Source organism: Hypanus sabinus, chromosome 23 (assembly GCF_030144855.1).
Source record: "Hypanus sabinus isolate sHypSab1 chromosome 23, sHypSab1.hap1, whole genome shotgun sequence".
NCBI lineage: Eukaryota > Metazoa > Chordata > Chondrichthyes > Myliobatiformes > Dasyatidae > Hypanus > Hypanus sabinus.
In genome coordinates, this window is record NC_082728.1 from 41,376,170 (window position 1) to 41,448,258 (window position 72,089).

General features: G+C 40.5%; 1 protein-coding gene across 1 annotated transcript; it reads left to right on the forward strand.

The window, feature by feature from the left end:
• Positions 1-45,594: 45,594 nt before the first annotated feature.
• LOC132380329 (ferritin heavy chain, oocyte isoform-like) lies at positions 45,595-46,122 on the forward strand. Its single transcript, XM_059949080.1, has one exon. It carries the CDS (start codon positions 45,595-45,597, stop codon positions 46,120-46,122), a length of 528 nt encoding a protein of 175 aa, XP_059805063.1.
• The last annotated feature ends 25,967 nt before the right edge of the window (positions 46,123-72,089 follow it).

A 72,089-nucleotide genomic window follows, 5' to 3' on the forward strand; every position in this document is an offset into this window, starting at 1 on the left:
AGGGTCTGCCCTGCAATTGCTGAATGCTTTCAATCAAACAAGACTTGCCAGCGACCAAGAGCCAGGAATGGAATGACTAGTTATTGACATTTGCTTTCTGACATCATGAAAACACTCAGCCGCTAAAGGGCAGAGCAGTAATTTGTTAAAGGCACTCGTTCAGTCTGAGTTTAAAATGTCATGGTCCATGAAGACTTTTAAAAGGAGCTTAGTGGCTTTGACAGCAGCTAACTGACAAATCGCCATCAAGGAGGTCCTGGGACAGAGCTTCAGGATGTACCACCGGGGGAGGCAGTTGGTTGTGTATTTGATATTTCAATAATATTTGAGTAATCTTGTATAAATTGTTTAACCCTTTTTTGTTTAAACAATTAATAAAGTAAAAAAAATGTTTGTTGCACATGCCATCACTCCCTCAAAGTAAACTTGGCTACACCTGAATTCTGTATTTCAAACTCCCCACATCTTCATTTAGATTAATTTAATGTTTTTGAAGTTACAAAATTTAACACAGTTGGCCCACAATGACTGCTCTGTTTTACAGGGCATCTGTGGCAGAGAGGCCGAAAAACGAGAGGGATATGGGGTTGCAGAAGATGCTGCTACAGTGTGGGTGGCAAGTGTGAGGAGAATGATCTGGCTCCAGAACTTCACACAACAAGCAGAAAGATACAAAATCCTAACCTGAAACTAGCACGCTAAATGAAATTATTCAGGAAATTACCGGACTATGCAGATTGATTGCATATGCTCATCTCAGCTGCAAAGTATAAATAAAAATTAAAATAGTAAGGTGAGAGGGGAAAAACAATGTTCTGATCCTTGTTTGACATGGGCAATCTACAGGTCCACACAAATACATATATCAGGATTTCCATTTTCCTATGGGCATACTCGGCAAATCTATAGAGCAATACCTATAACAGGATCAGTGAAAGATCAATCAGATTGCAAAAGATCACAAACTGTGCAAATGCAAATATAAATAAATAGCAATAAATAACAAGAAGATGAGATAATGAGGTAAAGAGCCCTTACAGTGAGATCGTTGGTGGTATGAACATTGGAATGGATGTGCAGGTGACTGCAGTTGTCTTCTTTGGTTCAAGAGCCTGATGGTTGAGGTGTAGTACCTGTTCTTGAACCTGGTGGTGCGAGTCCTGAGGCTCATATTAGGATGCATTTTAACAAAATTCTGGATTCTGTATTATAAAAACAAAACAAATTATATGGAAAAGGTGTAAAACAAAGTTCAACAAGGAGAGTGGAGATAGAGATCGCCAAATGCCGTAGGATGGTCTGTATTACTGATATGGCCATAGCTGATAGCACTAGCTATAAACCCCTTCTTTCTCATTTCTCAGCCAGTGATGTCATGTGGTACAATGATAAAAAAAAAGAAAAACAAAACAAAATATTAGACAAAAATATTTCCTGTAAACAGAAAGTGTCTGAATGTAATCAATTTTACCTTTTGTGAGAGGTAGCCTTAAGTGTAGGCATGGTAAATGATGTGTCAGGTGTTAAGGGGTTGTTAACAGAGGTCTTAAAGGACACCTTCCAGCTCTATTGGAACTTTTCCAGTTTGCCTGTCACTCAAACCAATCCACTGATGATGCCATCACCTTGGCTCCCTGCTCTATCATGTCACACTTAGAAAATGATGCGTTATACACCAGGATCAACTTCAGTTCAGCATTTAACATGAGTATCACCCAGAAGCTGATGGGTCACCCCTCTATGTAACTTGATTTTGGATTTCTTGATGGGAAAAACTCCGTCAGTCCAAGTTGGCAACGACATCTCAAGCCCCTTCACACTGAGCTGTGGTGCTCCCTCTGGCCGTGTGCTCAGCCTGCTGTTGTTCATACTGCTGATTCATGCTTGCTCTGCCAGGTCCAGCTGAATCAGCATCATCAAGTTCGCTGATGATTCAATAGTGGTTGGCCACATCAGCAACAATGATGAGCTGGCACGCAGAGTGGAGGTAGAAAGGCTTGTCATCAATCTGAGTCTCAATATGGACAAGGCAAAACAGATGATCGTGGACTTCAGAAAGGTGCAGGGCAAACACTCTCCATTGCACATCAATGGCGCTGCCATGGAGAGAGTGAAGAGCACAGAACTCCCTGGCATGCACATAACGAACAATCTAACCTTCACCCACAACAGCTCCTCATTGGTGATGAAGGCATGGCAGTGTCTCTGCTTTCTGCAGAGAGTGAGGTGTGGCAGGCTCCCCGCCCCCACTCTATTGACTTTCTACAGGAACGCCATCAAAAGTACTCTGTCTGGCTGCATCATTGCGTGGTACGGAAGCTGCAAGGCATCAAACAGCAAGATCTTACAGAGGATAATCAAAATCGCCAAGAGGATCACTGCGAGACCGCTTCCCCCTATTTGTGACATCTATAGACAATAGACAATAGAAAATAGGTGCAGAAGTAGACCATTCAGCCCTTCAAGCCTGCACCACCATTTTGAGATCATGGCTGATCAATTACTATCAATACCCTTTTCCTCCCTTGTCCCCATATCCCTTGATACCACTATCCATAAGATACCTATCTAGCTCCTTCTTGAAAGCATCCAGTGTATTGGCCTCCACTACCTTCCGAGGCAGTGCATTCCAGACCCCCACAACTCTCTGGGAGAAGAGGTTTTTCCTTAACTTTGTCCTAAATGACTTACCCCTTATTCTCAAACCATGCCCTCTGGTACTCTCAGCATCTGGAACATATTTCCTGCCTCTATCTTGTCCAATCCCTTAATAATCTTATATGTTTTAATCAGATCCCCTCTTAATCCCCTTAATTCCAACGTGTACAAGCCCAGTCTCGCAAACCTTTCTGCATAAGACAGTCCAGACATCCCAGGAATTAACCTCGTGAATCTACGCTGCACTTCCTCTACAGCCAGGATGTCCCTCCTTAACCCTGGAGACCAAAACTGTACACAATACTCCAGGTGTGGTCTCACCAGGGCTCTGTACAAAGCAAGAGGATTTCCTTGCTCTTGTACTCAATTCCCTTTGTAATAAAGGCCAACATTCCATTAGCCTTCACTATCTGTTGCACCTGCTCATTCACCTTCAGTGACTGATGAACAAGGACTCCGAGATCTCTTTGTATTTCTCCCTTACCCAACCCTACACCGTTCAGATAATAATCTGCCTTCCTGTTCTTACTCCCAAAGTGGATAACCTCACACTTATTCACATTAAACGCCATCTGCCAAGTATCTGCCCACGCACCCAGCCTATCCAAGTCACTCTGAATTCTCCTAACATCCTCATCACATGTCACACTGCCACCCAGCTTAGTATCATCAGCAAATTTGCTGATGTTATTTTTTATGCCTTCATCCAAATCATTAACGTAAATGGTAAACAGCTGTGGTCCCAATACCGAGTCCTGTGGCACCCCACTAGTCACCACCTGCCATTCCGAGAAACACCCATTCACCGCTACCCTTTGCTTTCTATCTGCCAACCAGTTTTCTATCCATGTCAATGCCTTCCCCCTGATGCCCTGAGCTTTGATTTTACCCACCAATCCTCTATGTGGGACCTTATCAAATGCCTTCTGAAAATCGAGGTACACCACATCCACTGGATCACCCCCCCCCCCCCCCCCGTCTAACTTCCTGGTTACATCCTCGAAAAACTCCAACAGATTAGTCAAGCATGATTTACCCTTGGTAAATCCATGCTGGCTCAGCCCAATCCTATCACTGCTATCTAGATATGCCACTATTTCATCATTAATAATGGACTCTAGCATCTTTCCCACCACCAATGTCAGGCTGACAGGTCGATAGTTCTCTGTTTTCTCCCTCCCTTCTTTTTTAAAAAGTGGGATAACATTAGCCATTCTCCAATCCTCAGGAACTGATCCTGAATCTAAGGAACATTGGAAAACGATGACCAATGCATCCACAATTTCCTCCTTTAGTACCCTAGGGTGCAGACCATGTGGACCTGGGGATTTGTCAGCCTTCAGTCCCATCAGTCTTCTCCTTCTGAATTCCTTCTGAATGTCAATCTGTTTCATTTCCTCTGTTACCCTATGTCCTTGGCCCATCCATACATCTGGGAGATTGCTTGTGTCTTCCTTAGTGAAAACAGATCTAAAGTACTTATTAAATTCTTCTGCCATTTCTCTGTTTCCCATAATAATTTCACCCAATTCATTCTTCAAGGGCCCAACATTGTTTTTAACTATCTTCTTTCTCTTCACATACCTAAAAAACCTTTTGCTATCTTCCTTTATATTTCTGGCTAGCTTGCGGTTCGTACCTCATTTTTTCTCCCCATATTGTCTTTTTAGTTAAGCTCTGTTGTTCCTTAAAAACTTCCCAATCATCTGTCCTCCCACTCACCTTAGCTCTATCATATTTCCTTTTTTTTAATGCTATGCAATCTCTGACTTCCTTTGTCAACCACTGTGGCCCCTTTCCCCCCTTTGAATCCTTCCTTCTCTGGGGGATGAACTGATTTTGCACCTTGTGCATTATTCCCAAGAATACCTACCATTGTTGTTCTACTGTCTTTTCTGCTAGACTATCCGTCCAGTCAACTTTGGCCAGCTCCTCCCTCATGGCTCCATAGTTTCCCTTGTTCATCTGCAACACTGAAACCTCCGAGCTGCCCTTATCCTTCTCAAATTGCAGATAAAAGCTTATCATATTGTGATCACTACCTCCTAATGGCTCCTTTACTGCAAGATCGCTTATCAAATCCTGTTCATTACATAACACTAAATCCAGAATTGTCTTGTCCCTGGTCGGCTCTCGTACAAGCTATTCCAAGAATGCATCCCGTAGGCACTCTACAAACTCCCTATCCTGTGGTCCAGCACCAACCTGATTCTCCCAGTTCACCTGCATGTTGAAATCCCCCATAACTACTGCGACATTACCTTTGCCACGTGCCAAAGTTAACTCCATTTTCAACTTGCACCCAATATCCATGCTACTGTTTGGTGGCCTGTAGACAACACCCATTTGGGTCCTTTTGCCCTTACTGTTCCTCAGTTCTATCCACACAGATTCTACTTCTCCTGACCCTATGTCCCCCCTTGCAAAGGACTGAATCTCATTCCTCACCAACAGGGCCACCCCACCCCCTCTGCCCACATCTCTGTCCCTACGATAGCACGTATACCCTTGTACATTCATTTCCCAGGTCTGATCTCCCTGCAGCCATGTCTCCGTTATCCCAACAACATCATAGTTACCCATTCGCACCCGGGCTTCAAGTTCATCAGGAGCTCTGAATATGACGGGCCCAAAACATTGTTGAGGATCCCAGCCATTCATCCTATAATCTCTTTAACCTATTACCATCAGTAAGAAGGTACAGGTGTATGAGGACTAAGACTACTAGACTGGATAACATTTTCTTCCCCCAGACTGTAGAACTATTGAATACCCTGCCACCACCAAGGTCTCGCAACAAGGACCGTGAGCTGTTTACTGCTTACTGTTTCCCTGTGCTATGCACTTACATGCATTTTGAATTATATTTTATTAACATTTGTGATAATATTTTATTTTCTGTCATGTGTGCAATATATGCATTGTGGGTGCAAGAATGTTGTTTTATTTGATTGTAAATATGTACAGTCAGATGACAATTAACTTGAACATCAAGTTCAACTTCAAACATTATTAGTAAGCAACTCACATCTACTAAGGAGAATATGATTTGGACAATTTATAACCCTACAGTTATTCTGCTTGAGGAAATCTTCTGCAAAACTTGCCGAAATTTCCTCAACTTCTTACAATTGATCCCTCTGAGCACAAATCATTTGAAATGATTATTCAATTGGGCTGCATACACAATGCACTGACACCTGATGCTATCTTCCCAACTGTAAATCTGTAACTTTGACTGTTGGTAGAATGACCAACAGCATCCACAGAGAGAAGCAAAAATGAGTGTCCTTTTGATTTTATTTATTGAGATACAGCACAGAATAGGCCCTTAGGGCCCTTTGAGCTACCCCGCCTAGCAATCCCCCAATTTAACTCAAGCCTAATCATGGGATAATTTACAAAGACCATTTAATCTACCGAGGAGTACGTTTTTGGACTGTGGGGGGAAACTGGGGCACCCGGAGGAAACCCACGCGGTCAGGGGGAGAATATACAAATTCCTTACAAGCAGCGGTGGGAACTGAAATTGGGTCACCTGTACCGTAAAGCATCGTTTTACTACCATGCTGGCCTGTTGACTTTGTCTGGACATTCTATCGAGCAGTAATGTTTCGAAGCTCAGAAGACAAACAGATGCACACCAACATTAATTAGCACACATCGCACGTTTACTGCTGTTACTGAAACATTGATGCTTGCTGAGAAACCATGTGGACTTTGAAAGGAAAAAAATAAGCATAAAAGGTAAGTCAAAAGGCAATCTTCACCCGGGACATTGTCAAAGAGTCCTGCTTAGTTAGTCCTCATCCAGAAGGTTTCTTCTGTCCCACCTTGTTTACAATCAAATTCCAGTCCTTTCAGAACAAGACCTTCATCTTTGTTAAAATTCTTTTCCTCTGGTTTTATTTCAGTGGCTTCCTTCACCAGGGAGTTCCAAAAGCCATCGACACAGCTCAGTAGCTTTGTGCCATCAAAGTCAGTCCTATGACCATTGTGAATGCAATGTTCTGCTACTGCCAGTTTCTCTGGGTAACCCAAATGGATACACCTCCTGGGTGGCTTGATACAGGTTTCTACCATGCAACTTGTCTGGCCAATATACACTGCTCTGCATTCACAAGGAATCCTGTAAACCCCAGGACTCCCAAGTCAGCTTAAACAACATAAGCGGTGAATATCAGCAATAGTGGCCTGAACCTCCAAACTTCAAATAAGTCATAGTCAGGAATGAATGACTTTGTAGCACTTTGTGAAGAATTTCTTCCTTTGGAGAGTCATAGTCATCATTGTCGTGGCTATCCCTCGAGGTCGAGGATGATGGTCTTTGTTCTGTACAGAGTGAAGATGCCTGTGCATGTATTTGTTTAATGTGTATTTGATGTTGCACTCTAAGTAGCACATGCTACTTCACAAATCAACCAACTGATTCCAATGGCATGGAAACCACGACAATTGGAGCTGATGGATTTGTCGCGGCCTTCATCCGCCTTCACAGCCGTTGAGTTCGAAGTAACTTCATCTGCCTATTCCACCGTTGAGGTCTTGGTTGGATTGTTCTTTGTCAGGGACCTCACCCTCGACCTTACCACCATGGGTGACCCTACCAGGAGCATAGCTCCAGATGGCATCGCTCTCGGGATCTCAGGACCACACAAGCTTCTCCACCACGACAAGGAGGCAACCCACAGAGAAGTTTGGAGAGTAGTTGGTATGTGAAACTCCCTACCACATCCGAACTAAACCTGGATAAACAATGATGGAGAAAGAAGTAGGATGTATTGATGTGTGAGAGAAGGATGATTCAAAGATGATCTGTATGAAGCACAAAATGAAGCATAGATCAGCTATGCTGAATAACCACTTCATGTGCTGCAGATTCTACCCACAGAACACACGGAAAATGTTGGAACAACTCAGCAGGTCAAGCAGCATCAGTTGACGTTTCGGGCAGAGATCCTTCTTCAGGACTGAAAGGGAAGGGGGAACCAGAATAAAAAGGTGGAAGGAGTGAAGGTGGAAAGCTAGAAGGTGGTAGGTGAAGCCAGGTGGGTGGGAAAAGAGAATGGCCTGAGATGATGGATTCTGATAGGACAGGAAAGTGGACCATAGAAGAAAGGGCAGGAGGAAAGGACCCAGAAGGAGGTGGTAGGCAGGTGAGAGGCCAGACTGGGGAATAGACAAAGAGAGGAGAGTTTTTATCTGGAAGGAGATATTGGTTTGAGGCTACCCAGATGGAACATAAGATGTTGCTCATTCCACCCTGAGGGTGTCCTCATCTTGGCTCAAGAGAAGGCCATGGACTGACATGTCAGAACTGGAATGGGTATCAAAATTAAAATGTTTGGACACTGGGAAGTTCCACTTTTGGTGGATGTAGCTGAAGTGCTGGATGTAGCAGTCCCCCAATTTGCAACTGGTCTCACCAATGTAGAAGAGGCTGCATCAAGAGCATCGGATACAAATGATGACCCCAGGAGGTTTACAGATGAAGTGTTGCTTCACTGGAAGGGCTAGTTGGGACCCTGAATGGAGGTGATTAGGCAGGTATAGCACTTAGCCTGCTTTCAGGGAAAAGTGCTAGGAGGGAGATTATTATGGAGGGATGAATAGACAAAGGAATTATTGAGAAAGCGATCCCTGCAGAAAGCAGAGGTAGGAAGGAGTCCAAAACATTGACTCTTTATTCATTTCCATAGATGCTGAGTTCCTCCAGCATTTTGTGTGTCGCTTTGGATTTCCAGCATCTGCAGACATTCTCGTGTTAATGATTTGCTTCCTACAGATGTCATCATGATGGGGAGATAAGATCTTCTCAAAAAGAGAATGTAGTTGATAAGTAATTCCTTAGTACATGAGAAAGGAAAGAATACCAATAGCAAATAGCAAAACATTGGTCTGCTGCATATAAGTAAAGCATTCGCTTAAATAGACAAAGGAAGTTTAGAAAGTCCGATGAGTGGATGCTTTATTTTTCACAGTATGAACACTTGTAATGATCTGATAGTTACCCAATCTCATTAGTATCCTACCAAGCATTATGAGGATTACATTTCATTTAAGCAGCAACAAATCAAAGCTGAGCTACTTAAAAAGCAGATATTTGAGAGAAGCATCACACTAGTCCATGGGGGTTCTTCAACTGGAGGTAACCGAGAAACATATTAGGAAACCGAGTAGCTGTTTATAAAGAGAAACTTTCAACAAAATAATAATTATTCAGAGGAAAGAATTATTCAGAGGTATTATCTCAACAGCTAATATAAAAACTGAGTCTATTATGGATGGTTCAAGAGAGAGATGTCATTACGAAAGATCAAGTTGGGAGTTAATGATGAAAAAGAGCTTCTGTAGAACTCTTCATGCCCAAAGGACATGGTGAGTGGTAAAGCTAGGGTCGTCTTGGGTTTTGTGGGCTTCTGAATGAAATGTTGCTCCTTTCTATGCCTGATCAAGTGTGGTGCCTCATACTGAAGTGAGAACTTGCGGCATCTGAGGCAGTGAGGATCTCATTCTGATTGGAATGAAGAACTTTCTCGGAGACATTGAAGGCACCTCCTTCCACACTGTGATTCAAAATGTTCACTCTCTGCACCACATTGTTCCACAGTTCTCCATCTTCCTCCCCCTTTCCATCTCTAACCCACCTCTCATCCCAACTCTATCCATCAAAAACCAATAGAGTTTAGTAGGGGCAATGAATCCACACCCACCCTTTGCAAGGCAAGCCTTTTGCTGGCTGCATATCATCATGATTTCAGCTTCTGTTTGATAGCTGGATGACTTATCAGCAGTTCTTTATTGTGGGTTTATTTATAGATGAATGGCTTTGTGGGTTGAACAGTTTAATCTGATCAGGAGAACAGCAGAGAATAGTGTTTTATGGGATAGAATAGTTTATCTGCTATTTGGTTGCCACACTGAAGGCATTAGTGGAGGAGATGTTGAATAGGAGAGGAGCCTTCTATGTACAGGGTTTCAGGACATGCTCAGAAGGGAATAGGAGTACATAGTCTTCATTGTTGTCACTAGACGTTCTAAAGAGTTGAATACATAATCACATTGATTTTCGCTAGCCTCATATAGGTTTCTCACAGTCTATACAGACTCATTCAACAATAATGATCACTGGCCAAAACCTCACCGGCATTCTTGCTTTTCTCTTTCAAAACATAGTTGCGGACAACTGGAGGCACCAGAAGTAAACCAGAGCAAGCAAGGGATGGATTCCAGCCCTAAGTATCAAAGGCAAGGTGGAAGAACTGTTGCTGTAACAGTGGTTGCTTCAGCTAATAAAATATCCTCATGTTTTGAATTTGAACCCAAAGTACCTAATAATGTTAAGATGAGTAGCAAGTGACTAATTTGTTCTTTACACTCTTCTGCTTGATTATTTACTCAAACATGTTCGATCCTTGAAGTCCACAGAATTGAAACTTGTAATATTTTGCATACTTAATAATTTAACACCAGATCTGTCTGTTCCACATCAAGCAATATCAGACTCTACTCTGCTCAGTCAACTGATCTCTACTACTTTAGAACTAATTTGGAATGCAAAGAGAAGGCCCTGCTACTTTTCTCTGGTAAGGTGCACAGTAGATTCTGGTTTATTAGGTCATCTGTTAACTGGGACAGCCTCTTATTTGGGACAACTCTTAAAGACAAAACTAATCAAGAAAATAACTAGAATTCCCTTAATTTATTTCGGCCATTTAATTGAGACAGGAGACTGTTGCAGAACAGTTTTTAACTAGTGTCAGTTGCATGCGCTTGTGTTGCCATTAGACACTACACTGTGCTTAGAATGATTGGTTTTAAATAGCGTCAGTTGCAGTGATTTTTGTCACTGATAGTTAGCAAGAAATAAGCAGGAAGCTGGGATTCCCTTCGTTTATTTGGGACACCATGCCGCATAATTGGCACAGGAAGTTGTTGCCGAACAGTTTCTAACTAGTGTCAATCAAGAGCACTTTTATGGCTGGTAGAGTCTGCACCATGCTAAGAGCAAGGTTTTTAAGTAGCTTCAGTTGCATGTTTTTGTGTTCAAAAAGCAGTGTTTTTTTTTTGTCATTGATAGTTGGTGAGAAATAAGCAGTAAGACATTCAGATCCTGTTTTGCTGTGCCGTTTTAAGCATTGAGGCTTAGAGATGCCAGGAGAGGCTAGGAGTGAAAATGAAGTGATTTCACAACTTCAGCAAGTTATGAATTATAAAGAATTCGAAGGCATCAACAATCATCTTGAATGTTACAATGGAAATGAAGATTTTGAGGATGCGATCTGTTACAAGTATCAACTAGAACAATAATGACCAGTTATGCATGGTGAGAATCTGTATTTACTGACAGATACCTTCATCGTCTCAACTGAGAAGCATGTGAATTTATAAACTAACTAAATGTGTACACATCCGATAGATTTCCCTGACCCTCCACAAACAGTCAAGGTATAGAAAAAGTAAATAATCAATAGATGCACTAATAGAATGGATGTGGAGAGTATGTGTCCTATGGTAGGAGAGTCTAAGACCAGAGGACATGGCCTCTGAATAGAGGCATGTCCTTTTAGAATGGAGATGAGGTGGAATTTCTTTAGCTGGAGAGTGGTGAATCTGTTGAATTCTTTACCACAGGCAGCTGTGGAGCCAAGCTCTTATGTATATTTAAGGCAGAAGTTAATAGATTCTTGATTGGTCAGGGCATGAAGCGATGCAGGGGATTGGGGCTGACAGGAAAATTGGATCAGCCATGTCAAAATGGTGGAGCAGACTTGATGGCTAAAATGGCCTAATTCTGCTCCTATGTCTTATGGTCTTATGGTAAAACCCAGGAAAAGAAGTCTAAGCTGGTCAGGTGTTCTCATGATCCAGATGTAATCTCCACGTATCTGATGTGAGGGTTATCTGACACCTGGTGCCTTAGGTTATTGCTTTAGTTTTGACCAATTCAGACAGGTTCAAACCAATTTAACCAGGTCAACCACACACTGGGCCAAGACAACCAGATCATAGGCTGTTCCTTCTGCAAGCCTGCTATTTTCATAATAAACATCTACTTATCTGAGAATAGTCTGAGGTTTAGCAGATCATTAGCAGAAGCTCCTATTGTCCATGTTCACTGATTATGTTAACCAGAGCAAGAATGAGTTCAGCAAACAGTTAACAAAATGGTGGCTGTAAGGACAGTTTCACAAAATGGCCACCTTCATTCCTGAACCACGTGGCAAGAACAAAGATTTCTGTTCTACTTCTCATCTCCTTTTCTCCAGTCCTGCCGAAGGGTCTCAGCCCAAAACATCAGCCATACTTTTTTCCATAGTTGCTGCCTGGACTACTGAATTCCTCCAGCATTTTGTGTGTGTTGCTTGGATTTCCAGCATCTGCAGATTTTCTCCTCTTTAGGACTTTAATTTTGTCTGTTTGCACAACCCTTGCCTCATTCCTGTTCACTGATTTGCAGATTGTAGTTCCTGCTGGCCAAGAAATCATTGAAAGCATTGTATGAAGGCAGTGCATTATCTGTGCTGATTTTGTTCATCTGCAGTCAACCAAAAGAACATGAAACTGTACACTGAATTAATTTCTCCATCGATAACTATTAGGAAGTAATGCACATTTTTTTAGTACCATCATAGTATTGGAAGTATTCTCGCTTGCTCTGTATTTCATTTAAATACATAATGTTTTAAATGGTGGGTTGTAATTTTTATATCTTTTTAACTATTTCTGTGAAACTTTTGCTAATTGGGCAGCAGCTTAATTGAGGAAGAATGCATCCAGATATGACCCATTTAACTGGAGTCCAAAGTATTCTTTAATGGCATCTTCAACAAAATCTCCAAATGCAAGAAGAACACAGATTATTTTGTCACCAGGGCTGAAACCACATGTTCAAATTTCTTCACTACTTCCTTTCTTTCATCTTGATCATTCTGTCCAAGATGCCCTAAGATTTTCTCCTCTTCCCTTGCACTAAACCCATATCTTATCCAATGATTTCCCTTGGTTGTTTCCATCTTGCCTATGAAGCCCATGTACTGCTATCCTGATCTCTAACCCAATGTTGACTTAACATTTTCTCCAATCTTACAGTACTCACAGAATTCTGTCATCAGGGAAATAGGAGGAAATATGATAGAAGTATGCAAAATTACAAAAGGTAAAGATAGAGTAAATACATGAAAGCTTTTCCCCTCAGGTTGGATGAGACTAAAACTAGAAGTCATGGGTTTAGGATGAAAAGTGAAATATTTAAGTGGAAACCTGAAGGTGCACTTCTTACTCAGAAGGTGGTGTGATAAAAATTCATCGATGCAACTCAGTTCATCACAGGTAAATCCTTCTCCACCTAGAACACAGCTACACGAAGCATGTCAGAGGAATGCATCATCCAGGTATCTATCATTAGGGGCTCCCACTACCCAGGAATGTCCCCTTCTTCCTGCTGCCATCAGGAAGAAGGTACGGGAGCCTCCAGACTCACACCACCAGATTCCAGAATAGATATTACCTCTCAACCTTTTGAGCCAAAGGGAATAACTTCATCAACTTCACTTCATTATTGAAATGTTTCCACAACTTATGGATTCACTTTCAAGGACTCTTCATCTCATCTTCTAAATATTTATTGCTTATTTATTTTTGATTATTCTTTCTTTTTTTTATTTGCAGTTTGATGATTCGGTTTTCCCCCACAGTCCAAAGACATACCAGTTGGTAGATTAATTGGTCATTGTAAATTGTCCTGTGATTAGGCTAGGGTTAAATTGGGGGTTACTGGGCGATGTGACTTGAAAGGACAGAAGGGCCTATTATGCGGTGAATTTCAGTAAGAGTTGTCTTTTGCACACTGGTTGAAAGCCCAAGCTGGTGTAGTTTTTCAGTGATTCTATTATGATTATCATTCTATTATGGATTTATTGAGTATGCCTGCAAGAAAATGAATTTCACAGTTGTATATGGTGTACTTTAATAATAAATTTACTTTGAATTTTGAACTTTGAGTGTGAAATGAGTTGTCAGAGGAATTGGTAGATGTGAGTTCAATTGTAACATATAAGAGAATTTTGGATAAATGCATGAATGAGGGAGGGGTGAAAGGCTTTTGTCTGTGAGCAAGAAGATAGAAGGAGGCAGTAGACTGGGCTGCCATGGAGCCAATGAGCCAAAGAGCCATTTTCTTTTCTGTAGTGCTCTATGACTCTATAAACATTGGCCTCTTATCCCCATTCCTTTCACCTTGATATTTGTAGACATCACCTCAGCAGCTGTTAAGTAGTTCTAATGACTGTGTAAGCCATTAAAACCAGGTCACATCTCATTCAACATACACACCCTGTATCAGTGAGAAAAAATAATAAATACTTGATGTTTTCATCAATTTGCCTTTGATACGAGCAGCAGAAAATAATTAGCAGCAACCCTTGCTTTTCTGCAATTGACACAATGTGTGCAGGCACTGCTGTTTGAAATCCTGTGTCCCTGTGGTGAGTACTAATAGCTTTCTTATCAATCTCATTGTAATCTGCAGGGCATAATGCCAATTACAAGGAAAGACATAATTGATAAGTAGCTAGATATGGAATCTATATACATTGAAACAAAGTTTAGAAAAGGATAAATCAATCAGTTAGAGACATATCACAGAACTGTGAACATGAAATAGAAAGAAAATTATTTTGTGTTCTTTCACTTTTGAAATGCAAATTTTTTTGGTAAGACCAACATTTATTGTCCATTCCAAATAGCACTTTAGTTGCTGGTGATGGAAAGATTGATGATGATGATGAAACTATACCCATAGTGTTTTAGTTCATGTGTTCCAGAACCTTGGCTCAATGAATTGGCAATGTATTTCTAAGCCCACATGTTGCCTTCAAGATGTTAGACTTGAAAAAGTCTGCAGACTTCATCTTTCCACAATGTAAAGCCTGCACGTCTGACAGATGACAAGAAATGACTCTTAGTGTCATAGAACACTGCAGCTAACACTAAAGCTTTCTTTAGACTATCCAGTCCATGCTGAAATGTAACTTTACATAGACCCATTGACCTGCTCCTAGGCCATAGCCCTCTGTACCCCTCCCATCCATGTATCTATCCAAATTTCTCTTAAATGTTGAAATCGAACCTGCATCCACCACTTCAACTGGCCGCTCATTCCACACTCTCAACATACTCTGAGTGAGTAAGCTCCCCCTCATGGCCCCTTCAGTTTTTCACCATTCACCTTTAACCAATGATCTCCAGTTCTAGTCTCATCCAATCTCAGTGAAAGAAGCCTGTTGGCATTTACCTTATCTACACCCCTCTTAATTATGTATACCTCTATCAAATCTCCCTTCATTCTCTGACATTTTAGGGATTAATATCCTAACGTATTCAACTTTTCCTGGTCTGGTCCACAAGTCTTGGCAACATTCTGATAAATTTTCTCTGTACTCTTTCAAACTTATTGACATCTTTTGTGTAGGTGAGTGACCAAAACTGGACTCAATACTCCAAATTAGGCCTCACCAACATCTTATACAACCTCAACATAACATCCCAGCTCTTGTACTTTGATTTATGAAAGCCAATGTCCTAATAGTGCACTTTATGACCCTATCTACCTGTGACCCCCCTTTCAAGGAATTATGGATACGTATTCCCAGGGTCTCGGCTTGATACATTGACTGTATACTTTTCCATAGATGCTGCCAGGCCTGCTGTTCCTCCAGCATTTTGTGTGTGTTGCTCGGATTTCCAGCATCTGCAGATTTTCTCCTGTTTCCCTCTGTTCTACCACACTCTGCTGTGCCTTACCTCTCATGGTGTAAGCCTTACTCTTGTTGGTCCTCCCAAAGTGCAACACCTCACAATTGGCTGTATTCAATTCCCTTTGCCATTTTTTAGCCAATTTCTCCAGCTGGTTCAGGTCACACTGTAGGCTTTGATAGCCTTCCTTACTATCCTCACACCCTCCCCCCCAATTTTGCTGATATCCACAGATTTGCTGTCCCAGTTTACTACATTATCATCCAAACCATTAATATAGATGATAAACAACACTTGTGGCACACCACTAGTCACAGGCCTCCATTCAGAGAGGCAAACATCAATAAACATTCTGTGGTTTCTTCCATGTAGCCAATGTACCTCATCCTGAGGGCCAAACCACTGAAACTTCTTGACTAACCTCTTATTCAGGTCTTTGACGAGGGCCTTGCTAAAGTCCACATAGACAACATCCACTGCCTTTCCTTCATCAACTTTTCTGGTAACCTCCTCAAAATACTCAATACGATTAGTCAGACACAAACTGTCACACACAAAGCCTTGTTGACTATCCTTAATCAATCGCTGTCTATCCAAATGCTTGTATATCTGATCCTTTAGAATACCTTCCAATAACTTATCCAAAGCTGGCGTCAAGCTCACCAGCCTATAATTTCTTGGTTTATTCCAAGAGCCTTTCTTAAAAAATAGAACAACATCAGCTATCCTCCAATCCTCCGGGACTTCAGCCATGGCTAAAGGCATTTTAAGTAGCTCCGCTAGGGCTCCTGCAATTTCTACGCTAGACTTCCATGAGTTCTGAGAAGCCACTTGTCTGGCCTCAAGGCAGTAGTACCTTCTCCTCCATTATCCATATATAGTCCATGAACTCAATGTTATTTTGCCTCACTTCTATAGTCTCCCAAGGCAGATACAAAAATTAATTTCAGATCTTTCTCATCCCTTTCGGCTTCATGCATTGATGACTACTCTGATCTTCAAGAGGACCAATTTTGACCCTTGCGATTCTTTTATTTTTAATATATCTGGAGAAGCCCTTGGGTTTCTCCTTCACCTTGTCTGCTAGAGCAACCTCATGCCTTCTTTTAGCCTTCCTGGTTTCTTTCTTAAGTGTTCTCTTGCATTTCTTACACTCCATAAGTACCTCATTTGTTCCAACCTGCCTATACCAGTAATACTCCTTCTTCTTAAATAGGGCCTCAATATCACTCAAAATGAATGTTTCCTAAACCTGTTATCATTACTTTTGATTTTGACAGGCACATGCAAGCTTTGTACTCTCAAAATTACACTTTTGAAGACCTCCCACTTGCCAGGTACTCCTTTGCCAGAAAACAACCTCCCCCAAATCACACTGATACCATCAAAACTGGCCTATCTCCAATTTAGAAACTCAACCCACAGACCAGACCTATCTTTTTCATATTTACTTTGAAACTAATGTCACTGTGATCATCTACACAACCTTCTATCACCTGCCCTGTCTCATTCCTTAATAGGAGATCAGGAATCGCACTGTTTCATGTTGGGACATCTATGTACTGATTTAAAAACAACTTTCCTGAATGCATTTGCCAAACTCTATCCCATGTAGTCTTTTTACAGTATGGTAGTTCCAGTTAATTGTAGGAAGTTAAAATCGTCTGCTATAACAATCTTATGTTTCTTGCAACAGTCTGCAATCTCTCTACAAATTTGCTCCTCTAAGTCCTGCTCACTACTGTCTTACCTCTTTGCAATTTGTTGATGATCAATGTTTCAGCCCTGGTGCTTTGGTGTCAGAAACTAAATGTCTAAGGTAGGGGGTCAGAGGCTCAGGGTTTTGTGCTTCTTGTTTTTTTTTTGTTAGAGACAAGTACATAGAAATGTTTAAAACACAGAACTGTAATCCTAGGGGATTTCACCTACTCATACATAAAGGGTAGAGATATAATGTTGTGTGAAAGCCCTTCCTAAGCCAGGATTTAAGCAGTATCACCAGAAAAGAACCAGAGCAAACAAGAATAGTAGAATATTTAGGGATTAATGATGTCAATATGATATAGCTTAAGGTAATGTTCATAGTGGTAAAGCATTAAGATCTATGCAATTGATAGGAGGAAAGAGCCAATACAAGGGAAAGATTGCAAGGCTAAAATGGAAAGATATCCAAACAAAAGGACATAACTGCAATGTGAAAATATTAAAGAAGGGATTGAAAAAGATAAGGAGAAAACATATCTATAAGCAATAAAACAACACCGGCTGAGAATGAAATGCATTTGTTAAATAAATTGCAGGACAAACTTGAATCTATAAAAAAAATCCGCATGTCACAGAAACACAACCTGTGGTGTCCAGATCGACCATTGGCTTTAAACTAATTCTACATTAAACATCCTATTTGATTCTCCTAATTGTTTGTCAACTTCACTCAGATTCCACCTCTCACCAACACTGAAGAAAATTTATGGAGCACAATTTAACTCCCCACCCATGTGGGAGTGGGAGGAAAGATCACTTGGAATGTTTCATCCTCCATCATTGTCATCATCTAGCTTCTTCTCCTAAGTGTTCTGAAGGAACTTCTCCATTCATGGCACTCTTGTCCTGTACTGAAACACTCTTGAGTGCCATTGCTTCTTCCAGAACCCTCCCTTATATGTGCAGGACTTATGCACCTACATTTTTAGTGATCTCCACCAATCTTCTCTTATTTGTCTCATATTTTTCTTACTGCCAGGTCCTTGAGAACTCGTTGAGACTCCGTTACAGTGTCCATTGCATTGTGAGAAGCAGGAGTGATCCACTGATCAAAGGAATGCTGAGGCAGCAACTAAAGGCAAGATTAAGTAATTAAGATTGATTCACCCCAAAAAGTAGTGGTGGACTGCCAGGATACCTCAAGAAGGAAAAACAATGATGACTGAGACAATAAAGAGAACAACACATTTAATGTGAGACCAACCTTCATCCTTCATCGTGCCAATCCACAGAAGTTTGGTGGATCACTCAATAATGGATAGAAAGGTGCCTAATTATGGTGGGAATTTGGATATATTTTGCAAATTTCAATTGAAATTTTGCATAATTAATAATCATTTCCTCCCAACTAAGCTATTCTATTGTTTTTAATTTTCATATTCAAGGGATTAAAATTTAGTCATGTAGAAACTGGTGAGAGTGCTTCTTGGTGATTTTCCCTACTCACTTTAACTCTTTTGACTGAATGCATAGATATACTGTATAATACTTGCCCAACAGGCTGGTATATGTCTAGTGGAAAAGGAGATCCAGCCACTCACCAACCCCTCCCTGCGTACACGCAGGTGCTGTGGGAATCAAGTTTATGCCGCGCATACACACCATATCAAACTCACACCAGATACCGTTATGGAATACACTTCAAAGATTTTACTAAAACTAAAAGAGTACTATGCAATACAATATATATGAAGGAAAAGAAAATAAAGTAAAAGGCACCAACTTATCAAAGTTCAGTCAGTTTAGTGCACATCGTTGGAGCTCAACCATCGAACCATTCGACCCCTCGTCACTTTCCTCCGACCTCCACGTCCTCGCACCTGGGACCACCCAGGTGGTCGACCGAGCAGTGCAGCGCACGTCCACCTTCCTCGGCGTCTTCTTCCCAACTTCCCTGAAAAGACCACGAAAACCCCCAAGCTCCCAGCCTCACAAGACAAAATAACATTCCCCATTGGTCAACAAAAGAATACAATCCTGATATCAGCAAGTCCAAAGCTAATGAACTGCGAGAGAAAGCACTTATCATACAAAGAAGCATTCCTATTCTTAACAGAACAAAGAAGCCATTTTGATTAACATACACAGTACGTTGTACAACTGCTTAGTAAATAAATAATCAAAACGGAAGTGACATGCTGTTTGCTGATACTGCAGCAGTTGCAGCCCACACGTTGCAGCATCTCCCAAGCTTGACGGATTGCTTCTCCCAGGCCTGCAAGAAGTTTGTTCTATCAGCCTGAAAAAGACAAACATCTTGGGACAGGGTGTAGAGGCACCACTGATAACTACAAACAGGATGTTGTTCATCAGGTCACATACCTGGGGTCCATCATCAGTGATGACCTCTCCTTGGATGCAGAAATCAGCAAGCACATCGGGAAGGCTGCAACAGTTCTTACTTGGCTCATCACATAACTCTGGGAGAATGCCAAACTCTCAGCCAAAACAAAGATGACAGTGTACAATGCGTCTGTCACCAGCACACTGCTGTACGACAGCAAGACCTGGCCAATATATACGAAGCAGGAGAAAAGGCTCAATACCATCCATTTAAGGTACAGTACCTTGTCGCACCTGGGGCATCTCCTAGAGAGATAGAGTATTCAATGCCGAGGTTCTTTCTCATTCTGGCCTCCCTAGCATATACACCCTGCTCAGGCAGCAGAGATGCACTGTCTAGGCCAAGCAGGATGGTTGCATCCCAAAAGAAATTCTCTATGGTAAGCGAACCTCTGGCCACCCACAACTGCACTACAAGGATGTCTTTATGTGGGACATGAAAGCACTAGACATCAACACTGAGTCCTGGAAGGAACTTGTGGCTGACTGCACAGATGGAGAAGCATCCGGAAACATCACCTTAATTCAGGCGAAGAAAATTCCTGAGCACAGCATAAGACAAACAGGCTCATAGCAAGGAACGCTGCATCACCAGCAGAGCTGAGACCACTTACAGATGTGAGCTTCGCAAGAGAGACTGCCACCCTCACAGTGGTCTCATCAGCCACAGGTGGCACTGCACCAACAGTGTAGATAGCTCAGACACAACACCTTTGGTCAGCCTTGACCAACGGAGGACCACACAATAAAATAATGAGCAAAGAAGAGAAGATCTACTGACGCTGGACATCCAAGCAACAAACACAAAATGCTGGAGGAACTCAGCAGGCCAGGCAGTGTCTATGGAAAAGAATACAGTTGACATTTCAGGCCAAGACCCTTCAGCAGGACTCAAATAATGAACACGATAACTCACAGGAAATTAGACTGACATGCTGGGGAATAGAATAGAATACTAAGTTCATTCATCACTGAAGAGATCAATAAAGATTGGTTGGGCCAGTCCTTAGTAAATTGTAACACTGCATATCATTTCAGGGGAATCTTGAATTGTTGAATCCAGAACATATCCGCAGTAACATAACACAAAGAAAACAGCAGATGTAGGAGGTCCATTAAAATTATTTTGTCCTTTTGCTGGGTCTAACCCAAAAAGCAGTTTAATACCCATAGTTTTTCATAATCATCTCCTCCAACTCTCCTGAATATTCAAGTTCAAGTTTAATTGTCATTAAACCATACAGATTATACAGATAAATGAAACTTTGTTTCTCCAGGACCAAAGTTCAAAACACATTACAAACTGTCACACACAGCGCACAGCACATATAGGTACAATAGCGCATATGGTCACAAAATAATATGAGCATAAGTCTCTGAGTGGCCTGGCCTGAAGATCAGTGGTAAATGGGATGTTTTCCTGGAGGCAAGATTCTGCAAGAGCAAGCATGCAGGAGTTCCAGCTTGCCTTCCAGGGAGCGAACACTGGAGAGCAGTAGAGGTGGCAGAACTGCCCTACAGAGGCAGCCCCCAGCCCAGCACAGATTCTGGCACACCCACCATGCCTCTGTTCTCTCCCACACCACCTCTGGCACCTCCTTCCCTGGGTGGATGCAACAGGCAATACCGCAGTATGAGGGCCTGGTCTGCACAACTACACGAGGCCACAGAGCTTCTCTTCCATCAGTCACACCAAAGAACAAATGAACTGGACATACGGAAACCATACTGGATCTCTGACCTGCAAGGGCTCTGTCATATTTAACCTAAGAATAAGTTAGCTTTATGATATATTTGTTTAGGCTACATGTGCCAGTCTCATTTATGCCTCTGTATTGTGAATTTGGACCTATTGCACATGATCTTCAATAATTAAGAAAATCAGTGCTGGCTACTGCAACCTCAGCTTGCATATTCCATCTTTTGAAAAAGTATGGGCAAAACAAATGACACATTCAGGAGTATGCAATGAGGAAGTTAGAATGCGGTAATGTTTTTATACGTATAAAATTCTATTTGTGGTTTAGGAAATGTCTTTAGGTCATTCATAATTAGATGAATCATCATTTCCAATTTATTCATTTGCATCAAAACTTACAGTTCAGAATACCAAACATGTGCAGCATGAACCATTAAGAATCATATTCAAGATCTTTACTTACGTACTAACTTTAAGGGACCAGATTAAATTATTTCTTCTTTGCATTTTATTTGAAAGCTATTCAATTTAAGATTGGTGATTCAAAGTGAGATTGAACAAATAACTTCAGATGAGTCCAATTTCAACCAGGATGTATGAACTTTGGAATCTATGTGAAATACCAATGGCAGCTTTAATGAATCTCTTTATTGTCCATTGATCAGATGTAAAAATGAATGTCCTTCAGATGAAAGAATCTCAAAATACTGCTTATGGATACTAAAGGAAACTAAGGCCAAGTCTTAAAACTTTTGCTGAGACATCTTCCATTCAATTTGACTTAAACTGAAAAATCCCATTTCATAAGAAAAATGAAAAAGAACTGCATGTTTCTAGTTGAATGTATTCATCTGTTCAGTTCCATTTTCTGTCACCTATAGTACATTCAATTATTTTATGTGATTTTGGACAAAGGATCATTCATGTAGTAAGGATGCATTGCTTCACTACCTGCGTTTGATAATTGTGTTGCAATATAAAAATGTAAATTTTCTACTTTACTTGACATTAGATTGGCCATGAGTGAGTATGATGAAAGGAAACATTTCAAAGTATCATAGGAAGAGTAACAGAGCAAAACAAGTCACAGAGGAACTCTCCCTGCTTTATGGATGCAATATTTTATTGGGTTGATAAGGAAGAAAAAGCTGGGAGCATAAATTGCACAGGATGCTGTATAAGGGCTTCTCCAGGTGGTAGAAGGAATGGTGTGGGGAATAATGGGAAAAAAAGAGTACCATAGGGATGGAGAGACATAGACAGTTTAGGAGTGTGCTACCAGGGAGTGCAAGGTATATCACTGCTTACCAGCTAGTGGCAGACTTGCTGTACTGCTTAATACTGCACAAAGTTGTGTGGATCGGAATGTGTCCGTGCACTTTCTCAGTTAAGACTATGAGACAGAACCTGCACTCTTTCAAAATCCTTAGGACGTCCCAAAACATATCATAGCCTAGGAAGTATTTCTGAAATGTAGACAATGTTGTATTGTAAGCAAATGCAGCAACCAAATTGTCTATCACAGTATGTCATAAACAACAGTCAGACAATAATCTGATCATTTACTTTAGCGGTGTTAACTCAGGATAAATGTTGGCCTGGGTCAAATTCAAATGAACATGCTGATTAATAAGTCTGCCTGAGAAGGAAGGCTCAGATTATTGGTGGATATGCAAATTTTGTGGTGAACAATGTCTGAGTCAATGACTGAGCTGTCAGGTGCATTCAAAGCAGATTGGGAACTTTTAAACACAATAATTAAGTGTTTTTTTAAAATTATGACTAGTTTAGCCAGGTTATCAACAAATAACGTCAAATGTATAGAAATAACAATTAGTACTTATCTTGTGTGTGATTTGACAGTGTGCAAATTTCAAAATGAAACCAATTTACCAATTTTTCAATTTCATTTACTAAACTGTTGCTGTTTTGTTATATACAACATTGAAAAAGTATTTCTCCAAGGCAGGATAATTACATAGTGGGCCTTTTCCTTTTAATACTGTAGAGTTTGTATTTCCCATATATTGTGTCCAGAATATTATTAAAGATGTTTCAGATCCCATTAACAAATGCACTCCTTCCTTCCCATTTTCTGATTATCCACCCTCTTGTCAACCTACTCGATCCTAGGTTGAGTTACCATTACAATATATACTCATATACCATCACATACTCATTTCTTTCTGCCCCCATAATATTACATATCTCTATTCCATCTTAACCTATCTTCTGTTCAACTCCTCTATTAATGATTTTGTTACACACAGACTCAACCATTCCACCATTTTCTTCTCCCACCTTCAAAAAGTTCAGCACAGCCAAAACTATAGTCAGTCTTATTCACAACAAATTCCTTTTGCCCTATACCCCTCCTTGGTCCTGCTGGATTCTTTGTGAAGTTCCTATTTCTACGACAAACACACGCATGGTTATCTGATTAAAGAGGCCTGAATGTGCTGACAGATGGCCAGCAGTTTCCTAGAGAACATCTAGATAACTACAGTGCATGTATTTGGAAGTTACAGACCCCTGTCTTCATCCAGTGCAGTGTCCCAAATCAAGTGATGTTCTGAAACATACTGAGATTAGTTAAGGCAACATGTACTTTACCTACATTCATAAAGATCTGCCCTAATGCAAAGTGGTTGTGTTAATTAATACTAAAATATAATTAATTTAAATAAATTGTAGCATTAATAAATTTCTTATCTTATTGTAATCATTAAGTGGGCTTCAAAACTTTCTATATGACAGAAAATCCAGTTATTGACAGCACAAATGTCAGAAGGTCAGCATCACGGTCTGGAGGCAGGATTTTAGGTTCTGTTGTCTGTGGACACAGCCTGCTGATGGATCTACTTTATGTGACAGCAGGAACCAGGGAGCCAGCAAATTACTGGAAACTGCACAGCTGTGAATGGTAAAGAGCACTACAGGCAGCTCATGAGGCACATACAAAAGATTTTGTGCTAGATGCAGTGTAGTCTAACCCAAAATCTCTTTCGCCTACATACAGTATATATTAATATCTATAATTTATATGTGATTTCCCTCCCCAACCACCCACTTCCTCCTCACCTGGTTTAACCTATTACCTGCCAAAATGTACTCCTTCCCTTTCTCCCTCACCTTCTTATTCTGGCTTCTGCACCCTTTTTTCCTAGTCCTGATGATGGTTCTTGACCTGACCTTTGACTATTTATTCCCCTCCATAGATGCTTCCTGACTTGCTGAGTTTGTTGTGTTCTTCCAGCATTTTTTTGTGCATTGCATAAGGGGTATCATGCTTGCAGTTATTATTGACCAGTAAATAATTTATGTGACTGCATCACAAAGAAATTCCATTATACATAATTTCATTTACTTCAATACTGCCTTCTCACTATCTTTCAGGGATTTCCTTAGCCACTTAACCCATAAGCACTAATTTAAAGAAAATGTGTAAGGATTGATATACTCAAAATTGTAGAGAACATGAAATATTCCTAAGTAGGTATTTATCATTTAGATGAAATCACAGCCATCCCTCACCAGGAATAAAAATTGCAGTGGAGGACTGGTATTCCTTTCTTCATTATCTGGAGCCTAAGTTAAATTAGAGCACTAATTGGATTGCAAGTAACAATTAATGCATCTGTAATATCTAAAATAATCATTACCTTACTATTTTTATATTTTTTTCCAATCAAGAGAAGATATAAATAACATTTTAAGTGGCAAATGTTACTTCTGATGAAACTTACGTTCTGAATATAATTCACATCTCAACAATTCTGCTTTCAGATGTAAGAGAAATGCATAGAGAATTCCATCAAGGAGAAGTGTCAGGTTTTTTTTTGCTGAATGCAGACTGTCAACAGAGTAATGAAAAAATTGATGTGTGAATGATAATTTGTAAATCAGTAGCACTCAACAGTTAACTAATATAGCATCTTAGTTATACTAGCTTAACTAATAGCATTCTTTAATTATTTTTATATTTTTCAGTATTTCAATCATATTGATGAATGGCTGTGTTGAATAATTAATTTTGTTAAGTATGCTATTCAGTGCATAAGTGAGTAAGCAGGTCATAGTTTGTCACAGATCTGAACTCTCATGCTGAGTTGGAGTTACATGTTCACATTTGATTGGAAGCAAAGGTTTTACATTGGCTTTATCAGCTTGAGTCAGGAAGTGATCCATTCAGGTTTATCATTTCTCGGTAACATAAAATGACTCTTGCTGACAAGTATGTGAACACCCACTGGATGAGAAAAAGAATGAAGCTGGCTCACTGTTAATATGCCACTGGCATTCACAGACTCGGCTGATGTGTGAAGGGCCAGACTGGGAAATCTGAGCATTGGATAGCACCCAAGGAACTGCTTGTATACTTGACTCAGAGCTTAGGGAACATGGAGAAGAACAAAAGGAGGGAATTGATCTATGAGTTCAATTAATTTTCAAATTAATTTTCCATTTTAAGATAATGAATGGTTTAATGGTAGGGCTGAAATTGTCCCATTAATGGAAGACAGCAATAAATGAATAGATTTCTTAACAGTACTTTATTGTGTCTAGGATCATCAATCGTAGAAGCATCCAGGTTTCAAAAAGAATATTAGACTTATAAAAGGTGTTGACTGTTTAACTGTGAATCTATAGGCTATATTTTTCTAGTGACAGTAGAAATTTAGCTCCTGTAAGATTATGCCTTACATTTGGTACAGACAGAAATTGGAATTGAATTGAAATTGACCATTCAAAGTCATGACAGCATCTTTCTACGTGAGTTTATGCCTGTAGGAGAAGCACTTCTTTAAATGCTCGGTTTATGACCTGCTATTCAGGGAATGGCTGAGAGGAGCAGTGTAAGAGTTAGGTAGAAGGCACACTTCAGGAAGAATATACAGTTGAGTTACAATGCAAAACTTAAGAAATCATAAGTAATGGGAATTAGTCTAAAATATGGGATTCCTCCCATGGAATTGAGAAATCATCACTTATTATATAATTTTGCAAATCATTGCATTGATTAACACATACAAAATGCTGGAGGGACTAAACAGAGCAGGCGGCAACCATGGAAAATTGTACAGTTGAAATTTTGGGCCGAGATCCTTCACCAGGACTGGGGAGAAAAGGTGAGGAGTCAAGTTAAAAGGACGAGAGCAAGAAACACAAAGTGATAAGTGAAACTGGGAAGGGGAGAAGGAAAAGGGGATGGGGAATGGTGAAATGGTGTTGTTCCCTCAGCTTGAGTGTGGCTTCATTGCGCCAGTAAAGGAGGCCATGGATAGACATATCGGAATAGGAATGGGAAGTGGAATTAAAATGGGTGGCTACTGGGAGATCCCACTTTTTCTGGTAGATGTAGCGTAGGTGCTTGGCACCAACTCCCCCATCATTACTCATCGCCCTTTTCCTCTCTCAGCTTTTATTTCCTTGCCTGCCTATCTCTGGTATCCCTCCCCCCTTTTCTGTCTTCCATGGCCTTTTGTCCTCTCCTGTTAGATTCCCCCTTCTCCAGCCCTGTATCTCTCTTTCACCAATCAACTTCCCAGCTCCTTACTTTTCCAGCTCCTCCTCCTTCTGTTTCACCTATCACCTTGAGTTTCTCCCTCCCCCACCTTTTAACTCTAATCCTCATCTTTTTTTCTCCACTGAAGGGTCTCAACCCAAAGTGTCGACTGTACTCTTTTCCATAGATGCTGCCTGGCCTGCTGAGTTCCTCCAGCATTTTGTGTGTTGTTTGGATTTCCAGCCTCTGCAGATCTCCTCTTGATTTTTTTTTTATTGCATTGATTATTTCAATTACGCTGTACTGTTATTTCTGATGCATAATGGACTGACTGTGACAGAAAATATATAGATATCGGTTAAGATTATTGTGCTGGATAAAGTTTTTCTTTCAATTTAAAAGATTAATTAAAGATTCAAGATTATTTAATGTCATTTCTATTAGACAAGAGTAAGGAGAACAAAATAATTGTTACCTTGGATCCGATGCAGCACAAGAAAAATAAGATAAGGAACACAATAATTATCAAAAGACGTTAAATATAAATACATAAGATAGGTAATCTACATAGATTGATTGTATGTCCATAAAATGATGCTCAGTACAGTACATAAGATGTCTGACAAGAAATGATAACATAGTGGTGTAGAGGTGTAGAGGTGTGGGTTGGTGGGTGAATGTGCTTAGCTGCTGCATTGCTTGGGGAAAGTAACTGCGAGTCAGGTGGACTTGGTGTGAATGCCACATGGCCTTCTCCCCTGATGGGAGTGAGACAAACAGTCCATGAACAGGGTGAGTGACATTACTGGCTCTTTTCTGACACCTTTCTGTGTATCTTGTAATTATTAAATTGCTTTTAGAATTGGCACAGTTTCCTGTGTTAGAAGACTATCTTCACTTCCATAGAACACATTGGCTACAAATTATTTTGGGTCTTTCTAAAAATAAAGAAAAAAAATGACATTCATAAAAAGATGCGAAAGGGATTGCTCCTTCCTCTGCAATTAGATAAGTAATCAGGGATCAACATTGTTCTTCACCTTAAAGATCGGGAATTTGCATGGATGTACAAGTTTCCATTGCTGACTGCTTGCTTATTGTATCCTGTTGGCATATTTTATGAGACATTAATCCAAAAGTGATCTACTGCCAGTACTGTTACAACAGGACGATTCCAAGAGGATGGAGAAAACCTCTGAAAGCTATTCTCAACATCCTTCTGACTCCTGGGAATCACTGCCCCTCACAAATCAAAATGGAGATGGAAGGTTGTGTTTGAATCCTAGTGTTCCAGCATCATTTTCCTCAGCCAGCCAAAGACTTTGCCAATATCCTGCAGGTGTTGGAGCATTTTTCCATTGATGTCTGCCTCTATTCAGAAGTGGCTTTTGAGCCATGGAAACTGTTTCATATTTTCCAGTGTCTTTGGATCTTGATTATAAGGGGTCAGAGATATGTGGCAGAGGCAGGTTGGTAAAGAACCTGTATTATCAAGATATTTAGTGTTGATGATGAGCTAATGCCATTAACCACATATTCTATCCAACACATGCATATTCTGAATTCCATGACTGCACAGAACTGTAATTGAACTGCTTACTATAAATAAATTGGTTCCATACTAAGTGACCTAACTTCATGTAAGGGATCATCCAATAAGTTTATTGTAAAGTGCATCCTCTCATATAATTCAGGGAAGGGAACAACTTGGCGCTCAGCAATCAAATGTGATCATATGCCACCATTGGTTTTGCACCATAAATCCATGACTAAGGTTGAAGTTATCTTGAAGACAATGCAGAATGAGCAGTTTTCTCTTTAGTCTGTAGAATAATTCCACTCTAGCAGGAAGATGAGGTGAAGAACTGAAACAAGGAAGTTTGAGAAAAGGTTTAGTGTGCTATCCTGAACGTGTTTTTCCCAATCTGCACTGTATTTGGACCTGTGATGGATCTGTTGGTTGGAATCTCCACTTGCAAGTCTTTGTGTAGCAAACATAGACTTGAAACACATTTTCTGAAGGGAGGCAAATTTGACAAAAAATTGAAGGCACTTGTGAGGTCAAGGAAGGATACACAATGATTAATGTCGCCGTCTACATTTTTCTTGGATTTGTTTCATGGTGAAGATATGCCCATTGTACTTTTGATGAATATTGCAATGGATTTTCTTTAAATAATCATTATAAAAAAATGTTGTTACTTTTGGAAATATTTGTCTTTGTAAGTTATTGATTCAGTGATGAAAATGATTAGAGTCAATGATGCTGTCATCTACCTGCTGAACAGAGCCTACTCCGATTTGAATAAGCCGGGCAGCACTGTGAGGATCATGTTTTTTTGAGTTATCAGGTGCCTTCAATACTATACAACCCTCAGTGCTAGGGGAGAAGCTCCATTCAATGCAAGTTGGCACTTCCATTGTATCCTGGATAATGGTCTACCTGACTGGCAGACCACAGTTTGTGCAGCTTCAGAGCTATGTGTCAGGCATGGCTATAAACAGCACTATGGCCCCAGAGGAACTGCATTGACTCCCTTCCTGTTTACCCTGTATATCTCAGACTTTAGATACAATGTTAAGTCATGTCACCTGCAAAAATTCTCTAATGACTTAGCAACAGTTGGGTGTATAAAGAGAGGATGGGAGAATGAATACAGAACTCTGGTGGAGGACTTTGTCAAATGGTGCAAGCTGAATCATCTGCAGCTCAACATCAGTAAGACAAAGCTGATGGGATGCACTTTAGGAAGACTAAGCCTGCACTGCTGCCTGTTACTATTGACAGTGAGGATGTGGATGCGGTGAGGATCTACAAGTACATGGAGGTGCACCTGGATGACAGACTTGAGTGGAGCTCCAACACAGAGGCTGTGTACACGAAGGGCCAGAGTTGCCTCTACTTCCTGAGGAGACTGAGGTCCTTTGGGGTATGCAGGCCTCTCCTTCAAGTTGTCGCCAGTACAGTCTTCTATGTGGTAGTGTGCTGGGACAATGGCATCAATATGGGTGATGCCAACAGGCTCAATAAACTGATTAGAAAGGCTACCACTGTTATAGGAATCAAACCGAACACACTGGAGGCTGTTGTAGAACAAAGGACTCTTTGGAGAATCCTGGCAATTCTGGACAATGTTTCTCACTCTCTGCATGCCACCTTGGCTGAACAGAGGAACACATTTATTAATAGATTAAGATAATTGTGCTGCTCCAAAGAGGTCATTAGGCTCTCTATTGAGCCAATCTACAACCAGGGAAGTGACGACCCTCTCCCGTTAGACTGTTTAACGTAACTTATTTCATTATTCTTTCTTACGTCTCTTCCAATATTTGTAAATCTATGCACTTGTAATGCTACTGTGACACTGTAATTTTCTTCAGGACCAATGAAGTATCTATTTATCTATCTATCTTTTGAAAACTGTTACTGCACAAAAAGCTAAGGATATTGTACACAACAACACAGACCTCACATAATACATGCATAGGCTTTTTCTCTGTTTGCTTCTGCCATCATACAGCAAGCTTATTAACTGGGACAGTCATTGTGGACATTGTCAGTGGATCGTATTGTTGGGAAGGAGGATGGGGGAGGCCCAGGATAAGGGCACTGGAGGGTCAAAAGATCAATGGAGGGGGAGAGTTCAGAAAGTCAAGAGTCAGATCCAAGACATTTGATTGTGGTAGCGAGCTGGTGATTGGAACTGGGACCATTTGATTGGGTTTATCTGGGGTAGGTGTAGTACGTTTGTGATGCAGATGTGAGGTTTGGTTTGGATACCTGATTGGGTGGGGGGAAGGTGGAAGCCTCAGTAAAGCTCCAGCAAGGACTCAGAAACAAAATTTTGAATTAAACAATGGTGCCACTTTCATAGTAACTAGACTCTAAACAAGCTGAAAATTACATCAGCTTAAATGATTCCTACATAAGATGATTACTGACAAGTCAAATGGTGTTTTATTTTCATCAGTTAGGTGACTGTATGAATTGGTGCCATAATAACAAGAATTACCTATAATCAGTTATAAACAGTGGATACAAGGATACTACCTTTAACATTTGGGTTATTTACTTTGTTGAGCCAGATAAAGAGATAAATCAGTAAGTTATCAACCAGCACACATTTGTTTTAGTCTGGCTCATCATATGATGACAATTGTAACTTTGTGCAATGTCACTCAAGTTGAAGTAAGATGCCCCAGGGGAGATACATTACGATTCACAGACTCACAGACTTTGTGGTTCAAAAGCCTAGGTTTGTGCCTATAACAGTGACAAGCACTGGTGTTCATACAACAGCTAAAGTTGCATATTCAGTGGAGAGTTTCTCTTTGACTTAAGGCACTCTCCAACTGATGATTTTCTCAAGATATCCAGTTCAATATATCTCCGTTCAAAAAGTGCAAAAGCAGTGGACAGTTGTATGCAAATGCCAAGAACGTTTTGTTAGTGACACAGAAGAGTATTGATTAATGCAACACTGTACAGTGCTAGTGATTGGGGTTCAATTCCCACTGCTGTCTGTAAAGAGCTTGTATATTCTCCCTGTGACCATGTGGGTTTCCTCCAGGTGATTCAGTTTCCTCCCACATACAAACGTTGTACGAATTAGGGTTAATAAGTTGTGGGTGCTACGTTGATGTTGGAAGCATGGTGACATTTGCAGAATGCCCTAAGCATATCCTTGACTGTGCTGATTATTGACACAAACGCGGCATTTCACTGTATGTTTCGATGTACGTGACAAATTAATCTAACCTCTATCTTCATTTACGACTGACTGTAAAAATCAGGCAGTGTTTTAAGTTGATGCACTATGATCCTGCATGGGCAGCTGGTCAAGAAGGTTCAGTCAATTGGTGTTTAGGATGAGGTAGTAAATTGGGATTGGTGTCAAAATGGTTGCTGTGATGCATCTAGTGTGGTAGTGCAGTGGGTAGTGCTTGTTGCTCTCACTTTCAGCTTCCACCCCTGGCTAGCGTCTTGCAAAAAGAAGATTTGAATGTACAAGTCTTTCCCTGCCAGTACATAGCCTCTCCAACAGCAAGCATCATGTAGTGCCTCCTCGCTGGCAAAACGCAGAAACTGAACTTGTTTCAGACTCATGCTGAACTACAGAGGACAAGGAGCCCTGTACATGTAGCACTCGGGCCCACCCTGGTGCTCATGAACCAGATTCCCAGCTATGGGTAAATAGCCCCACTGCCTTGAAGGCAGCCTCGGGAGAAAAGAAAGCTATGGGGTAGCAAATCTGGAGTGGAGCCCTTAGGGCGGCTTAACGTCATTGAGCATCCTTCCAGCAGCTGCTGCAGCCAAGCTGGTGCCAACCATATTGTTTCCAAGCTTTCCTTTGGACTACACTTGTGAGGCCGAGAGGGGGATCTCGATGACTGGGCATCTCAGGATCTCAATAATGAGTGATCATCATTACCCATTGTCCTTCAAGTCAGACGGATACTAACAACTGCAAATAGATTAGACATTGCCATCTGGGAAAAAGCTAGAGACTGGTAGTAGATTGCTGCCTCTCTCACTGGAGACCTGTGACCAGAGGTGTTCCGCAGGGATCAGTACTGGGTCTGTTGTTGTTTGTCACCTATATCAATGACCTAGATAATAATGTACGAAACTTGATTAGCAAATTTGCAGATGAAATCAAGACTGGTGGTGTAATAGACAGTAAGGAACTCTTAAAGCTTGCAATGGGATCTGGACCAGGGGAAAAAAGCAGATGGAATTTAATATTGACAAGCGTGAGGTGTTGCAGTTTTGGAGGACAAACCAGGTTAGGGCTCACACCTTGAATGGTATGACACTGAGGAGTGTGGTAGAACAGATCTGGGAATATAGATGCATAATTCCTTGGAAGTGTTGTCACGGGTATATTGAGAGTTTTTGCATGATGGCCTTCATCAATCATAGTACAGAATAAAGGAGTTGAGATGTTATGTTGAAGTTTTATAAGACAATGTTGGGGCCTAATTTGGAGTATTTTGCCCAAGTCTGGTCACCTACCTACAGGAGCATTATCAAGAAGATTGATCAAAGTCAGAGAACATTTACCAGGATGTTGCCAGGACTTGAGGCTCTGAGTTATTAGGAAAGGTTGAGTATGTTTGGTCTCCCGACTGTAGCGATGGCACTCTACAGATGGCAGATGACACCACTCTCCCCACTGTAGAGATGGCAGCATGCATCATTTAGGTATACAGGACATGCCCTCTTCATGTTATTACCATGGAAAAGGCACAGGGGCCTGAAGACACGTGCTCAATGTTTTACCAACAGTTGCTTGCCTCGACCTTCAGATTTCTGAACAATTCATGAACCCATGAATAAAGATTCAAAGTACATTCATTATCAAAGTACGTATGCAGTATGCAGCCCTGAGATTCACCTTCCCACAAACAGTCAAAACACAAAGGAAAACCATGGAGCCCATTCAAAGAAAAAAATCAACCCTGACCCATGTGCAAAACAAAACAAATCATGCAAATGGCAAGAGAAAAATGAGCAAAAAATACAGAATATAGAACAGCAACCCATCAAAAGATTCCAGGCATATTCAGTTCAGTTCCATCAAGTGCTGTGGCATTCCTACTTGCAGGCCACTCTGATCAAAATCACACAAAATAGCAACAAAAGAAGGAGCAACTAGAAATCAGGGACACATGATAATGTGAATGACTGAGTCCAATTCACAAACCGTGTTGACTAAACCTTGCCCAAGACCTAGGACTCTGGCAGCACCCTACAACAGCTTCAAGGGAGAGAGAGACCATTCAAATACTGAGACCTCTCTCCGGGAATCGGCCATCAAACCCAGATACTTTCCTCTGGCAGCAGTGAGCGAAAGGCTGGTAGATGGATCTGAACACTTGCTCGTCTTTCACTCTCGCCTTGACAATTCCAATTTTCCTCAATGATTTAATCATTGCGAGTGACAGGAAATGGAGCTGATCATGGGCTCACAACCCCTCTCCAGGCATTTTGGCTTCAAGGCCGCATGCTTCACATGAAACCTCACCAAACACTGTTGAAGATAGCTAAGCACCAAATCACTCAACTGGCCCGGAAACATACCACCAAATTGTAGACCAGTCTCCAACAGTAGCAGAATCATATTTAAAAGAATAATAAGATGCAAAAGAAGTGAAATACGTAGCTTCATGAACCGTCTGAAGGATGTTGCCCTTGATTGCGTTGTCCACTGGCGCCATCTTCTTCAAGTGTCCACCTCAGATTTCGTCTTTTGTGCTATTGATTTATTTTATCATTTATAGTAAACCTTTGTTGCACTGTAATACTGCTGCAAAACAATAAATTTCATGACATAAGTGCCACAGTAGCATTTCAGTTAGCATAACATTATTACAGTGCCGATGATCAGGATTCAATTCCTGCTGCTGCCTGTAAGAAGTTTATACGTTCTCACAGTGACTGCATGGGTTTTCTCTGGGTGCCTGGGTTTCCTTCCACACTCCAAAGACTTACAGCTTAGGGTTAGGGTGAGTAAGTTGTGGCAATGCTATGTTGGTACTGCAAACATGACAACACTTGCAAGCTGCCCAGTATATCCACACACCCTCAGTCGTTGGCGCACTTCATGTTTTATGTACATGTGACAAATAATCTTTTCTTCTTTATCATTTTTTATATGGCAGTGATAACCTGATTCAGATTTTGGAAGTATTGTTACAATTGCACAGGTACTGGTAAGGTCAGACGTGGAATAACAGACACAGTTTTGTTCTGCTTAATTAAAAAAGAATATATAGTACTGCCATTGGAAGCAGTCCAACAAATGTACACTTGGCTAATTCCTGGGATGATGTGGTTGTTGTATCATGAGCGGAAAAGAATTCATTTCTATATTGCCTGAAGTACAGAAAAATAAGGGATTTGAAGGATCTTCTTCTCAAAGTGGACCATGAAACTTTGGATTCTCTGTCCCACAACTCTGTGGAGATTCAATCAATGGAGATATAAGTAGATACAATTTTGAAATATTGGAAATTCAAAGGCTTTTGGGAAATAAGCACAGGATAGAAGAAGAGGCCTGTGGTACAAGAGGTACTGCAGTTGCTGGAGGAGCTTGTATTGAATGGTGTGGTAGGCTTGAAGCCTGAGTGGCCTTCTCCTGTCCCTATGTTCTTATGTTGTTTTATTGTTATGCATGAAATCCAGCAATAACTTTTGACTGATTCCATTCTTTATCTGTAAGTGATCACTACTGTATACCAATTGCATGAAACAAGTCAGACTGGGGTGTACTTAAAGAGCAAACACGAGGAAATCTGCAGATGGTGGAACACAACTGATCGAACACAGTCCTGACGAAGGGTCTTGGCCCGAAACGTTGACAGTGCTTCTCCCTATAGATGCTGCCTGGCCTGCTATGTTCCACCAGCATTTTGTGTGTGTTGTTGGGGTGTAATTAATTATTTTGTTACCTGTTGAGCTATTACAACTTTTATTTGAATTGAATTACAAACTATGATCTATGTAATGATAGTTGCAGCTAAAATCAAAAGGGAATTGTTAGCTGGTGACTATGAATACAATGCAAGTGCAGAATCATGTGTTGCTGTGTGGCAACCAATAACATTCTCCAAGCTTTAGTCTGCATTGTTAGCTGAAATGTGACTGACAAAATTTTATCCCAACTCTAAAAGTTCAAATTTATTATCGAGGTGCATATATGTCACCACGTACAACCCTGAGATTAATTTTATTGCAGATATACTCAAATAAATCTATAATGGAATAATAACTATAATAGAATCAATGAAAGACTGCACCAACTTGGACATTCAACCATTAGCTGACTAATCTTTCAGCGAAACATGAAAACTAAATTTCTTTTCGATTCTGAAGATCTTGTACTTACCTTGAACATTCACACTTCATCTTTCTGAATGATTTCTTCAGGAACCTTCAGGCTTTTGTATATTCCTGATAAATACTTCTGTATCTTTCAAGGGGACTTCAAAGCTTCCAAGCGACATTGTAAGGCATCCGCAATTGATGACTACATGTTAGGGTTAAGGTTCTGTTCTCTCCAGTCAGTGAAAACAACCTCTCAACATTTATCTTGCAAATTTCATGTAGAGATTGAACCAGGCCATTGAGGTTATGTCAGCTATCCCATTTTCCAGAACTTGACCAGAGGTTTCCAAATCATAGAATACTTACTTACTTTTTACTTACTAAAATGAGAAGACCTTTTGCATGTTCTATCTTCTTCAGTTTTCAAACACTCTCTGAATGAAAAAGTTCTTTCTCAGATTCAAGATTCAATATTTTTAATGTCATTTCCAGTACATAAGTGTAAAGGAGAACAAAATAATTGTTACTCTGAATCCAGTGCAGCACACAAAAATGCAATAAGAGGAAGAACATAATAATAATAAAAAAATACAATAAATATGAGCACATAAGATAGGTTCTATGAGTACATAGATTGATTGTATGTCTGTAAAATGATGCAAGTCTGTTACATAAGACAACCAACAGGAAATGAGAAGTAGTGGTGGTTGGGGTGTGATGGGCTGTGTCAATGGGTGGAGGTGCTGATCAGTTTTACCGCTTGGGGAAAATAACTGTTTTTGAGTCTGGTAGTCCTGGCATTTCGCTACAAAGCTTGGGAGTGAGATGAACATATGCAAGTTGGGGCAGGATCCTTCGGGATATTACTGGTTCTTTTCCAGCATCTTTCTGTATATATGACTTTGATAGCGGGTAGTCTGGTGCGGGTGATTTGACTGCCCCTTGTGGAGCCTTCCTGTCTGCCGCAGTGCAGCTTTCCTACGATGCAGTGAAGACGCATGTTAGACTGCTATCTACTGCACATCTGTAATAGGGCATGAATCTAGATGTGCATAGTCCAGCTCTCTTTAGCCTCCTCACAAAGAAGAGGCATTGGTGATCTTTCCTAATTGTGTAGGCTGTGTTCTGGGACCATGAGAGATTGTGTGACATGTGCATTCCCAGGAGTTTGAAACTGCTTGCTGTTTCCACTGATGAGGTGCCGATGTAAAGAAGGATGTGAGTATTGCAAGTTCTCCTGAAGTCAGTAACCATCTCCTTTGTCTTACTGACATTGAGGAAGAGGTGATTTGCCAGGCACCAGGTCAGTATTGGCCATCTCATTGTTGTTGGTGATGAGCCTCACCACTGTCATATCATCAGCAAACTTGACAATGTGATCACTCCAGTGTTTGGCCGAGCCATCATGTGTGAGCAGAGTGCACAGCAACGGGCTCAACACACAGCCCTGGGGGGCAGCCATGTTGAGGATAATTAGGAGGGAGGTGTGATTGTGCACCCTGACTACTTAAGGTCTGTTGGATAGTTGCACAGTGGTGTAAGAGTTTCTTCACCAAAACCTGTGGGATAATAATGTAAAATGCCTAAACAAAATCCAGAAACAGCATTCTGACAAAAGAGTTCTTATTTTCTAGGTGCGTCAGTGCCAGATGCAAAACAGATGGTCTGGCATCTGTTGGAGAATGTTCTGTCCTGAAGCATATTGCTGTGTCCAATGTGGCAGGAATGGAGTTTTTGATATGTGCCATTACCATTAAAAGCATTTCAAAGGTTCAACGTCCAACTTGATGTCAGAGAAATGTATACAATATACTGTACATCCTGAAATGCTTTTTCTTCTCAAATCAAGTCGTCACTTTTATTGCCATTTCGATCATAACTGCTCGTACAGTGCATAGTAAAATTGAGACAATGTTTTTCAGGACCATGGTGTTACATGACACAGTACAAAAACTAGACTGAACTACATAAAAAACAACACACAGAGAAAAAAAAACTACACTAGACTACAGACCTACCCAGGACAGCATAAAGTGGCACAAAACAGTGCAGGCATTACAATAAATAATAAACAAGACAACAGGGCAGTAAGGTGTCAGTCCAGGCTCTGGGTATTGAGGAGTCTGATAGCTTGGGGGAAGAAACAGTTTCATAGTCTGGTTGTGAGATCCCAAATGCTTTGGTGCCTTTTCCCAGATGGCAGGAGGGAGAAAACAGGAGAAAACGGGATGGCAGGATCCATGAAACAGAGAAATGCCCCAAAGCATGAACAACAGCTAAATGTAAGAACCCCAAAGTTGCACCCCCCAGCATTCCCCCCCCTCCCGTCTCGTGGGGAAGCAGCAGCAAGCAACAATGACCCCTCCCCCACCAGCAAAAAAATAGCATCGCCACCATCACCAACCACTCACGCATGAGCAAAGCAGTAGCAAAGACACAGACTTGCAGTTACCCCAAAGACTTCATGTTACACCCAGCATTTGACATACCACAGGTTCCCTCTCTCCCTAATAAGGGAAAAAAGGTGTCTCCATTTTCCCAGCAAGCAGGGAGACATAACAAACAACTCACTGGTTTACAATGTTAAAAAGTCCATTACATGGCTTTTTTTTTGAGCTCCTGTCTGAAGATCGCAAAGATCCCGGATCTTCGGGCCTGCAGCAGATACCCTGAGTCCCCCGATGACACACAGGTCTCCTGTCTTGACACTGACCCTCGATCCACCCGTCTCCAGAGCCACGGGATGTTAGGCTTCCTAATTGGAGCCGGGCTCCCTTGGCGAGCCAAACAACAGCGTCCTGAAACCCCAAAAGCGGGTCCCATTCCCACAAAGAACCGAAGTCATTGTGTAACTCCAGGTCTGGGTCTTTAAGGACCCTGAAAGGGAAAAATAGAGATATTAAAGATGGAAATAGAGCTGTTTTCAAAGATGCAAGCAAAGGATTCGCCATTTTGCACCATCTTAACTCTGGCTCCATCTCATGGTGATTGGTGTCAGAGCCACTGGGCAGTGGTCGTTTAATTCTAAAGTTGCAGAGTCCCTCTCCCTTACCTTAAAGATAGGCTCTCTGATTCTAGATCATTACTGAGGAGAAATGTTCTCACCATACACCTGATCTATACACTACATCATTTTTATACCTTCGTCAGGTTCTATGAACGTCCCCTGCTCCAAGAAAAATATACAGTGCCACTTGACTCTCCCCTCTAAGCTGAGCACTCATCACAGGCGGCATCCTTGCAATCACGTCACAGACAGAATAATGTACCGCACTGTCACTGCAGCCTAATAATTTTAAAATATATGTGTACTATAGCATCCTTCATGTTATATTCCATGCTGGCTGTCTTCACAATACCTTCGTAACCTGTTCTCCTTCATTGTCGAATGTTTGTATATGTATGTACCCCCACTTTTCCTGGGTGTCTCTGGAGAACCTGCTCATTAGCCCCTTGCTAACAGCCACTGGATTCCACAGTGATAAACGCACCTTTCTCCGCCTTCATACATCTAGGATGAATAGACTTTGGTCCGGCCAAGTCCTTGAGGTTGGGGTGGCTCACCCACCTGAACCCTGGTTTGTGTGAATGCTGTGTGAGTTATACTGCATACAATTTATAAAGAAAAATATTTAAGAATGTAAAGTTAAGCAAACAGTTATTAAGTGAAAGGATAAAAATAAAACAAAAAGGGTTCATTACACTTAAACAGTCAAATGTGACTTAAATGGCTCATCTTGAACTTGTCTGTTGACCCTAAGTCCATGGAAGGACACACCACTTGCTCACAATCCATCTCAAACAAACAAGGCTCCTACTGGTGTGTTGGTTCTTCCTTCTTGAAGCCATTCATCTGCACAAATTTGTGCAACAGGGTCGGAATCCTCAGCCATCTTTTCCCACTGTCTTCCCCCAGCTCCCACCAGTAAAGTCAAAGACCCAGCACCCTCCAGAACCTTCTCCAAATTCCTACGCTCTACGTTGAATAACAAGCTTCTTACCTTAGTTCAAACCCAATTAAACTGAAAGCAGAACAGACAGCTCTTACAGAACTGCTAAAATGAAATATCTACAGCAGAGCAGCAAAAATCTTAACCAGAGCGTTACACGCACATCTAGGAATCCCTGCTCCTTAGTACCTCCTAAATCCATTGTGTGAATTCTTCCAAAATCATCATCTCACGTTCTTGAAGTTTGAAATCCATCTGCACTGATAAGCCCATTAAACAATTAATCAGTAGCGTTCTTTATCCGAATACTATTGACTTCATTATCAATACTACCAATTTTCAGGTCAACTTGCTAATCAGACTTCCAGCACTCATATCCAGTGGTTCAGTTCTTTTAAACCCCGGAGGAGGTGAGTTTATTGCTCCCACTGCTTTCACACAGAAAATGCTTCCCAGATTAGTAATCAATCTCATGATCTTTTACTTTAATAATTCCTGCAAAAAACAATCATTTACTACATGACTTTAAGGCATTGCTCATCCAGACTGAGTGTGATCTCATTATGGCAGCAGACAAGGCCATGGACTGACCTGTCGGAATGGGAATGGAAAGTGGAATTGAAATGGGCGGCTTATATTCTGTCTGAATAGCCTCCAATCTGAGCATTGATTTTCTGAACTTCTTATAATTGCCCGCCACCCTTCTCCTTCATCATTCCCCATTCCTGTTTCCCTCTCTCACCTTATCTCCTTACCAACCCATCACATCCCTCTGGTGTTCCTCCCCCTTCCCTTTCTTACATGGCCTTCTAACCTCTCCTATCAGATTCCCTCTTCTCCTGCCCTTTATCTCTCCCACCAATCAACTTCCTGGCTCTTTACTTCACCGTCTCCCCCTCTCCTAGTTTCACTTATTACCTGCCACCTCGTACTTCTTCCTCCCCTCTCCTCACCGTTCCATTCCAGTCCTGAAGAAGGGTCTCAGCCCAAAATGTCAATTGTTTACTCTTTTCCACAGTTGCTGCCTACCTTGCTGAGATCCTCCAGCATTTTATATGCGTTCGTTTGGATCTCCTGTGTCTGCAAATTTTCTCATGCTTGTGACTGATAGATCTCTCTCGGCAGATAATATGGATGGCATTTGACCAAAAGATGTTCCAGGTTGGGGGAGCAGGATTGAGATGGAACTACATGTCTGTGCACTACGATGAGTTGATCATAAAGCATAATCCACCTCCTCTACCTTAAAAATATTTAGCTGTCCTGTCTTTGCGAAGAAGTTTAAAACCACTGGGCTATCCAATGGGGAAGAAGTGTGATTTAGGTGACTTTGACCATGGAATGAGGTAGTTTGAGTATCTCAGGAATTGCTGACCTGGGATTTTCGTGCACAACAGTCTCTAGTGTTTATAGAGAATAGTGCAAAAAATCCGGTAAGCAGCAGTTCCGTGGGTAAAACACCTTATTGATGAGAGAGATTAAATGGAGAATGGCCAGGCTGGTTCAAGCTAAGATGAAGGTGACAGTAAGTCGAATACATTACAACATAAGTGTGCAGGAGAACATTTCTGAACATACAAAACATTGAACCTTGAAATGAATAGGCTACAGCAGCTGAAGACCACGAACATAGACTCGGTGGTCAGTTAATTAGGTACAGGGATACCTATTAAAGTGGCCATTGAGCATATGCAGCCACATAAAGAATATGCAAATTGCATACAGACAGCACTGGAGGAGGAATGAACCCAAGTTGAACCTTGGACAAGCAGCTCCACCAGCTGTGTTACTAATTTGCAACTCCTTGAACGGCTGGTACCTTATGCAAATAATAACCAGATTTAGATAAGGAATGAGTCGAATATTAAAACTTGGCTATCAGTCAGAAACCAGCAGGGGAAGATTTTGGGTAAGATTAATTCTATAAGCCCTTTCTGCCTGTGACCAAATGTGAGCACATTTCATTTTCTTTGAGAAATGCTTGCACAAGGAATATCTCCACTGGTTAGTCTGGAAACCAAGATTCAAATAATAATCATTTTTAGGATATCCATCATAGTGTCAATATTATAATTTTAGTTTGCTCCTTATAGATATTTGACTCCAGAAGTGGGGCTGTGAACTATCTATATTTGTGTACATTCATAAAAAATGGCCAGAGGCAATAGGAGAGAACCTTTCAATTAACAATTCCTGCAAGTAGGGATATGGGGTTAATGATTACATCATTAGAGCTTCACCTGTATGATTTCAAGTTCTCCTCAGTCTTTGTGTCCCCTCTCCTGAAGGCAATGACAGGGGGCCTACATCTAATTTTTCCTTCATCTGATGCATTCCACTGCCTAGTACAGCTAATAATTTTTCATGTTTGACATTAAAGTTTCATGAGTTACTTTCATCATGACTAAGCACAATCCTACTCCAAACCTTCCCCTGCTGCCAATGGTCCAGGAAGTATGTCAATATCTGCAGTCATGCTGACCCATTTTCCACCATGCATAGTCCTTGCACAGTGGTTGTTTTGAAGCATTGCCATTAGATATTAGCATAAACCAGGTTAATTAAACCCAGCGATGTAATGTTAGGAAGCTCCACCTATGGACGGATGAAAACGAGATTCAACCAAATTTTTAAAAAAGAGAACTTGAAAAAAAACGTGGAAATCTGCAGATGCTGGAAATTCAAGCAACACACATTAAATGCTGGTGGAACGCAGCAGGCCAGGCAGCATCTATAGGGAGAAGCTCTGTCGACGCTTCGGGCCGAGACCCTTTGTCAGGACTAACTGAAAGAAAAGATGGTAAGAGATTTGAAAGTAGGAGGGGGAGGGGAAAATGCCAAATGATAGGAGAAGACCGGAGGGGGTGGGGTGAAGCTAAGAGCTGGAAAGGTGATTGGCAAAAGGGATACAGAGCTGGAGAAGGGAAAGGATCATGGGACGGGAGGCCTAGGGAAAAAGAAAGGGGGAGGGGAGCACCAGAGAGAAGTGGAGAACAGACAGAGTGATGGGCAGAAAGAGAGAAAAAAAAAGGGAGGGGGGAAATAACTAAATATACTCCATTAGGTTGGAGGCTACCCAGCCGGTATATAAGGTGTTGTTCCTCCAACCTGAGTGTGGCTTCATCTTGACAGTAGAGGAGGCCATGGATAGACAGATCAGAATGGGAATGGGACGTGGAATTAAAATGTGTGGCCACTGGGAGATCCTGCTTTCTCTGGCGGACCGAGCGTAGGTGCTCAGCAAAATTTGAATAAAAAGCTATGAAAGAATGAGGCGTGGCTGACGAGGCAGCAAACTATAGAACCTAACTAAAAATATAAACTGTTAAAAATGGAGTTAGTGGTTAGTATCTCTACTCTACTAACTGGAAATCCTCAGGGTGAAATGTCTGGAGGAGGGACAGTATTGATAAAAGACTCATTGAGGCTACGGCTATAATGAGCACCAGCTATAGAGAGACGATATTGGCGAAGAGTGGTGACCAAGACCTCGACCATGTAACTGGGAATTAGTTCTGTTAAATCATACCAAGGGATCTGGTGAGTTAAAACAGTTTTTACTGTTCTGAGTGTATCATTTATATTTGAAACATGTTTAGTAGTGTTGTAACTGAGAAATGTTTGGAAATAACAAAGTGATACTGTTATTTTGAAATAGAATGTGTAATTGAACTTATTGTCATGGTCCCATCTGATAATTCCCCCATCTTGCTATTTATCCCCTTGGTTGGGCCTTAATTCCCTCATCTGATTTCCACTTGTTCCCAGTTCCATTAATTACTGCACACCTGGTTTCCATCAGGGAACGTAGGATAAGAACCCTGGCATCACAGCAATGAGCTGCCAGTTTGCTGGTCAATTCTAGTGTGTGTGAACCCTGTTTCCTTAAGACTGTTAGTTCCTAGCTCCACACCATTCCCTGGATATTTTATGTGAACCTTGTCTCGGAGTCAAGTCTCTCCTGGTTACCTGTTCCATGTTTGTGACTGTACTAGTGCCTCTTGACCTTGTCTCTGTGCCTGTGTCCTGCACTTGGGTTTGTCCTCAGTCACATCCTTGCAACACTTTTGGATTGTAATCCTGTTGAATACAGGTTAAGGTTTTATCTGTGTAAGTATTCATGAATCAACTGTCCATAGATAACCCACCATTTCATCCAACAAGCCACCTAAGATCAAAGAACCACCACGAGAGTGACATCTTTTGAGATGTAGAGGATTTAATATGGTTGAATGTGTAAGTTAATTTCTCATTTGAATGATCTGAATTTGATTTTCTGGAAGAACCAATTATTTTTGCAAAGACCTTGGTAAGTTACTGAATGATATTTACTTTGTTTAAAAGCTGCAATGTTGGAGTTAAGCTGTTAGAATTTTGGGGGTGTTGAATTTGAATTTGTTGACATACTAACCTGAACTGAAGATAACCGTAACACTTAAGAATAGGAATTTAATTAGTTTTCTAACAAACTAAGGGCAAATAAAATGGAAAGGTTAGTCTGTAAACATATAAATAGGGAATAACACTAGATCTAATTAGTCAGAGAAATTAGACTAATAAAGGTTATTCTAATTAATCTCATTGTTACTAACTCAAAGGAATTTGGTTTTTGTTTAATATCTGAGATTTGAAACCTACACAGAATTTTGGAATTTTGAATTGTTCTTACTCATGTAAATATTTTGTAAATATTGTTAATTTTTATAAACAAACTTGCCTCTAGAAATGTGTGTTTTCTATTCACTGATGTCTTCTGAAACCTAGGGCTTCTGATGGCCCACTAGCACCTAGTGTAGTACTATGTAATTTGATTTTCAAATAAGGAGTGTGGCGATCAGTCACACGAGATATGACACACACTACACAGGTGTTACATTGAACCAGACAGAATCAGTTCTCCTCAGCAATGTTGGGATGTAAAAGGCAAGTCAACACCTTTTTCTCAAGCTACTGTGGGCTGATGCAGGCTGAATGTGAGTTCTGAAACCTGATCCTATTGGCCAGAAATTCTGGAACAGATTCACTACTATATCTAAAACCAGCTTACATAGTGTCTGCTGCCTTATCTGGCCATGTTTTGGAAGCTGTGTGGACCCTGAAGTAAGGACACTGGCAAATTCCCTTACACTCATCATTTGACCTAAATGTATGGCAGTCCTATATTACTATCTTTTGAGGACAATATGTCCAGAGGCTGCTGTATAATTCCCTGGGAAAGTCTTGGACACTATCTTCAAGATAGTTTTAATTATTTTTTTTTGTTTTATTTACTGAAATACATGTGGCGCCACCCAGCAATCCCCCCAATTTAAACCTATCCTAATCCCTAATCATAGGACAATTTACAAAGGCCAATTGGCTTACCAACCAGTGGGTCTTTGGACAGTGGGAGGAACCTGAAGCACCTGGAGGAAACCCACGTGGTCAGGGGGAGAACGTACAAACTCCTTGCTGGCAGCAGTGGGAATTGAACCCGGGTCGCCTGTACTGTAAAGCGTTGTGCTAACCACTGCACTACCATGCTGCCCCCTGAGTTCTGCTCATGGAAGTAAAGATTACTGAAGCTCAGATTCTTCAAACCTTCCAGTGGCAAAAGCTATCATCTGCCATATGTTGCTGCACACCACAGCATAGGGAAGTCACTATCAGTCTGCACAGGCTTTAAAAAGGTATGCAGCCTTATCATCATCCTTATCCAATTCTACAGTTTCAGAGCCAAATTTTGAATTCTCCTATCAAGCCAGAAGATAATTTTTTGCCTCCTATGTAAAATGTGTCCTCCATAAATATACCTCTCTAATTTAGCTGCTCTTTGAAGAGCCAGCATCAGAGTAGGTTATTGGAATCTGTCATCAATCTTCTTCCTTCTCTGCTTCATGCACAGCATTAGTTTCCTCCACACCACTTGTACAGTGGCCTCATTAAGGAGCAAAATAAATCCTGTGCATCTTTTTTATGACATATATCAGCACCCTTTTATTATACATTGTGGTGATTACAAACACTTAGAATGATTCTGATATTGGGAAAGAAACAAGCCTCAGGAGCTTCCCTGGGGATAGTGAGTTGTAATTGTCCATTGAACAGGATGGCTTCCCAAGTCTGCCAGAACTTCCACAAGGAATGTGAAGATGCAGTCAACAGACAGATTAACATGGAGCTCTATTCCTCCTATGTTTATCTCTCCATGTCCTTTTACTTTGACCGGGATGACATTAGCCTACAACACTTCAAGTTCTTCAGGAATCAGTCCCTTGGGGAACAGCAGCATGCCAAGAAATGGATGGAATTCCAGAACCTGCGAGGAGGCCGGATCGTGCTGGAGGACATCCAGAAGCCAGAGCAGGATGAGTGGAGCAACGGTCTAGAGGCGATGCAGACAGCTCTGCAGATGGAGGAGGACGTGAACCTGGGTCTCCTGGATCTGCATGAGCTTTCCAGTCAGCATGGTGACCCTCATCTGTGTGACTTCCTGGAGAAGAACTACCTGGAAGAGCAAGTGAAGATGATCAAGAAGCTTGGAGATTACATCACCAACCTGAGGAGACTAGGAGCCCCCAAGAATGGCCTGGGAGTGTACCTATTTGAAAGACTGCCCCTGGAGGAGAAGGAATAGAAAGACTTCATGTTATTATCTGTTAAAATTGTAAAAAACAAACTCTCTATTTGTGTGAATCTGAACTAGACTAACTCAAAGGTATTGGAATGGTATATCAACTGAAAATAAATGTCAAAATGTAAAAAAAAGAAACAAGAGAAATATCCATTAGTTGCCGAAAGAACTTTGCAGTCAACTCACAGTAAAAATCTAGTTTACTTCCACATTCTTTCAAAGATTTCCATCAATTTTGAGTAACTTCTTTGTCACATTTTCCAGCATAGGTTAATTTGCTAATACACACTCAGACAAGTACTTATACTGATGATGCTGAATTGGCTTGGATAGTCCATTGTTTTTTTTTAGTTTTCATAGCATCTTTTTTCTGGAAGTTGCTCTAAGTACAAATGCTTATCACATGATATGAACCTTCACCAACAGTATTCAGACATACATACACTCAGTGGCCACTTTATTAGGTACAACTGTACATCTCCTCATTAGTGCAAATACTGAATCAGCCAATCATGTGGCAGCAACTCAATGCATCGAAGCCTGCAGACATGGTCAGGAGATTCAACTGTTGTTCAGACCAAACATCAGAATGGGGATGAAATGTGATCTAAGTGAATTTGAATCAGAAACAGGTTTATTATCACCGGCATGTGTCGAGAAATGTGTTAACTTAGCAGCAGCAGTTCAATGTAATACATGATAATGTAGTAAGAAAATAAATACATCAATTACTATATATTATATATATGTATATATACATACATACACACATATATTAAATGATTAGATTAAAAATAGTGCAAAATAGAAATAATATATATTTAAAAAGTGAGGTAGGTAGTGTTCAGGGGTTCAATATCCATTAGGAATCGGATGGCAGAGGGGAAGAAGCTGTTCCTGAATCGCTGAGTGTGTGCCTTCAGGTTTTTGCACCTCCTTCCTGACGGTAACAATGAGAAGGGGGCATGTCCTGGGTGACGGGGGACCTCAATAATGAATGCCACCTTTTAGAGGCACCACTCCTTGAAGGTGTCCTAGATACTATGGAAGCTAGTACCCAAGATGGAGCTGACTAATTTTATAACTTTCTGTAGCTTCTTTGGGTTCTGTGCAGTAGCATCTCGTCCCCCCCCACCCCCCATACCAGTCTGTCAGAATACTCACCACAGTACATCTAAAGAGTGTTTTAGGTGACTAACCAAATCTCTTGAGACTGCTAATGAAGTATACTGTGATCCTTTATAGCTGCATCAATACGTTGGAACCAGGACAGATCCTCAGAGATCTTGACACCCAGGAACTTGAAGCTGCTCACTCTCTCCACTTCTGATCCCTCTATGAGGATTGGTTCATGTTCCCTTGCCTTACCCTTCCCGAAGTTCACAATCAGCTCTTTCATCTTACTGATGTTGAGTGCAAGGTGGTTGCTGCGACACCACTCAACTGGCAGGTATGTCTTGCTCCGGTATGTCCTGACATCTCTGTGAGATTCTGCCAACAATGGAATGACCGTGGAATGATTGTTGATGCCTGACGAGGTGGTTTGAGTATCTCAGAAACTGCTGACTTACTGGAACTTTCACACATAACAGTCTCTTTATAGAGAATGGTGTGAAAAACAATGAGTATCCAGTGAGCAGTACTTCCGTAGGCAAAAATCTCTTGTTAATGAGAGAGCTCAAAGGAAACTGGTCAGAGTGATTCAAGCTGACAAGAAGGAGACAGTATCTCAAATAATCAGATGTTACAACATTAGTGTGCAGAAGAGCATCTCTGAACACACAACACATCAAACCTTCAAGTGGATGGGCTACAGCAATAGAAGACTGCAAACATGCAATCAGTGAGCATTTTACTAGATACAGGAGGTGCCTAATGAAATGGCTTTTGAGTGTATATGCACATATACACCAATTACTGAATCAAGATTACTCCATATGCAGTTTAGTTTTTTGGTGAAAGGTATGTACTCTTTTGGTATTTTACTGTTACCCATTCCAGACACTAAGCATATTCTATCCTGAAGTACATGTTACTGTTGCAGCACTTCTCTTACCATTGATATCATGCAGAACTTTATAACGTCTGCTAATTAATTGCAATGAAAATATTGCACATGTTGAGACCTTATTACCATTCTATCCTAAGAACCTGTTTTGATACTAAAAATATAAATTGTTCTTCACACATTTAAGTGCACCTCTCAACTTAATCAATGTCTGGAGAATAAAATAATATTAGAACAAAGTTTTAGCCAAAACTGTGGGTTAAAATAAAATCTGAATTTTATTTAGTTTTCTACTGTAATCATCTGTGGTGCATACAGTTCAGCTGTGCAGTCCAAACTCAGTTCAGTTTGTCCAGGAATAAAATTGCCTTCAAAGTCATCAGCAGATCTTCATGGATAAGAATTCGTGTTTGCTGTCAGCCATGGTTCACAGTTGGAGCTCCCACCTCTAAGGCACGTTCCACTCCAATGATTTTAGATTCTAATTCAGGTTAAAATATCAAAGCAGAACATATTAACCAGACCCCGTTGATCATATGGTATTGTTTCATTTTAAAGCAGGGTAAGGGAGCCATTGCTACTGCTCTTTCTTCAACCAGCACTATTGAAACAGATGATCTGGTTATGATCAAGCAGCTGTTAGTGGGACTAACCTGTGTTACCTTGTAAAAGTACCAGCAGCAACAGAACACACCCGGAGTCTGGTTTTGCTGTTAACAAAACACCATTTATTTTAGTAACTACTTCATATAGTAACTTAAACCAGGTAAATCAAGAGTTAGCAGTGTTCTGCATATGTATGTGTGTAAATATAATTCCCAAACTCATTCAGACTCAGGTGGCAAGGAAGTCTTACGATGGTAATGTAACAAAGTTCAGTTCAATGCATGGTGTTGTTATTGTTGGTATGGGAGATATTTGCAATCCAAAGGCAAAATCTACGATAGGAGAAAAACAGTTAAACAAGTGCCGCTGGTCTTCCATTGTCAGCTCCGAACCCGCTTTCAAGTTAGCCAAACGTAGCTTATCACAAAAGGCACTTTCTTCAAGGGAAAACTACCACCCAGGCAAGGGTAAACACACCAGTAGCCTCCACAGGATCACCCCTTTTACACACTGTGATAGCCACAGATCCAGTTCCATGACATACAAAGTAACTCCAACAGTAATTTGCCACAGGCGTGCCTTCTTCAGTGAACTACCATTCCCAGACAGGGATTAACACGCACGTGGTATTCACAAAAGTTTTCCCTCATCAGTGTACCCACTCCTGTGGATTAACTATGTGACAACCACACTTTTGTATTTGAATGGAATCAAACTCACCCTTACGGGCTACTTGGAGAGAGTTCAGATAGTGATCTCTTTGTCACTAGGTTTCTTTGGTTTCAAACCTTTTCTCTCCGCTCCTCTCTGCAAACTCCTTCTAGCTGCAGCACTTGTGAGAGTCATTTATCAATACTCTGGATCGATCTCAATTCACCCCTTTGGGCTACTGAAAGTTTAAATCAGCGACCCCACTCACTGATGTCTTTCCATGATTGAAACCATCTCTACTCTGACCATGTGTCTTTGTGTGTCTGTGAGAGAATCATCTGACCTTGCTTAATATCAACATGCTGTGAACTTGTGTAAACACCCATTGTCCATCAAATAACTCCACCTCTCCTTCACCATGGCAACCCAGCAATTCTGTAGTCAGTAGAAATCCAATAGAGCAAAAGTCAGTCTCAATTACCTTGGCATTTTAAAGTGACAGTCCACAGAAAAAAACGAACCCTAGGGGTATATAACACCTGACTGCCAGGATTTCTACATCACTACACTGTAAAGATTTTTCAGTATTTGTGAAGAACTCTGAGACACAAGAGAGAGGGTTAGACAGGATAGAAGATGAAAGGCTGTTTCCTTTTGCTGGAGAATGTAGAACTATAGAGAAAATTCACATCAGAATCAGAATCAGGTTTATTATCACTGGCATGTGACATGAAATTTGTTAACTTAGCAGCAGCAGTTCAATGCAATGCACAAACTAGCAGAGAAAGAGAAAAAAGTAATATTATATAAAATAAAACATAATAGTAAATAAACAAGTAAATCAATTACCTACCTTGAATAGTTTTTTTAAAAATGTGCAAAAACAGGAAAGCTGTATATTAAAAGAAAAGTGAGGTAGTGTCCAAAGATTCAATGTCCATTTTGGAATTGGATTGCAGAGGGGAAGAAGCTATTCCTGAATCACTGAGTGTGTGCCTTCAGGCTTCTGTACCTCCTACCTGATGGTAACAGTGAGAAAAGGGCATGTCCTGGGTACTGGAGGTCCTTAATAATGGATGCTGCCTTTCTAAGACAATGCTCCCTAAAGATGTCCTGGGTACTTTGTAGACTAATGCCCAAGATGGAGTTGACTAGACTTACAACTTTCTGCAGCTTCTTTCGGTCCTGTCCAGTAGCCCCTTCATACCAAACAGTGATGCAGCCTCTCCACAGTACAACTACAGAAGTTTTTAAGTGTATTTATTGAAATGCCAAATCTCTTCAAACTCCTAGTAAAGTATAGCAGCTGTCTTGCCTTCTTTGCAACTACCTCGATATGTTGGGACCAGGTTAGAGCCTCAGAGATCTTGACACCGAAGAATTTGAAGCTGCTCACTTGCCTCACTTTGGATCCCCCTGAGGATTGGCATGTGTTCCTTTGTCTTACCCTTCCTGAAGTCCACAATCAGATCTTTTGGCTTACTGACATTGAGTGCCAGGTTCACTAGTTGGCATATCTCACTCCTGTACCCCCTCTTGTCACCAACTGAGATTCTACCAACAATGATTGTATCATTAGCAAATTTATAGATAGTATTTGAGCTATGCCTAGCCACAAAGTTACATGTATATAGAGAGTAGAGCAGTGGGCTAAGCACACACCCCTGAGGTGCGCAAGTGTTGATCATCAGTGAGGAGGAGATGTTATCACCAATCCGCACAGATTGTGGTCTTCCAGTTAGGAAGTCGAGGATCCAATTGCAGAGGGAGGTAAAAAGGGCCAGGTTCTGCAACTTCTCAATCAGGATTGTGGTAATGATGATATTAAATGCTGAGCTATAGTCGATGAACAGCATCCTGACATAGGTGTTTATGTTGTCTAGGTGGCCGTGTGAAAAGCCATTGAGATTGTGTCTGCTGTTGACTTATTGTGGCGATAGGCAAATTGCAATGGGTCCAGGTACTTGCTGAGGCAGGAGTTCATTCTAGTCATGACCAACCTCTCAAAGCATTTCATCACTGTTGATGTAAGTGCTACCGGATGATAGTCATTAAAGCAGCCCACATTATTATTCTTAGGCGCTGGTATAATTGTTGCCTTGTTGAAGCAAGTGTTAACTTCTGCCCGTAGTAGTGAGAGGTTGAAAATGTCCTTGAATACTCCTACTAGTTGGTTGGCACAGGTTTTCACAGCCTTACCAAGTACTCTATCGGGACCTTCCGCCTTGCAATGGTTTACTTTCTGTAAAGACAGTTTAACATCAGCCTCTGAGATGGAGATCTCAAGGTCATCAGGTGCAGCAGGAATCTCACAGCTGAAGTTGCGTTCTCCCTTTCAAAGCGTGCACAGAAGGCGTTGAGTTCATCTGGTAGTGAAGCATTGCTGCCATTCTCATGCAGCATACTCATTCAGGTTTGAAGATGAATCTCTGAATACAGTCCAGTCCACCAATTCAAAGCAGTCCTGTAGCTGCTCCTGTGCTTCCCTTGTCCGTACCACATAATAAGGGATGGATATTCTACTATTGAGATAAAGGAAAATTTCTCTCTACTTCATGAAATTATTAATTTCTCTCAAATATTTTGCTAAATCCACAATTAATATTTTCACATTAAATGCTCTTTTGACATAGAAGGCAGTGCCATTTATCAAATCACTGCCATTTTTCAGAGTAACCCCATCAATTCCATTTCTCCACTTATTTCTTTGGTAACACATTTTTTCTCACGTGCCTATCAACTCCACATTCCACCTACAGTAAGGGTAATTTATGTTGCCAATAACGTATGAACCAGCATATTCGGTATTTGGGATGAAACTGGATCACCCCGCGGTAGTCAAATCCATCACAGAGAGAACATGAACGCTCCGCACAGACATGTGAATGTACTTGACTAAGCACATCCAGCATGAAGATTTAATGAACCCTGGGATCTAAGAGAATATAGGTGAATAGAGTTTGCTTAGGAAGATGGATGAGAGACAAGATCACAATGCTGGAGCTGGCTTAATGAGCTACATACTTCCCCCAAGCTTCTATGCCTTTATTCCAACAAAAGATACAATATACAGTAGATATACATGAATTTTTTTAAATGCTGTAGATGCTGGAAATCTGAAATAAAATCAGAAAATGAAGAGAAGTTTTAAGGTAAGTTTATTTGACACATGTACATTGAAACATCCAAACATACAGTGAAACACATTGTTTGCATCAAATCAAACCAGTGTAGATTGTGCTAGGGAAGCCCACAATTGTCACCATGCTTACATAGCATGCCCACAACTCAGTGACTCTGAACTGTATTCCTTTGGAAGTAGGAGGAGACACAAGCAAACTCTTTACAGGCAATGCTTAAAAAAAAGAGAAAGAGAAAAATATTCTTCCAAACATCACCGACCCAAAGCATTAACTGATTTGCTTTCCAATGATGCTGCCTGATATACTGTGCTTTTTTGGCAGCTTCTATTGTGTACTATATAATTCAGTTTTTCTTCTTTCTAAAGGAATTTCATTAAACCCACACTAGCGAGTCTCAAGAAGAAAAGCAAAATCAGTTTGTGCCAGTGAAATATTTCTTTAATCTCTTTGCTATTGTATTAGTCAGTCGCTATCAACAAATTGCATGGTTATAATTAATATTTCGGAAATGGAAAACCATAACAATCTTGATACCGTACCAAAAATCATTTGCAAAATGTTGGAATAATTAGCTTACTACATGAAAAATAATCACAATAAAAGTAATAATCCACCATCTGTTTGGGTTTATGATAGCCATATTGCAGCTACAAAGACATATACCTCATAAAAGGACCTGGATAGAAACCAGAGCTTAAAATATCTGTGGTTTTATTAACAGAATCCTGAAGGCTAAAGGTTTCATTGTGAGCATCTGTGTATGTAAATTCTGCTTAAAGCACCAACAGCAATATGAGTCCAGTGAGTTCAAAGCTGTACCTGTTCAATAAAATGTCTCTATTCCTCCAAGTTTTTACTCAACAAAATTTTGAAATTCCAGAAAATGTTTCAAAGTAAAATGCTTTAAATATATGCCTATATTTAAAAGTACCAACTTATATCTGTGAACCTAATCTTCGAACTACGGTTGCTTAATATTAAATAATAATATATAAAAGTTGAAAAGATAAAGCTTATATTTAGCAGAATTTGTTTACAGAAGTGAATACCCTAATAATGAAATAAATCCAAAACTTTCCACAATATATATGCTACAATCTAAAGTTCCAGTTTCATTTCTGGAGCTCCATCGAATATCAACATAGTCGAATTAGCAGAAGCTCCCAGTGGTTATTTGCTCACATTTCTTTTTAATTTACCACCAAAGATCATTCTGAATTGAGTGCCTAGAAATTGAAAGAATGGCACAGTCAATGCAAGATGTGATTCAATTAAAATTAAAAATCAGACTTAAATGAAAATCAGGGACTTAGTACAAGATGTATGAGCTGTGCATTCCTTACTGAGTCTTCAGTACCTCCAGTGCACTACTGCACAGAGGAATCAAAGCACTATCTTCATGAATTTCATTCTTGAATGTGTGGCCTGTGTACAGTGTGGGACAATGCCCATGTGGCCCACTTCACCATTGCTTAAAGAGAACCTGCTTCACCGTGCTTCGGTCCATGGAGCCGAACACAGGTGGGAACTCTATGTAATACACTTAACTGCTTTTGCTATTTCTACACCGTTCAGTCCAGCTCCTGTCAGTTAAAAACAAACCCTGTCTTGTCAAACTGCTGAAAAACCATTCCCCAACAATTGAACCTCGATCCAAATTGCTTAAAGAAAAGCCTGGCAAGCCTGTACCATGAAGTGTCTGGGGAGTTGTGGCAAAGAGGCCTGCAGGCAGAGGGAAGCTCAACGATCAAATGGGGAGCGTTAGCAGCAAGAATCAGATGCTGAGGGGAGGGGCGGTGGTGGGATGTGGGGAAGAAGACATTTGGGTTGAGTTTTTGGAAAAGAGTGAGAGTAGATGTGAAAACAGAGTGGGAGAGGTAAATGTTGACTGATAAATGTCATGAAGGTGAACAGTTTGGGTGCAAGGTCAATACTGTGAGGGGATACAGCTAATATTCATATGAGTTACATGAGCTGAAAATTAGCCAGTAATTTTATTATTGAAGAATTCTGTCCTGGAGTGAGTTATCAGTGCAGCACCACATCACACGCCCTGAGGGCTCTGAAGAGAAAGTGTACCTGCGGAACGTACAATCCTCAGTATGTCGTGTTCTATGTGAATTTTGAATGTTGAAGAGGATAATCCTTATTTGGTATTTGTGTGATTCACTTGGGCATAGTGCCATTGCAAAAGGTATGTGGCTGTTTGGTTCACATCTGACATTGAGCTTGTTCATAGATTGTCCTGTTTTACATTTACCAAGTTTTTATGTAGAAAATTGATGTTACTAATGGCCTGCTTGGCTATCATTGATGGCAGCTAAGGATAACATATATTAGTGGATACATGGATCATAAAATGATCAAATAGATAAGGATGGCAGATTTAAATTTTAGGATAAATATTAACAAAAATAAGTTTTGTTTCAATTCCAGGCAGTTTTAGTTAACTGTATTTGCATGATTTTTATATCGAATATTGAAAGGTCCAGCTAGAGTTTGGAGAGGCTGTTTCCTGTAGATGGGGAATCTAGGAGCAGAGGGCACAGCCTCAGAGTGGAGCAGTGTCCATTTGGAACAGAGGTGAGAAGGAATTTCTTTAGCCAGAGGCTGGTGAATCTTTGGAATTCATTGCCCCGTGGCTGTGGAGGCCAAGTCATTAGCTACATTTAAAAGGAAGGCTGACAGGTCTGGATTAGTCAGGGTGTCAAAGGTTTAGATGAGAAGGCAGGAGAATAGGCTTGAGAGGAATAATACATCAGCCATGATGGAATGGCAAGCAGAATCCATGGGCTGAATGGCCTAATTCTGCCCCTATGACTTTTGGTCTAATGCGATTACTTTGTCCTGATGCGTAAGTGATTATTTGTGCTCATATCGGGCTTTGGCGATAACGGGTCGGGGCGAGGTAGGTTGCCTGTGTAGAATAAGGACAGGAAGTATGTGAGTGAGGCTGGTGTTCTGTGCTGCGTGTCAGATTTGGGAAGTCCAGGAGACTCCCAGCCTCCCGGATGACCACATCTGAGTCAAGCACATCGAGCTGCAGCTCCTTAGGGACAGTGTTAGGGAACTGGAGATGCAGCTTAATGACCTTCGTCTGGTCAGGGAGAGTAACAGGGACATCGAGGAGCAGATAGAGAGACAGATTCTGAAACGGTGTAATAGTAACAGGGTTGTCCTGGTGGGAGATTTTAATTTCCCAAATATTGATTGTCATGTCCCTAGAGTGAGGGGTTTAGATGGGGTAGAGTTTGTTAGGAGTGTTCAAGAAGGTTTCTTAACACAATATGTAGATAAGCCCACAAGGGGAGAGGCTGTACTTGATCTGGTATTGGGAAATGAATCTGATCAGTTGTCAGATCTCTTAATGGGAGAGCATTTTGGAGATAGTGATGACAATTCTATCTCCTTCACCATAGCATTGGAGAGGGATAGAAACAGACAAGTTAGAAAAACGTTTAATTGGAGTAAGGGGAAATATGAGGCTATCAAGCAGGAACTTGGAAGCATAAATTGGGAACAGATATTCTCAGGGAAATATACAGCAGAAGTGTGGCAAATGTTCAGGGGATATTTGTGTGGAGTACTGCATAGGTACGTTCCAATGAGACAGGGAAAAGATGGTAGGGTACAGGAACCATGGTTTACAAAGGATGTTGTAAATCTAGTCAAGAAGAAAAGAAGAGCTTCCAAAAGTTTCAAAAAACTACTTAATGATAGAGATCTAGAAGATTATAAGGCTAGCAGGAAGGAGCTTAAGAAAGAAATTAGGAGAGCCAGAAGGGGCCATGAGAAGACCTTGGTGAGCAGGATTAAGGAAAACCCCAAAGCATTCTACAAATATGTGAAGAGCAAGAGAATAAGATGTGAGAGAATAGGACTGATCAGGTGTGACAGTGGAAAAGTGTGTATGGAACCGGAGGACATAGCAGAGGTACTTAATGAGTACCTTGCTTCAGTATTCACACGGAAAAGGATCTTGGTGATTGTAGTGATGACTTGCAGTGGCCTGAAAAGCTTGAGCATGTAGATATGAAGAAAGAGGATGTGCTGGAGCTTTTGGAAAGTATCAAGTTGGTTAAGTCACTGGTACTGGACAAGATGTGCCCCAGGCTACTGTGGGAGGCGATGGAGGAGATTGCTGAGCCTCTGGCAATGATCTTTGCATCATCAATATAGACAGGAGAAGTTCTGGAGGATTGGAGGGTTGCAGATGTTGTTCCATCATTCAAGAAAGGAAGTAGAGATAGCCCAGGAAATTACAGACCAGTGAGTCTTACTTCAGTGGTTGGTAAGTTGATGGAGAAGATCCTGAGAGGCAGTATTTAAGAACATTTGGAGAGGTATAATATGATTAGGAATATTCAGCATGGATTTATGAAAGGCAGTCGTGCTTTATGAGTGAATTTTTTTTTGAGGATATGACTAAACACATTGATGAAGTTAGAGCAGGAGATGTAGTATTTATGGATTTCAACAAGCCCTTTGACAAAGTACCCCATGCAAGGCTTATTGAAAAAGTAAGGAGAATGGAATCCAAAGGGACATTGGATCCAGAACTGGCTTGCCCAAGAAGGCAAAGAGTGGTTGTAGACGGGTCATATTCTGCATGGAGGCCAGTCACCAGTGGTGTGCCTCAGGGCCCCCTTCTCTTTGTGATTTTTATAAATGACCTGGATGAAGAAGTGGAGGGATGGGTTAATAAATTTGCTGATGACACAACGTTTAGAGGTGTTGTGGATAGTGTGGAGGGCTGTCAGAGGTTATAGCAGGACATTGATAGGATGCAAAACTGGGCTGAGAAGTGGTAGATGGAGTTCAACCCAGAGAAGTGTGAGGTGGTTCATTTTGGTAGGTCAAATATGATGGCAGAATATAGTATTAATGGTAAGACTCCTTGGCAGTGTGGAGGATCAGAGGGATCTTGGGGTCTGAGTCTATAGGACACTCAAAGCTGTTGCGCAGGTTGAACTGTGGTTAAGAAAGCATACGGTGCATTGGCCTTCATTAATCATGGGGTTGAGTTTAGAAGCAAAGAGGTAATGTTGCAGCTATATAGGACCCTGGTCAGATCCCACTTGGAGTTCTGGACATCTCACCGTAGGAAGGATGTGGAAACTATAGAAAGGGTGCAGAGGAGATTTACAAGAATGTTACCTGGATTGGGGAGCATGCCTTATGAGAATAGGTTGAGTGAACTCAGCCTTTTCTCCTTGGAGCGATGGAGGATGAGAGGTGACCTGATAGAGGTGCATAAGATGAAAAGAGGCATTGATCATGTGGATAGTGACAGGCTTTTTCCCAGGACTGAAATAGTTAGCATGAGAGGGCACAGTTTTAAGGTGCTTGGAAGTAGATACAGAGGAGATGTCAGGGGTAAGTTTTTTATGCAGAGTGTGGTGACTGTGTGGAATGTGCTGCTGGTGATGGTGGTGGAGGCAGATACAATAGGGTCTTTTAAGAGACTCCTGGATAGGTACATGGAGCTCAGAAAAATAGAGGGCTATGGGTAACCCTAGGTAATTTCTAAGGTAAGGGCGTGTTTGGCACAGCTTTGTGGGCCAAAGGGCCTGTATTGTGCTGCAGGTTTCAATGTTTCTATGTTTCTATCACGTCTAGGATGGATATTATGGATAGTACATTGAGGGAAAGGATCAGTCAAGAGCATATTGTATGTGAAACACATTTGAAAGTCTAAATGGCCAAATTCTTCTCCTATTTTCCATGCTTCTTTGTTTGCACAGTCCTCTGATGGCAACAGCTGACTCAGTGATGCTAATTTTACAAGAGTAACCCTATTTCAGGCACAATAGCATCAAACAGTCTGTTAAAAACAGAATATTGGTAAATATGCAATGAAAAGCAGCGAAGGAGACCTGGACAGGAAAGCCACCTACACTGGATATTTAATTACTCAACCATTAAAATAATCACTGTACTCTGCCATCCTTCAAAATGTAGGAATAGAAAGTACAGGGATTATGAAGATTATGACAAAGTAGCAAGGACTTCACAGAGGTGTTAAGTCTAACTTCAGATTTATTTTGGAAATAACTTTAATAGCTTCACATCTTCTGGAGTACTGTCTCTAATTTTCAGTAGATTCAGATTTATTTATTACATGTACAGTACATTGAAATATACAGTGGAATAAGCAATTTGAGTTAACAACCAACACCCCTAAAGATGTGTCGAAAGCAACACACAACTGTCGTAGCAGTTTCTGATGCCAGCATAGCAAGGCCACAATGCTTGGCAGAACAGCACAGAGCACAACCAAATGAAATCACAACAAGCAACAACAAAACAGGTCCCGTTCCTCTCTACAGCCCTCTGTTGCCCCTTCCCTCCCTCCACATACATGGACTTGCCTCCATATCTAGAACAGGCCTGAGGGACTCCATTATTCAGGCTTTGGCCACTGGGCTAGGATATCTTATTGGGTAAGATATTTTTGAAAGAAAATCAAGCTCTTGGAGATGTTCTAGAGCAGCGGTTCCCAAACTACGGTCTACGGATTCCTTGGTTAATGGTAAGGGTCCATTAAAAAAAAGGGTTGTGAACTCCTGATGAAGAGGAGAATTATTCGAAAGCTACTGAAGGTGGTTTTTTGAAGAAACTAGCAAAATTGAGATTTTTTCCTTAGAACAGACATGGTGAAAAGGAAATTTACTGGAGGTACTCAAATTCATGAGATGTGTTGATAGAGCCAATAGCAAGCATTGGTCTTCATGGCCAGTGGGTTGGTAACCAAAGATTTAAGGCTTTTTAAAACATTACCTGAGGTGAAATTAAGATGATATAGTTATTTGATGATAAGGATTTCTAAAATGGATGCCATAAGAGTACTCAATAACAACTTAGACTTCTAATAAATCTACAGGGAAAAAGGATTTTACTGTACTTTTTGATTATATTTTGACCCAGACCCACTATTACAGCCATGTATCCTTGGAACGTGTCTCTGCCGCCAACTAACTCCAGTTGGCTTCAGGATCCGTTCTCGAGCTTCTCAATTTGGACCTTCTGAGGATCCCAGGTACTCACATTTAATTGACTCTGCCTCCTGTTGATTCTCCCGTTGAGTTCTGAGGGCGACACTCTCCGTCATGATCAGGTACCTGGCGTCCCTATCACAATCCCTTCCATGCCTCCGGGACACCTTTAAGATACAGTCCTGAAGAAGGGTCTTGGCCCGAAATGTCGACAGCGCTTCTCCCTATAGTTGCTGCCTGGCCTGCTGCATTCCACCAGTAATTTGTGTATGTTGCTTGAACTTTCAGCATCTGCAGATTTCCTCGTGTTTACTGTACAGTGAGTTAGTGAAAAGAAAAGAAATCAAATGTTAAAAAGTTTCGAAGTGTTAGTACAGCTGAAATGGACTAAATGAAGTCTATTTCTGTTAGATAATGCTATTGTGTTTTTTTCTACATACGAAAAAGTGAACAGCAGAACATAATTAATGTTCTTAATGAGTTCTACACTTCTATCTTCACACTGGATTATATTAAAGTTAGCTTTAGAATTTATAAAAGATGGGGATAATTATCCCAGAGTTATAAACATACTCAAAGCAATAAATGTTTATATGCAACCTCATCCAGATGGGATACACTCTTGAGTCATTATGGCTCTGAATGATGAAATACAAGAGGAGCTAGTTAAATTTTCAATGTTCTTGATCTTTCAAGGACTGGGAGACTTCCCACATGGTTGCAATTTCCAGAAGAGTGTGGAAACATTAATTAGTCAGCTTTTGGACTGTAGTTGAGAAAATTCAAAGGTTCTTTTATGAAATGCTATAAGCTTCATCTGGATGGTATTGAATGTTGATTATAAAAGCACTGATGCTAAGATAGAAGGTCAGGGTGTAGAGCAGGCTGTGTTTCAAGCATCTACTCAAAGTTGCAAAGGAGACCAAAACAATGGACTATATTCAGTGATAGCAATGGGCTTATCATGCATAAAGCAATTGATATGGCACCACTTTCAAAGGAGAGCAAAGCATTTTTCTTCACTGGTAAATTGATTAAACCACATAAATTACCAATAAATGGAGCGCATGCTGTCTGACATCTATTAACAACCAAGATTCATTGTGGATAGCTTTGGGAGTGCTTTTGTTCAGACAATGGAAGAACATACCATCTGTAATGTTATGAAGTTTGTTAACGACTTCAAGCTGTATTGTTATGTTTTCCTGCAAAGTGCAGATAAAAAAGCAATTTCATTAGAATTGAAGGAGATTGGAAGATGGGCTAACAAATTGCAGAGTTAGCTTGTTTTGAACAGAGTATCAAACAATGAAAATTGATGCAGGGAGGGACTAAGTAAGGATAATATGGGATGATGTATGTAACGTACAGTTTTCCATTAACAGGAATAGAAAGAAGATAGGAGTTGTCCTGGTGATGATGATTGTAGCCAAAAAACATCCAGTCGACATAAGAAAATAGAAAATGGTAGAAACTGGGAAGGCAATTTGGGCCCTAACCTAGATAGTGCATATGGACTGGAGCCAGAAGATTTGCACAAAATTTATGCTGCCAGTAGATTATCATGATTTCATTAAGCCAAACCTACTACCCCTGTTGTTCGTCATGCACCAAGTAGCATATTTCCAAATGCAGATACAAGAAAGCCACTTAAGGAGCCAAAATATTACTGTTAATCAGAATCAAAGGGGAAATTCTACACAGCCTGGAGTCATACGATTCACAAAGGTTGTTAATGATCAATCACCATAGCTTCTGAATCCAAGACTGAGCTGTAATAGAACTTAACATAAAGCATAGAACAGTAGAATACAGTACAGGCATTTCAGCACATATTGTGCTGACCTTTTAATTACTCCAAGATCAATCTAACTTTGTGGCTCTTGAACTCAGTCCCTCGACTAATGGAGGCCAACACACCATATACCTTCTTAACCACCCTTTCAATTTCCATGGCAACTTTGAGGGATCTATGTGTGTGTACTCTGTTGGATTAAACTGTTTAATTTTTATTTTTCTTTGCAGCTTTACAATTAACTGGCTGCTTGTATTTTATATATTACTTATATACAAATAACAGCTTAGTATGTTTCCTGGTGATCACAGTATGTACAGTATATGCAGTAGTTTAGTATATCCGCTAATAGTTACATTTGGATGATTCCAGAAAGCTCGAGAAGCATTGCTGTCACTGCATTATTTGAATAGAGACTTTCTGATGGCTTATTGTTATCTGTGAATTTGAATGGCATTTTTCTTATCTCTGTAGTATAAAAGAGCTGATAATGTAGCGGCACCATCTGCTTTTTGTGGGTGTTTAGCTTCTATCTCCCTTAGTAGACTCTATCACTGTTCATTTTCAATTTTTTTATTAGTGCTTAATAAAATGATTATGAAGCAACCAGTTTTGTGCCTCTTTCCTGACCTCTGAAAGAATCTTGGATAAAAACATCAGAATCTAATAGGTGCAGTCGATGAGAATGGTTGCGAAGATTTAAGAACATGGAAGAACTGCAGATAAAGAGAAAGACCTTTACCATGCAACAAAAGGTTTTAAGAACTTCAGTAATTGAAAGCGGAATTCAAATGGGTGGATGGGCCGCTGGTTTCTGGAATGGAAGTGCTGATAGCAGGAAGCATGGTGACAGGCAGAACTGAATGTTTGATTAAAGATTGTAAGATGGCGGGAGGAAGATCAGCTAATATCTAGACTGATTCTCAATATGCTTTTGTAGTTCTTCACGATTTTGGAAACCTACAAAACAAAGAAGATTTCTTACAGCTGTAGGAACCCAATCAAGAGTGGTCAACTAGTATAAGAACTCATGAATATTTTAAAACTACTGTCAGAATTTGCTGTATTAGAATATAAAAGCTACTTCAAATTATTACAATGAGAACCTGCGGAAATGCATTTGTGGATGAAATTGCGAAAAGGGCAGAACTGGCAGCAATAAAAGTACCAAGAACATATGCAGTGAAACCAACTACTGGCATAATGGAAGCAAAGTTCAAACCTGTGCCTCTGCCAAGCATACAAAATATTCAAGAGGTGCAAGCTCAATGTTGCAAATGGGAAAAGCAGTTCTGAATGAAGATGGGTGGGAAGTTAAACAGTGATGTAGTATGGGGATATGGCACTAGTAGCTCCAACTATGTTGCTTCCCTATCTGGCAGAGTAAATACACTTTCTAGGACACATCAGAGTGCAAACAATGATTGACTGAGTCTTCCAATGGTGATGGAATACAAAGTTCAGGGCTGAAGCTCAACAAATGTTTGAAAGGTGCATGGCATGCCAGAAAATCAATCCGGGGCAAATGAAAAGCTACCACAATTAAGTGCTCTTGCCCCACCTGGTCCAGCTTTACACTTACAAGTGGGCTGCTTTACATAAATGTCAAGGACACTCAGATGCACTGGAAATATGGACAAGTTTTCAAGATGGTTGGAAGCTATTCCAGCAAGGAAAGCCACTATGAAACAAACAGCAAACACTCTGATCAAGGTCTATATTCCTAGATGGGGACTGCAATGTCACATCGACTTTGACCAAGGAACACATTTCACTGGGAGAGTTTGTCAGAAATTAAGTCGACGAATGAACATTGAATGCTCTTTTCATTGTCCACATCACCCAGAGTCATAAGGGCAAGCTGAATGAATGAATGGAACCATCAAACTACGACTAGTTAAGTATCATGCTGAAAGAGTACCGTAGCTTCTGCTCTTCCTATTGGTCTTGTGCAGCATTAGAGCAGACCAAAAGAATCAAACTAAAAGGAATCCAACAAAGCATCCTAGGTCGTTGCCAGGGATCCACAATCTCAGAGAGGCTGATACACACATTATAGTAGACAGTTTAGTTAAATACTGTGTGCAAGTAATCCAAACTGTCCAGTCTGCTTCTCAAAAGGACTCTGCTGCTCGGAGTGCTCCAACAGAAAGAGGACACGCCCTAATTCCTGGTTGTGTTGTATTAAATTTTGTAGAACACCGAACGAATATCTGAACAGTTCAGAATTCCAATTTGACTCTTTGCGAGCTTGCAGCATGTAGCATGTCTGTACAAGGTAAACACTAGGTTTGTTAATGTCTATTGTTTACTGATAGCTGCTGCATTCTTTCTTCGTCTCAGTCATCATTAAGATTAGGCTGTCTGTGAATGACTAAATGCCCATTGGTTACTTTACGAGTTAGGTCGATGGATTCTTTTTAATGTCTGTCAAATTGGCTATGGTTTCTTTTTTGCATTTGGGCTTACTGTTTATATGTAAAATTAATGTTCTTTTGTAATTAAAGGCATGTTAGGTCTGAGGCATTGCTGGACTGATGAATAAAGAGTGAACATAAAAATGTCTGATTGATTTATAAGGGTATGCTGAGCACTGTGCTGATGAACAGAAGTTATTTGAAGGAAGGAAACCAGGTTGAGTTAATGGAATGAGAACAAAACATCAAAGTGTTTGTCTGTCTCTGTGTATCTCTACGCTTATGAAACTGATATTTATTGGAGTATCTTTGACTCAGTCCTTTCACTGAGAAATCACAATTGATACAGATAGCTAGGGTGATTCCAAGAGTGAGTCAGAATGTGGATTTCTCCAACCATAGCTACAATCAAGTGGTGCCTAAGAATCACCGGCCCTGGAATCTTTGTGATTTACTATGTAGTTGCTACATGGTTTATTTGTGCTTTCTATTTTATGAAAATAAATTAGGCTTTAGTTACTTTGTTGTGTTTGTATGCTTATTACCACATCTGCTGGACACTCAAATAGTTTGGGTTTGAGCAACACTGGTGAGTGGGTCCTGATTAAGAAACTGCATAAGGATCCATTAGGGTCTCGATGGGAAGTCCTTATCAAGCGCTGTTAATGACCAACTTGGCAGTGAAAGTAGAGGGTAAAATTACAAGGATACAAGCCAGCCACTGCAAGCAAGTTAAAGTATTACCTTACAAGGACAACAAGCATTGCAGTTAATGTGGTAATAATCTCCTGACCCAGTACCTACACTGTTGGGCTATAGTGAGCAAATCCCTATCCAGCCAGAAAACTTCAAGCAAGTCAACAATTGCTGGACATTATGAAATGTATTCCAATATTAGGTATTATTATATTTTTGCTATTTTCCCCTACTTACAAAGAGTAGTAATATTCATACTAATATGCTTTTTCAATTGCATCTTTTTACTTGTTTAATGGTGATCATTATTAGAATATTTAATACTCCCATCATTTGCCTACTATCTCACTAACATTAACATAACCCTATGAATGCTTGAAGAATATATACCCTTTGATATTTTCATAACTTAGGCAGTTTTTGATTAGTTTGTGCTTAACCTAGATACCACAAGTTTTAGTGCCTCTGAATTTTCAGAAGTAATGATTCTAAATATGTGATTTAGACTCAAAGGAGGGATTCCTGTGCCCAGCTGTTTAATTGTCACTTTCTTTGCAGCTTAACAATTAATTGCCTGCCTGAATTTGATATAATTACTTATATACAAATAACTGTGCAGTATTCTATCTAGTGGTCACTGTATGTATATGCAGCTGCGCAGTATTCTTCCTAGTAGCCATATTATGCATATTCAGCTGTTTCGTATATCTCCTAGTTATTACTTTTGTATGATTCTGGAAAGCTCTAGAAGCTTGTCTGGCACTGCATTATTTGAAAAATAGCTCTCTGTTGAGCTCTCTGTTATCTTGAATTTGAATGACATTTTTCTTATCTTTGTAGTATAGAGAGCTGACTGCATAGTGGTGCCTTTTTTTGTCTTTTTGCTTCTTTCTCTCCATTTAGTGAACATCAATCACTACTCATTTTCAACTCTTTGTTTTATTAACACTTAATAACACGATCGTGAAGCAATATGTTTGTGCCTCTTTCCTGACATCTCAAAGAGCCCTGGATTAAAAGCATCAGAATCCAACAACCCCAAAACCCCTCTGTTTTTTTGCACTGCTGAGAATCCTGCCACTAACCTTGCATTCTGTCTTTAATTTCAACCTTCCAAAATGAATCACTTCACACCTTCCTCATTTGAAATCCATCTCCCACTTCTCATCCTAGTTCTGTCCTAAGCTAACCTCCTACATGAACCACAACACCAAAACCTTTCATGCCATCTGAAAGTTTACTAACCCAGCCTTCTACATCCTCATCTAAGTCATTTATAAACAAAACAAGAAGCAGGGGGTCCTAGAGCAGATGCTTGTGGAATGCCAGTAGTCATGGAGCTGCAAGCAGAATGCATCCCATCTACTACCACCCTCTTCCTTCAGTGGGCAAGACGATTGTGATATCATTACAATGCATTGAATCACAGAAAATATACTCAAATGAATAGAAGCTTATTTATAAGACAGTGCAATGACTATTCACATGTTCTCAAAGGTACTGGTACAAAACTGAATGTACTAGTCTGCTAAAGAAACTGTTACATTGTTCAACGAATAACATATGACTCTGCAACCTAACAGGATTATCTTAGATAAAGAGAAAGTGTTTGTTGCAATGACCTTCTACCAATGATAAGATTAGAAATGGGGATATTCACTCCTGCCTCAGAAAGGACCTGGACCCATTGCAATTTGCCTGTTGCTACAATAAGTCAATGGCAGATGCAATCTCAATGGCTCTCCACATGGCTTTAGACCACCTAGACAACACAAACACCTACGTCAGGATGCTGTTCATTGACTATAGCTCAGCATTTAATATCATCATTCCCACAATCCTGACTGAGAAGTTGCAGAACCTGGGTCTCTGTCCCTCTCTCTGCAATTGGATCCCCGACTTCCTAACTGGAAGACCACAGTTTATCAGTCTGTGAGAGTTGGTGATAACATATCCTCCTAGCTGATGATCAACACTGGCGCCCCTCAGGGGTGTGTGCTTAGCCTACTGCTCTACTCTTCATATGCACATGACTGTGTGTCTAGGCGTAGCTCAACTATCATCTATAAATTTGCTGACAATACAACCATTGTAGGTAAAATCTCAGGTGGTACAGGAGTGAGATATGCCAATTAGTGGAGTGGTGCCGTAGCAACAACCTTGCAATCAACGTCGGAAAGACAAAGAACTGATTGTGGAATTCTGGAAGGGTAAGACAAAGGAACACATGCCAATCCTCATAGAGGGATCAGAAGTGAAGAGAGTGAGCAGCTTCAAGTTCCTCGGTGTCATGATCTCTAAGGACCTAACCTGGTCCCAATATATTGATGTAGTCATAAAGAAGGCAGGACAGTGGCTATTCTTTATTAGGAGTTTGAAAAGATTTGGTAATCAACAAACACACTCAAAAACTTCTATAGTTGTACCATGGAGAACATTCTGACAGGCTGCATCATTGTCTGGATAGGAGGGCCTATTGCACCAAAAGAAGCTGCAGAAGGTTGTAAATTTAGTCAGCTTCATCTTGGGCACTAGCCTACAAAGTACCCAGGAGTTCTTTAGGGAGCGGTGTCTCAGAAAGGCAGCATCCATTATTGAGGACCTCCAGCACCCAGGGCATGCCCTTTTCTCACTGTTATCATCAGATAGGATACAGAAGCCTGGAGGCACACACTCAGCGATTCAGGAACAGCTTCTTCCCCTCTGCCATCTGATTCCTAAATGGACATTGAAGCTTTGGACACTACCTCACATTTTTTTAATATACGGTTTTCCTGTTTTTGCACATTTTTAAAAATCTATTCAATATAGGTAATTGATTTACTTGTTCATTTATTACTATGTTTAATATTATTCATTATTTTTTCTCTCTCTGCTAGATAATGTATTGATTGAACTGCTGTTGTTAAGTTAACAAATTTCACGTCACATGCCGGTGATGAACTCGATTCTGATTGAGATTCATTGCAGATTTCAGGAAGGTCAATTCTATTCCGTACTTCCCAGATAACAAAGGACCCCATTCCTGTTTCAAGCAAAATCAGGTGTGGGTTGGTAAGTAACAAGTGGCAGGCAACAACAATCTCCAGTAAATCAGATTCAACACCTACCCTCCATATACAATGGAACCACCAACGCTAGGACCCCCACCGCCAACACCTTGGACATCATCATACAGTAGGTTTGATTTCTCAAGCTATATCAGTACTGTAGCAGCAAGTGAATGATGAGTACATTCTGGTTCCTCAATACCAAGTTGGGATGGTGATAGATATTCCTGGATGAATTTTGCAGGAAGTTAAGAAACTCAACAGCACTAAGATGGATGTGTCTTGGTTGATTAGCACTACATCTACCACCCTGAACATTAACTTCTTCCATCAGTGACTCATCATGAACTTTGATGTGATTAAAACTTTCAAAATTATGGAACGTTATTTAAGCTAATACATTTTAGAAGTTATTCAGTATCCTAAAGAATTTATGAGTACTGTAGAGAGTCATTCTGCATGATAAATACATGCAAATAGAAGCATATAATTTTGATGAATAAAAAGAAACTTGGAGTTCTTGAGAAATAGAGAAAAGTTGTTTATGTTGAACAGCTTACTGTGAAATATGGAATAGGTGAACAGATTATTCATATTTTTAAAAAAGACCAGCATTTTTAATGAGATTAGGTATTTTTAATATGCTGTGACTAATAATTCATCTTTGTTTTCCTCATCGGTACCGTACAGATGAGCACAGTCAGTACAGATTGGTAAAAACATCTCCTCCTCACTGATAATCAACACCGGTGCACCTCAAGGAAACACACTTAACCCACAGATCTATGTCTCTACACTCATGTCTATATGGCACAGCACAACACAAGTTCTATCTAAAAATTTGCAGATGATATCGCTGCTGTTGGTAGAACCTCAGAATCAACAGACAGGTATACAGCAGTAAGGTGGATCTGCTGGTTGAGTGGTGTTACAACAACAACATCACACTCAGCCTCAGAAAGAACAAGGAATTGATTGTGAACAAGGAAGGGAAAGACAGGAGAACACACACTAGTCCTCTGGTTGCTGTTGAAAATGGTGAACTGATTCAAGTTCCTGAGTCTCAGCATCTTGTGGATCTCTCCTGGGGCCAACACATCATGTTGGACATTCCAGTGACTATACTTCATCAGAAGTTTAAGGAGATTTGGTATGTCAACAAAGACTGTTGCAAGTTTCTGTAGATTTGTGATGGAGAGCATTCTGACTGGTTGCATTACAACCTGGTAATGTGGCTCCAATGTGCAGGAGTATAAGTGATTACAAAGGGTTGTAGACTCGGCCAACTCTATCATGGGCACAACCCTCCCTAACATCAAGATATCTTGAAGAAGCAATGCCTCAAGAAGGCCATCACTAAGGATCCTCACCATCTGGGACTACCACAAGGGAGGGATGCAGAGTCAGAGGACTCACACTTAATCAAAGTTCTAAGTTCAAAGTAAATTTATTATCAAAGTACATAGATGTTACCAGATACTACCCTGAGATCCATTTTCTTGATGGCATATACAAGCATTAAAAAACACAATAGTATTTTATCAAAAACTATACATAAATAGACAAAGACTGACAAACTGCTGTGCAATAGAAGACAAACTGTTCATATACAAAATAAGTCATAAAGAATCCTTGAATATAAGTCCACAGATTGTAGAATCAGTTGAATGCTATGGTAAATAAAATTATTCACACTGGTTCAGGAGCCTGCTGCTTGTACGGTAATACCCGTTCCTCAATCTGGTGGTGTGAGACCTAAGACTTCTGTTCCTCCTACCCTAGGGTGGGGTCTTTGATGATGGATGCTGCTTTCTTTTGGCAGGCTCTATGTAATGTACTCAAAAGTGGAGAGGGCTTCACCTGTGATGGACTACGCTGTATCCAACACTTCCTGTAGCCTTTTTTGTTCCTGGACATTGGCGTTTCCATTTCAGGCCATGGTGCAACCAGTCAGGATGCTCCCCTTTGTGCCTCTATAGAAGTTGGTCAAAGTGTTTGCTGATATGCTGAATCTATGTAAACTTCTAAGAATGTAGCGGTGCTGTTGACCATTCTTTGTGAAGACATTTACACGCTGGTCCAAGAGATCTGCTGACTTGTTGATGCCAAGGAATTTAAAGCTATTGTCCTTCTCCACCTCAGTTTCAAAATGTGGACTAGCTCATTGGCTTCCATGTTCTTCTTCCTATAGTCGATAATCAACTCTTTGGTTTTGCTGATGTTGAATGAGAGATTATTGTGGCACCATTAAACCAGATTTTCAGTCTTCCCTCCCATACGCTGATCCATCATTCAGCCAACAACAGTGGTGGTGTCTGCAAACTGAAATACGGCATTGGAGCTGTACATGGCCCCACAGTCATAATTATAAAGTGGGTAGAACACGGGCGTTAAGCACACAGCTCTGTGGTGATGGTGAACGTGGAGGAGATATTATTGCCAGTCCGCACTAACTGGGGTCTACCAATGAGTAAATCCAGGATCCAAATGATCCGAATTAAGCTTTCAGTGATTTAGAAGCAGCCTCTCAACTATATGATTTCTGAATGGTCCGTGAACCCATAAACACAATCTCATTATTTCTTTTTATTTTGGTGTATTTATCTATTTTGTAATTTGTTGTAATTTTATGTCTTTGCACTTTACTGCGGCTGCAAAATAACAAGTTTCACATCACTTAACTCAGTGATATTACAGCTGATTCTCATTCTGATTCTGAAAACCAATGCATAGGCATTGGATGAGGACAAAGCAACAATGAAATGTTCAATTAGTGTTTTAACACTGCTTCATTACATAAAGCGGCAGAATGGCATAATTTTGTATGATAAATTGTTCTGACAAGTACTGCAGACAAATCTTACAAAAAAAGGGCAAGCAAATCAATAAAGGCAACATAATATTATTTTAATGAACAATAAATAGAGTACCGAGTTGTACTTCTAATTCCTTCAGTTATGTTTGATATTTTCTTTGCATTATAAGAACCTAAGATCATAGATATAGCGACAGTTTTGGCATTTCACTGTTCAATCGTGGCTATTTTATTCTACACCATTCTCCTGCTTATCCCATAGTGCTTAAACCCCTTTCCAATCAAGAAGCTATCAACCTCTGCTTAAAATAGACCCAATGACTTGACCTCAGCAGTGCCTGTGGTAGTAAGTTCCACAGATTCACCTCCCCCGGCAGAAGAAATTCATCCTCTTCGCATTTTTATTCTGAGGTTGTGCTCTCAGATCCTAGCTTTTTTACCAAGTTAAACATCCTCTCCATATTAACTCCGTTCAAGTTATCTGTGTTTTTATTTCATTGTGCATGGAAGCTCACCCATCTATTGCCCTTGATAATCAAGGGTCAGATTAGATGGGCATGATCATACTGTCTTGCAAATTGGAAAATATTGTGGGAAGAAGAAAGACTGTATGAACAGATACATGTTGGGTTATCCTTGATGATTTCTGCAATGTCACTGGCTCTTGTAATGTCTAATGAATACAATTGTACTCAATCATTTATGCATCTTCATGAGAGGATATCCTGAATAAAGTATCATAGAACTGCTTCCTTGATATCGTTTAAAAGTTACTTTCAAACTTCCAGCAGTAAGTGAACAGTAAATATAGCACTGGAAATTCTCTGCAGCAATAGTTTACTCTCATCAACTGGTCATCCCCAGGAGAAGGCATTATGCCAACCACTATTCTCCTAAATGGTGTGATGTCTGAGCAATACCTGGTAATTTAAGTGGCAATCAGCTGTTTAATGAGCCTCTGGGTAGCTATTCCCAGCATAAACTATAGCTTCTTTTGCTGAAATATCTGCTAAGATAGCATTTCAGCATAAGACACCATCTTGTCACCTTGAAGGTTTTTAGCGTCTAAGGCAAACCAACTTGTTAAACTTGTTTAGTGATCAATAACTCAAATTGGAGAATTGATGCCCAATGTTAATCTTGTACCCTGTAAGGATTCCAAGATACTATTTCACATTAATTATGTAATGATGATTATGCTTCAATTTTTGAACAGCGATGAATTTTCATGGCTGGATTTATTTATGTATATTAATTATTAATCATAATTAAATTGTAAGAACAGACAAAATTGACTCATAAATAAATCTGTTAGAGCCTTGAATTTATCCCTTTATTTGCTACTTAAAATTGAAAGCATGAACAGGAATGGTGTATGGCAGAAATAAATATATACATTGACACCTCAAATATTTGTCTTGTGAAGTCAACAAAAAGAGTATAACCAAGCAACAATAAGAAGAAATGCTGCTTTATAAGTTTGATCCTGATGCCTTCTGACATCACAGAAAGCTTAGGTTGTATAAACTAGGCAAAGTTTTCCAACAGCCTAGAAGATTCTCTGCTAAAGTTGGCTTCATCTAATGAGGGTAGAACAAACGTTCTGAAATCTTTCATTGTCTCTGGACCCCTGTAGTTTAAAATATTGTATTTAAATGCTTGCTCGTTTTTGGGGGATCTATGGGCATGACTGGCAACATCGGTTTCTGTTGCCCATCTCTAATTAATCTGAGAAGAAGATAATGACACACATTCAATGCTTTCAGAACAGCATTTACCATCTGTCATCAGATT

Bases quoted from the DNA above. Each gene is read 5' to 3' on its own strand.
- LOC132380329 (XM_059949080.1), top strand. From the start codon at position 45,595: ATGGCTTCCCAAGTCTGCCAGAACTTCCACAAGGAATGTGAAGATGCA.